Raw genomic sequence first — 51,190 nt, forward strand, 5'->3', positions numbered from 1 at the left:
CATATGCAGTTCTGACGAAAGGTCTTCGACCAGAAACGTTAACTCTGGTTTCTTTCTCCACAGATGCTGCCTGACTTGCTGAGCTTCTCCAGCATTTTCTGTTTTTATCCCATATTTTTAAATAGGTTTGAAATCTGCAGTGCTGTTTTTGATCATAATTCTTCACTCCAAACATTTCCCTTGAGGTGGAGAGCTCTGTATCTACTTTTTAATGCATTTATAGACTGTACCAACCAGCAGCGTGGAGCTGTTCCCTTTGCCTCGGGTAGGTTGTCTTGATTATTTTGATTGGTGAGTTGAGCTGATTACTTCACTGCTGTTGCTATGATGTGGAGATGTTGCTAGGCAGCCATCTTGGTTTCTGGTGAGGCCTCAGAGTCTCTCCACTACCAGAATCCGGAAGTGACGAGTGGTCTGGGTCGGAAGTTATCGTGTGAGGTTTCTACCGTTTCTAGGAGTGATGGCGGTGGATGTCAGGTCCAGGGCGAAGCGCTACGAGAAGCTCGATTTCCTGGGAGAGGGACAGGTGAGAACTCTCGCCTTTCCCAGCTCCTGCATCCTGCAAATATTTAAACACAGCCCTTAGCAATGGAGCGCCCGGGTGCAGGTCTCAGACTGGGGTGTTTGATACTGATGGGGGAGGCTGAGTGCAGGAGATTGTTAGATTTCCCATGGCTTATAATGGCATTTTGTTTTAAAACTGGGAGTTTATTCAATTCCAAGCAAAATATTGTGGGTTTCATTCATTTCTGTTTTAACAACATCCGGGGAACAATGTAACCAGTGCAATGAAAACTCTATAAAGAAACATAATTCTATTTTTGTAGCCAATATTTTAAATACACAATTAAATAGTTGAATGGGGATTTAAAAGTGGAATCCAAACAACCTGACTACAATACCTAACATCTAAATACCGGAGTTTGAATCATATGTCCAACATTCATTTTAATATTCCTTTGGAATGATAAAGATTGTGAACTCCCCAACTCTGCCAGGGCTCTGAATTGACTCAGATGTAGATCAGAGTTGTTGGTGAACTTGGAGCCCTAGTCACTGATGGGTATTCAAATTGCACTCCCAAATCCATTTTTGAGCCATCAGGAGAACTGTGTGCACGGGTTTTGCTTTGACATCTCAGCAGGTATGTGGAAACCAACTGAAGAAATTTGAAAACTCTGCCTGAAGGTTGCTTTGATGACTTGGTATGTAAACATACGGCATGGTGTGTTACTGAACTGAAAGCTTCCCAATTTAGATGCTTGGTTTATGCTGATCTCACCCACAGCGATGAAAGGAGCATTACAATTAGCCTCACAGTCGCTAAATGAGGACGGTTAAAAATCAGCTAAGGTTCCTATCCCTGATTGCTCTCCAATAACCCTTACCTCAGCGGATGTGGGGTGAGGGACAAGATGGGACTTGACTTTGATGCTCTCCATTGTCAAATAGCCAGCTGATGGTAATTATCTAGGCTAACATGAAGAATGGCCACATAAGCAAGATCCTGTGCAGCTGGCTAACTGGGAACTCTATTCCAAATGTGTCAGGGCTTGGAAGGAAATGGGAAGGGTATAAAAACACTCCATAAACAGTAATTTTCTTCTCCCCATACCAAGTTTCTTCAGCTGAATCCTGTGCAATAGTCAACATAGATGATGGAAAAACCACTGCATGGGTGTGCAAGACAGCTGTGCAGCACTTGAGACAACAATAGCCATGTCGTTACTTTGGATTGTAAGGTAGTATTGCAAGTCATATTCATGATCCAGTAGGGATTTAGTTTCATTTGTAAATTTTGACAAATCCAACACTTATTTAAAAATGATGCTGCTCTCAATGCAATCCATGCTGTGGGTACTTTGGGTGATACAGGAGTTTCCAGGCAGAGATATCAATGTGCTTTCTTCCCTGTTTAAATGCTGTTGATGGGTCCAAGTGCTGATGTCATCTGAATGGCTCCCTTGATGAGTCTAGAAGACCAGAAATGTGTCTAAGGTAGGAATTACCTAGACTGTGTGGCGATACTTTTGCTTTGAAAGTACACCCCTTCTCCTTCAATGTTTTTTTAAAATCATTTTCAGTGTTCAACTTTCTTGATGTCATCAGGGGAAAAGTGTCATAATATCAATTAATATTGACAAAATGTAATATTGATATTTCTGATTAAAACTACATTTGTGCAAAATTGAAAAACTAAAAATATGGGGACACAAATATCCTATTTTTATAGGAATGTAGAAATAGAAAATATGAAACTTTTTAGAATATAGAATTTTCCTGTTGTTAATATGCTGTTTAGATGAAGATAAAAATTAGCTCTAAACTTGTTATCCAGGTATGAAAGGAAAGACATTCAGAAAATATGTTGTCCAACCAAAAATTCCTTTAAATGCTACATCAGTTTACCTGTGAGTAACTGAGCCAAGCAGACTAGAAAGATCCAAATTCAATCCCTAGTCTGTTAAATTAGTTGATCTCACTCAGGGTAGCAGAATGGGCATTATGATTAGCCTCAGCTTTCCTGACTTATGGAGGGGAAAATCATCCAGGATTCCCACTTCGAATCACTTCACCAAACTACACTGGAAGTGTGCATTGTAGACAGCAGATGAAGACAGGACCGAACTTGCATGTGATGCCTCCTGCTGTTAAGTATCCTAGCAATATCCACTGTCAAGACTTGGGCAAAACACCATGGGGCAACTGATCCCTATGTAATCGTAACCCAGCAAGGAATTGATGCCTTTTTGAGGGGAGAGGATTAGAGAAATATATCCTGCAAAAGCATCCTGCATACTTGTGATATAAGCTGAATGATTTCTGTGAAGCAATGTATGCACATCATAACTGTAAGAAGTTACCATAGAATTTTACTGTGAGGCCCAGTATTGTCATTTTAAGTCTCGTGGCATCAAAGCAAAGCACAAGCTCAGTAACTCACTGGAGTATAGCACAATATGAATATGTTGGTCATAAATAGGACCAAGACAGTTCATAAAATATGAAAATCTTCTCTACTTGCTTTCACTACTTTAGCTGCTGAACTCTATTTCTAGACTGCATTTCCCACATCACTGCACAGCTTTTGGATTCTATTATGTGTGAATTGGAAAGTCTAGATTACCAGTAGAATTAAACTAATTAAAAAATGGTGGTATTTCCATTTCCTTCCTTTTGTATTCCAGGTCTCATTGCTGCTGTGCCTCATCTCAACTCACTTCTGTCTGGAACTTCATAGGGCTTGTCTGCGATCTGTCTTTCCAATCCCCCTTATATAGCTTTTTTCCTATTTATTTTTAACTGTATCTATGAAGTACTTGTTTTCCATGTGTGTTGGGTGTGAAAAGTAGAAGCAACTCATTGTTGTGTTGGTCAAACAAATGATTCTATTTGCCATGATGAAAACCAACAATCAGATGCACGGTAATAATGTTCCCTTATATATAATGGACAGTTTTGAAGATTACATTGTCATGAGTAACTGAAATTTATATAGATGCAGACATGCAAGAAGGGAGAGATGATAAAATCCACTTAATTTGCAGTTCAGATGCCTTAAATTTTAGGCTGTTTTTGGCAGCTGTGCCTACAGTTTGTTTTTTTCCCCCAACCTAAATGGTACAGTAAATTTTTCTGTTTTCAATTTTTAGTTTGCCACTGTATATAAGGCAAAAGACAAGAACACCGACAACATTGTTGCCATAAAGAAGGTAAGCGTGGCTTTCATCAGATTATTTTTTGAAGAAATACACATCTAATACTTTTGGTAAAGACAGAGCAGTATTTACAGTTTTCAAAGGCGAACTGCAAACCCTCAATAATGAGGCACACTATCATTTAATGTGTACTTTGGATTCACACTGCTGCCTAATCTCGTGATTGTACTTAACTATGTTGAATTCCATTTGCCACCTCTCTGTCCATTGGCCAAGTCTTCCCAGATCCCTTTGAATTTTCACCCATTGGTTACTGTGCCCAATTTGGTGTTATCTCCAAACATAAACATTTCGGACAATATTCTGTCCTCTGTCATTTTATAAAAATTGTAAATAACAGCAGCCCAGCACAGACTGCTGTGGGCCTCATGGCAACTGATACCTCCTCATGCGCCATCAGCCTCTGCCGTCTACCTTCTAGCCATGTATCAATCTGGCCTAGCTTTTTGCATCTCTCCCATAGACATATACTTTATGAATCAGTCTGTTCTGTGTGACAGTGTCAAATGCCTTCCTGAAATCTAGGTAGATAACATCCTCTGCCTCACCCTTATTCACAGATCTGCAACCTCCAGTTAAGTTGGTCAGATGTAACATGTCCCTTTTGAACCTGTGTTGGCTCTCTCTAATCAAACCCTGTCCTCCCAAGATGATTTCTTATCCTATCCTTCACCAAAATCTTGAACACTTTGCCCACAATTGTAGTAAGGCTTACAAGTCTGTAATTTGAGGGTTAGTCCCTTGTCCATTTTTTGAAGTTCCTGGTTTAAATTCTGCAGCTTTATACTGTAATTTTCCAGAAAAGTGAAGAAACAAATATTTCAAATACTCCAGGACGGTATCCCAGATAGAGAAACCAAATCCTGCATATTGCTTAGTGACAGTGCTTAGTTGGAGCACTAGATGTGACGATGTTCTGTACTAGAATCTGTTTTTAAATCTATAATAAAATTAGTCTGATACCAAAGCAGGGCCATATTTCAGACATTGTTGAATTTTTTTTCAATAGGGGGAGAAGAAGGAGAATAGGGTCCCAAAATTGGTGAACTTTGCTTAGTTCCCTGTATTTTTATGCAGCCTGACTCTGCTGATAGAGACCAGAAGTTGCTGTAAGCTTTTGAGACGTTGAATAGTTTGGTGATTCTAATGTAGCTTTTTGCATAATCGTTTTGAAACCATTACATAGACTTACAGGGTTAGACACGATGAGATTCCCTGTTCTCACTGCATTCTGACCAGCTGTGTGTACCATTTCTTATTGACCTAATTCAAGGAGCCCAGACATGGGCATCTTCAGAACCCATCTGAAACTACACTCCCAATAGCAGTAAGACAATTGAAGGGTAATGACCAATCTACTGAGCTGCTGCACTTTGGAGTGGAGGAATTGGAATATGGAGCTCCAAACAGGGAGCAGAGCCAGATCCAGGGAGCAAATTCGTTTGATGTGTTTAGCCACAAAGTATTCTGAACAATAATAACCCCAATTCTGGGGACCAAAGAGATGCAATAAACTATTTTAATCCTTAATGCTCCAACTAGAATTTCCAGGTGACATCATGAGAAACGAGCAATAAATGAACTAAGAATCTTGTGTGCAGACTTTCCACCCTGCAAGAAGCTTTTCACCTCACCCCCTCCGAGTTTATTACACTTAAGAACTGGGGGAAAAATATAGATAATTTGTAGAATGCTTTTATGGTTTCAAGTGCTACCAGTCCACGATATTGCTTTTCAGCCTGACTTCTATTCCAAAACATATTTTGTTTACAGAACTTTTCTCTTGGTATTGGCTGCATATCTGCTCCTTGAGGGGTTTGCGTGTACTCCAGCCTTGAAGATTGGTTTGTCTGGGAGTGCCACCTGGAGTCTATCCTAGAAACAGTATAAATATTCACACAACTGGGCATCCTAATAAATTTGGAAAAGCCACAGGTACAGCCTTCAGAAAATGCAATTTTCATAGAGGGCTGGTTTCATATTATAAACACCATTAATTTGTCAGTAATATTGTGATGTTACAATTGAAATATTTACTCTGCTTAAATACACTTCATTTTCTACTCCTGTATTTACTTTCTTTTCAGATTAAGGTCGGTCACAGATCAGAAGCTAAAGATGGTGAGTAGTGGAGTAGCCTAATTGATTCAGAATCTGAGGTCCTATTAGAATGTGCAGAGGAATTGTCCAAATAACTACATTTGATTTCAGTAAGGGAATGGTAGCCTTGTGGATCTCTAAGACACTTTTAGTATAGTAACAGACAACAACTTGCATTTATATAGCGCCTTTAATGTAGTAAAACGACCTAAGGTGCTTCACAGGAGCGATTATCAAACAAAATTTGACACCAAGCTACATAAAGAGATATTAGGACAGGTGACCAAAAGCCTGGTCAAAGAGGTAGGTTTTAAGCAGCATCTTAAAGGAGGAAAGAGAGACGGAGGGGGTTAGGGAGGGAATTCCTGAGCTTAGGGCCTAGGCAGCTGAAGGCACGGCTGCCAATGGTGGAGCAAATAAAATCAGGGATGCACAAGAGGCCAGAATTGGAGGAGCACAGAGACCTCGGAGGGTTGTAGGGCTGGAGGAGGTTATAGAGATAGGCAAGGGGAACCCATGGAAGGATTTGAAAACAAGGATGAGAATTTTAAAATCGAGGTGGACCTGGAGCCAATGTAGGTCAGTGAGCACAGGGGTAATGGGAGAATGGGACTTGGTGCGAATTAGGATACGGGCAGCAGAGTTTTGGATGAGCTCAAATTTACGTGGGGTTCAAGGTGGGAGGAGGGTCAGGAGAGCATTGGAATAGTCGAGTCTAGAAGTAACAAAGGCATGGATGAGGGTTTCAGCAGCAGATGAGCTGAGGCAGGGGTGGAGGCGGGCGATGTTACAGAGATTACAGAAATAGCCGGTCTTGGTGATGCTGCAGATTTGGGGTCGGAAGCTCAGCTCAGGGTCAAACAGGACGCCAAGGTTGCAAATAGTCTGGTTCAGCCTCAGACAGTGGCCGGGGAGAGGGATGGAGTTGAGTGCGAGGAAGTTGCCTGCATAATTGTATACACTATTTGCAAGAGGAAGGTGGAGCTGTGGAATATGCCATTGTGGTTAAGGATAATGGTGCCAACCTTGGGGACTGAGGCAGCAAGTTCTTGGAAATTAAAAATCCTTACAAAACTTGGCTGTCTTGAAATCTTGAAATCTAACCCCGAATTTACTACAGTTGTCTGTGCAATGGTTGGTGAGTGAGGAAGACCACCTTAGAAGTTATCTTATTTTTGGAATGTGGCGGAGGCAATTTGTTGGAAGCTGATAGTTTTAGTGTTGTCAGCTTCGTTGGAAAACTCTAATGACTGGTGCAGACTGTGTGTCTGGGTCAAAGCCCCAGTATGACTTGATTGCCAATTAGCTTTTGGAAGATCAGGTGTATTTCAGATGCTGATTCCATTTCAACCACACAGATGGGGTTGTGGTTCCCAGCAACTAATGATGTCCAAAACAAACTCGTAGGCTGCCCACAAATCTCCATTTGCACTTTGCCCACCTAAGTGTTAAATGGTTAACGTTTTAATTGTCTTGCAAAATTCTTTGTCCTTCAAAGAAAAATATACTTTACACACCACAGACTTGTTTGGGGTCTTCAATTCCCTTTTTGCCATGCTTCTATATTGCCAATAAGGGCTTTGTGAGGGATTGTTCCCATGTAATTTACCACAATAGGCCATGTTTTCAGGAACTTACTGAAAGAACTGCAAGGGACACAGATTCTGTCTTTTTTTTAAAACATCAAAACTAGAGCACAGAAACAGGCCATTCAACCCAACAGGTCCATGCCGGTTTTTATGCTCCACACGAGCCGCCTCCCTCCCTACTTCATCTAATCCTATCAGCATATCCTTCTATTCCTTTCTCCCTCATGCATTTATCTAGCTTTCCCTTAAATGCATCTATGCTAGTCACCTCAACTACTCCTTGTGGTAGCGAGTTCTACATTCTAACCACTCTCTGGGTAAAGAAATTTCTCCTGAATTCCCTATTGGATTTATTAATGACTATCTTGAATTTGTGGCCTCTAGTTCTGGTCTCCTCCGCAAGTGGAAACATCTTCTCCACGTCTACCTTATCAAACCCTTTCATAATCTTAAAGACCTCTATCAGGTCACCCTGACTCAGCCTTCTCTTTTCTAGAGAAAAGAGCCCCAGCCTGCTCAATCTTTCCTGATAGGTATAACCTCTCAGTTCTGGTATCCTAGTAAATCTTTTTTGCACCTTCTCCTGAGCCTCTTTATCCCTTTTATAATATGGAGACCAGTATGGTTCACAGTTCAAATATTGTGCAAGTTTGATTGTTTTACTGAGTTAGTATCTTGCTTTATATTTTTGCTTCTGTATAATTCACCTGTAAATAAATTTGAGCAAGTAGTTTTAATTTTAATGCATTGGTAATGTATTATTTTCCGTCATCAAAAGTGATTTGGAGAACATGGTGGCATCCCACGTAGTCTCCAGTAAGTGATTTGGGCACACTAACCCATACATAACTGCAATTAAAGATGTAGGTTTTGGTTCATAAGGGACTAGTCTGCTTATCTATACCGCCATCAAGCCGTGAAAATGAGCAAATGTTGGGAAAAACCTAGAATGTAACAATAGCTCCAAACTTCTGACACGTGGCAGTAACTGAGAATCTTTCTGTTTGAGAGAAGTTTACACAGTGCCTTTTTAGTCACATTTGTTCATGTATGACTAAAAAAAAAATCAGTATAATTGTACCCAAAACTAACCAAACATAATTGGTTCAATTCAGAAAAATATCCAAAACACATTACAAAAATAATTTCCTTTCAGTTACATTAAAAATTAGTAATCTGACGATGTCAGCTGCTAAAAATATGATCACATAACACTTTAATAACTTGTATTGGTTAACACACAAACTCTTTTGGTGTACAAAAAATGTTAGCCATATATGGACACTTAAGCTAGCCTCCTCCTTCTCCCAGAATTGTTCATTTTATGAATTTATAACCTGCCATATCCCTTATTTTTAACAGATTAAAATTCAGAACCACACTATATTTTTGCAGTTCAGATTCAACTGAGCAATTTTGTTTTTACTTTAAACCCAACATAAATATTGAAATAGATTTATAAAATTGTGTACAAATTTACTGAATCTTATCGTGTTAGTGAGATTATGCTCCTATCCTTAAATGTTGTTTCAACCTCCCCCTGCTAGTACAATCCTATTTTCCACTTAATATGAAGTTTACACATTGAATTTATTGCAAATTGGTTAATTTTTCAAGCTGTGGCGATGACGCTGAAAACTGGAATGCAGAGTATGGTATTGGATTTGGTTCAATATTGAACTTCTCCAGTGATTCTGTTCTAGTTTTACAAGATGTGGAGATGCCGGTGATGGACTGGGGTGGACAAATGTAAGGAATCTTACAACACCAGGTTATAGTCCAACAAATTTATTTTAAAATCACAAGCTTTCGGAGATTATCTCCTTCGTCAGATGAATGAATGAAAAAAACTAGTTTTACAAGTTCAATGTTACTATCTACCAAAGACTTCTTTTGTAGACAGAAAAGGAAATGTCAAATTACAGTGTTATCAGCGTTTTTACATTGGAGGTAGTAATATGTATATAATACAAATGTTATTCTTACAAGGATCATACTAGATGTGGAAGTGACTGTAACAGGTTAGAGATCAGATGTTTCCAGTCACAAAATGTTTTAATATTTTTTAATTGTTTTTTCCCTGTACTGTTTAAACTTTTTTACTTTAAAAATAGGTTCTTATAAGAAAAATAACATGATCTGTAACTGCATCCAGGGAAAATGATTCGGTTCTTTTGGTTCTGCACAAAATAATTAGGAAAAAGCCAGTCAATATGCTTGATTACTAAGAAAAGTACACTTCTGGATAAACATAAACAGTCACCAAACACACCCAAGTGATAGAAATAATTATCATGTATCGCTGGGCAATTAATCATCATAAGCTATACAAAACCCTGGTTAGACCGCACCTGGAGTACTGTGAGCAGTTCTGGGCACCGCATCTTTGGAAGGACATATTGGCCTCGGAGGGAGTGCAGCGTAGGTTTACTAGAATGATACCCGGACTTCAAGGGTTAAGTTACGAGGAGAGATTACACAAATTGGGGTTGTATTCTCTAGAGTTTAGAAGGTTAAGGGGTGATCTGATTGAAGTTTATAAGATATTAAGGGGAACAGATAGGGTGGATAGAGAAAAACTATTTTCGCTGGTTGGGGATTCTAGGAGTAGGGGGCACAGTCTAAAAATTAGAGCCAGACCTTTTAGGAGTGAGATTAGAAAACATTTCTACACACAAAGGGTGGTAGAAGTTTGGAACTCTCTTCTGCAAACGGCAATTGATACTAGCTCAATTGCTAAATTTAAATGTGAGATAGATAGCTTTTTGGCAACCAAAGGTATTAAGGGATATGGGCCAAAGGCAGTTATATGGAGTTAGATCACAGATCAGCCATGATCTTATCAAATGGCGGAGCATGCACGAGGGGCTGAATGGCCTACTCCTGTTACTATGTTCCTATAATCTAATCAGGATAACCTAGGGGCAGACACCACACGTTGCCATCACATGTTTTTGTGTATGTTTTACAGAATCTGCTGTCCATTTTCAGAGTTGAGTATCTTTGTCTAGCTGACTGAATTCTGAAAGACAAAACTATATTTCACAGGAACTTTTAATGTACCAGTCAGTTAACACAGCTGCCACAGATGTGGTGGCAAGATTTAGCTCTATTGGAAGAAGCTCTAATGTAATTCTAAAAAGACTGTAACTGTTAAAGATTGGGTGGCTGTCCCTCTCTTCAAGAAGCACTTGTCGGTTCTTTTAAGAAGAATGTGTAAATTAAGCCAATCAAGGGAACTCAGCTGACAGGTTGTCCATTTAACACTTTCATAAATTGGTTTAAAGTTTCTGTCATTTGGACTGATTCCTTCAACTCGCTGTTGGTGTTTGCTTCTGGAAATGACTATCTGTGAATAAAACTGTTTGGTAGCTTAGTCTGTTGCAAAAGTGTTTGACGTAACGGATATTAATCGTCCTCTGAAGTGATGTGAGCACATAGTGAAAATCCTGCATGTAATCCAGAGACTTCAAAAAGGTCTGTTGTTCTCCAAAGGCATGCAGGGTATTGCTTTAGTTCATAGGTTGTGCGGGCTTGCTTATTACATGAGCTGGCTTTTGTGTTATGCATGAGAACAATGACATGAAGAGGCCTGCATCGTGACAGTGCAAACATCCAAGAAATCTCTTGCATTGAAAGTAAGGGAGTGAAAATCCAAATCTAGATCTCCCCATGCCATGGCCACATCAATAATACCAAGCAGTCTCAAAAAGTACAGTTCTTGGAAGAACCTCTCAGATGATCCTGTCAAGACCAAGCATTTGTGTGCTTTAATTAAGTATGACTTTGACTCTTTCCTTCCCCCCGCCCCCATCCTTTTGCAAGTAATGTTTTGTTTACATTTAGATCCTTATTTAGGTCCAGGTTACTTAAAAAGTGTGACTTTTATTAGAAAAATATAAATTGCTGTGAAATTGATCATGTTACTAATATTTTTAATAATCTCTTAATTCTTGAAACCAAAATATGAGCTTTGTCCAAATACTACTTACTCTTGTCCACCAGATGTGTTTTTGTACATCATCAATCAAAACATCAGCATATCAAAATACTTTGTCCCCCTCAAAGAGGTACTGTGACAGTAAACTAGATATTATCTCCAGGCAAACATACTGATGTTTATTAAAGGTGTTTATAACTGCTACTTAAAAACTAAGTGAAAAATGCAATTTTTATCCCACAAGCTAATGTATGAAACTGCAGCTATAATACAGATTGAACATTTAACTTTCTCTCTTCCCCACATTCCCCACAAAATGCAAAATAATTATTATCTGAGATATCTGATGAATGTGTTTTTTGTTTTGTAATGGAGGGTAAGTTACAACTGCACAATATCTTGCTATAATCACCAACAATAAATGGCTCTGTGTTCAAATAGTTGAGCTAATTTTAACTTTTTATGGTTCAGATTTTTTGAAATGAAAATTGGAGATATCTTTAGATTAAAAATGCTGTAAGTGCACTTGAAAATTATTTTGATAATATATAGGCTGCTGGGGCAAAGTAAATTTGTTTGTTACTATGATTTGAGAAAACAAAGATTTAGGAAACCACTGGAATTGATCTAGGAATACTTTATACCTCAGGTCACAGATTCAAAAGTCAATTTCATCTTCATTTTCAGTACTACTGAAGTCTCCTACACCCTGCCTTCATGACCGAAAACTGTCCATTATTTATTAATTAGTCAGAAGAACAAATTTTGAAAGCTGGAAGAAAGTTGAAAAAATCTAATCTGTAACCATGATTATATGTTGGCATGTCACATCTCTTTTTTTAACTAATAATGTTCTGTTGTTGCAGGTATTAATAGAACAGCCCTCCGAGAAATCAAGTTACTACAGGAACTCAGCCACCCAAATATTATAGGAGTAAGTATGACAGAAAATTTTAAAAATTACTTTGTACAAATAGTCAAAGATCTGAAATATAAAAAATTCTGTCTATGAAACTCTGCTTTAGGTAAATTTAGGAATTTGAGCCAGTCAGGCTTCTGGAATTTTAAGATTTTCTGAAAGTCACAGACTTGCTTTTACTGTACAAATTTTACTCCCAGTATTTTAAAACTACATTACACACAAAGATTTTCCAGAACTTCTGAAAGGTGACCATAAGTGTAGGTACTTTCATCCAATCCGCACCACCATCAATTTATCATAAGAAAATAATAACTAGCATTTATGTAGTGCCTTTCATGTAGAAGAATGTCCCAACTTTTTCACAAACGTAACCAAAAAAAAATCTTATGAGGAAGGGTTGAGACATGTTTTAATATGTTGTTAATAGCTGTTTTCAGATTTTGCTGTCAATATTTTTGCACATTGTTTATATGAAGCATATAAAACATTTAAGATTTTCAACTGGATTTCACAACGCTGATATTCACTGAGTTTTAAACTTTCCACTCATTGTTGGATATGTTTGCTGCTTTTCTGCTCTGTTAACAATCTGACAGTAAGGGAATATCTTGCAAATAGTGACCATAATATGATGGAACTGGATATTATCTTTGAGAGGGAAACAAACCAATGGTATAAATTTAAGTATGGCAAACGTTGAAGGAATGAGAAATCAATTGACTGCAGTAAACTGGACTGAACTGTTAATGATAAACCTACAGAGAAACAGTGGGAAGTATTCACAGAAGTATTTGGTATAATACAAAACTAATACGCACTTTTAAGAGGCAAAGACTCCACTTGTGTATTTCAGCAACCATGGTCAACAAATGAGGTAAAAGACAGTATCAAGCTAAAAGAAAAGGCTTACACAAATTCAAGGAAAAGTTGAAATTCAGCAGACTGAGACTATAAAAAGCAACAAAGGAATACAAAGAAAGTAATGAGTTGCTAAGAGGAAATATGAAAAAAAGCTTGCAAGAAATGTCAAAGCTAACAGCAAAAGTTTTTGTAAATATATTCAGAGAAAGAGAATGGTAAAGGAGAATGTGGGCCAATTAAAGATGGATGAAGGCGAAACTGTAATGGATAATAAGGAAATGGCAGGCTTGTTAAATGAGTACTTTGTATCTGTTTTCACAGTAAAGGATGAGGACAAAATACCAGTGGTACAAGGGAATCTAAAAATATAATTGGAGGTAATCTTGTGACATGGGTTAGTAATTGGTTGGGAGGTAGGAAAGAATTTGTTCTCTGATTGGTGGGATTTGATGTGATGTTCCCCAAGGATCTGTACTGGGGCCTTAGCTTTTCACTATATATATAAATGACTTGGATAAAGGAGTAGAGAGTTGTATATCCAAGTTTGAAGATGACACTAAGTTAGGAGGTACAGTAAATTGTGTAGACAGGAGCAGGAAGTTACAAAGAGACATAGACAGCCTAAGTGAGTGGGCAAAATTATGGCAGATGGAGTTCGATATGGGGGAAGTGTGAGGTCGTCAACTTTGAATCTGAGAAAGTCAAATCGGGATATGGAGTTGAGGTACAGATCAGCCATGATCTAATTGAATGGTGGAACAGGCTCGAGTGGCTGAATGGCCTACTCCTGTTCCTGTGTTCTATCCTGGGTTGCAAAGTATTGAAAACTAAAATAGACATGGCACATAATTCCATAGTCACAGACTTTTCATGTTAAAGCAAACATATGTGATACATATATATTAGGGAGATACATTAGGGAGATTATTATATTTTAATATTGCCTAAAAGTGGGCTGTGGGATCACTTTTAACATTTAGCATTAATAATGTGATCACTCACACTTAGGATATATATTACATAATTACAAAGTGATGCTGTATCAGTTCCTGTTAACACAGTAGGACTGCTTTGTAAAACTGAAAATATTCAAAAGCATTGTTTCCCTGTAGTAAAGTATCACCAGTCATAATAGATGAACTTGACATAGGAGTAGTAGGATTCTTAGAGTTCATTTTAAGAAAATCTCTATTTTACCAAAACCAAATAGGTTAGTTTTTGCTCAAGCTATTTATATTAGCAAGTAATACTGAATTTAGTAAATCACAGAGCTACGTAGCTTTAATCTCAGTTATCATTGTGCAGGATAATAGGGATGTTTTGGTTTGCTTTTCAAAATTTAACATTCACAAGCAAATGGAAGGTGAAATGCTAACTTTTTGTAATTTTTTTCCCCTTAGCTTCTTGATGCTTTTGGCCACAAGTCCAACATCAGTCTTGTGTTCGACTTTATGGAGACCGATTTAGAGGTAAAATTTAGCATGAATGTCACTATCTGGGCTGCGTTCCATAGGTGACGCAGGTGTTAGGAAATCAGACACTATTGTGCCTGGCATTATAAAAGTTTATTTTTAACTGTTCTTTCACCAAATACAGGTAATAATAAAAGATACCAGCCTTGTGCTGACTCCTGCTAACATAAAAGCATATACGTTAATGACACTCCAGGGTCTAGAATATCTTCACGTACACTGGATTCTACATAGGGTAAGTGTTTATTATGTGTGTGTACATACATACATACATACATATATATATATGTGTATGTATGTATGTATGTATGTATGTACAATACCTGTATGTCATGACAATGAACGTTTCTTGTCCCTGAAGTTCCCTCCATGCACCTAATAAAACCATATCCCTTCTAAATTCAGCATTTTTTTTAAAGAGAGATATCAGTGAAACATTAAATACAATGTGTACTTGCCCCTAACATCAGCCCTGTTATGTGCAGTGTTATGTTGCACCATGCTTTTTGTCTTGGCAGTTCTATGGGGAGCCCTGCATCCATCCATTTTACTAAAACAGGTGAATGGCAAGGTGATTCCCATTCAACATGCCGGCTCCACTGCAGTGTAAAATACCTCAACAATCAACAAGAAGAAGAGGAGGGACATAAGAAATAGGAGTAGGTCATATGGCCTCTCGAGTCTGCTCCACCATTCAATAAGATAATGGCTGATTTTCTACCTCAACTCCACTTGCCCGCCCTATCTCCATAGCAGGGTTGGGGAAAAGGGAAACAGTTCAGAGAACACTCTGTAAACATTACAAATTCAGCACTGTTGGTGCAGAATGCTGCGGAGCAGACTTGCAAGCTTATCATGTATCTTGTACATCTGCTGTATTAAAATTGTTTGAATATTATATTTTGAACAATCTGTTGTACTTCAAGTATACATATCTGTTTATACCTCTCTCCCTCCAGGTATACAGTTCAAGAGCTTTATTGCAGTGTGTACAAATTTTCCCTTCTGCACTAACGTTACTGTTCTAGAATAACAATATCTGTCCAGCTTTTAAGTAGTTAAATAGTCTCTCTTCTCCACTGGGTTTGTTCTTTAATTTGAATGCCTATAGATGGTCATAATATATCCATTTCAATGCATTTTTCAGGATATGAAGCCCAACAACTTATTAGTCGATGAGAATGGAATCCTCAAGCTTGCAGATTTTGGCTTGGCCAAGTCATTTGGAAGCCCCAATAGAGTGTATACACATCAAGTAGTAACAAGGTAACATGTCCACAGGAGAACTTGTGAAAATCTCTTTATTATTCGTTCATGGGACGTGGGCATCGCTGGCGAGGCCAGTATTTATTGCCCATCCCTAATTGCCCTTGATAAGGTGGTAATCAGCTGCCTTCTTGAACTGCTGCAGTCTGTGAGGTGAAGGTTCTCCCACAGTGCTGTTAGGTAGGGAGTTCCAGGATTTTGACCCAGCGACGATGATGGAACGGCGATATATTTCCAAGTCGGGATGGTGTGTGACTTGGAGGGGAACGTGCAGATGGTGTTGTTCCCATGTGCCTGCTGCCCTTGTCCTTCTAGGTGGTAGAGGTTGCGGGTTTGGGCGGTGCGGTCAAAGAAGCCTTGGCGAGTTGCTGCAGTGCATCCTGTAGATGGTACGCACTGCAGCCACGGTGCGCCGGTGGTGAAGGGAGTGAATGTTTAGGGTGGTGGATGGGGTGCCAATCAAGCGGACTGACTTGTCCTGGATGGTGTTAAGCTTCTTGAGTGTTGTTGGAGTTGCACTCATCCAGGCAAGTGGAGAGTATTCCATCACACTCCTGACTTGTGCCTTGTAGATGGTGGAAAGGCCTAGAGGAGTCAGGAATGAGTCGCTCGCTGCAGAATACCCAGCCTCTGACTTATGTGGAATAAAATGAAACATGTTGCACATTTTCTGAAGATTGACCTGGTGCTATCAATGTGCGTTGAGTCCACTGATCTGGACTGATATTTTCTATCATCATTTTCTGCAGCTTAGAAAATATAAATCATGATTGAAAGTAATCTTCTGCTTTCCTTCCTCTCTGTAGAGTGAGGCAAGGCAACCAAGATGACAAAATAAAAGCTTCTTTGCTTTTCTTTATTAGATGTAGAGCATTGGAAATAATATTATAGTATTACAAATAGCATCAAGTTAAGGAAAATTGGAAACATTACTTTGGTATTACCAAATAATGTTACAGTTTTATAATGTCCTGTTTTGGATAATTATGTAAGAGTTCAATCAATAACATTTTCTTATGGCACTCATTTAATAATACCAATTTTTTTTTATTGTTTTGAACTTCTGATAAACATCCCCCTAAACAACAGCAGTAAAGCTGCAGCTGTCAGACCTGCTTATTTGGAACCAATTTCTGAGATTTTCATTTTGTATTCTCAATTATAGTGATAAAACTAGACTAGATGTGACAAGTACTTGCTACTGAGTATTATATCTGAATCTAAGTTCTTAAAGTATTTTGATTTTAAAGTAAACCTTTTTGTTATTTTGGAGGGGGAATAGAGAGGGAATTCTGGGTGTTATTTCTGTCCTCCATGAAATTCTGCATTCTGTTGGTGATTACATTTCCCAATTTTTGGAAGTGCTTTCTTGATGAAAATTCAGTGATTTATTTCAGATGGTACAGATCACCAGAATTATTGTTTGGCGCCAGGATGTATGGTGTTGGAGTAGACATGTGGGCAGTCGGTTGTATATTAGCTGAGCTACTTCTTAGGGTAAGTGCTGATGAATGAGATAAACTGGGTTTAAAAAAAATCTCTTTAAATGTTATTAAAAATTTGGTAAAATAAATTACTTCTCCTCTCATATGCCCTCAAATAATGATTTCTACCTTTGTTTGAAATGTTCGTACCATTCTTTACTGATATGTTTTAATGAAAAGAATGTATTACATGAAGCTTTAGCTTTTTTCTGGTTTATTCTGTTAGTTGTAGAATCATCCTCAGTTGTTCTAAGACCATCATCTCTGGAAAGTGTCCTGCTCCCATTCACCACTTCTCTGCCCATTCCATCCCTCCCATGCCCCTCTCATGGCCTTTCTGAGTAAGTTTTGCTGAATCAGTGTAAGTTAGCTGTGACTTTGTCCTCTGGGACGTGAATTGAGATTGGACAAACTGTCTCTGCCTTGAGGCACTTGGCAACTGTAAGAAAAGAATAAGTCTCCATCTGGCTGGTCTAGAGTAATGCCTTTGTCCCAGAGGTGGAAGAGTATTGTACCAACATGCAATTCTTGGCCGCCACAGTTATATTTTTAAATGTAGTAAGTGATGTATGTTTGCAGTCTAGTTAATTAGATTAGATATGAGTGATTTGTAGGTATTGATTGCTTGTCATTTTCCTAACTGAGAGAGCCCTGGGCAAATGACCTGCTGATACTGCCCTTCAACGAGCCAATAAGAGGTTCTGAGAGACTGGCCTATGGTGGCTGACCCTCTAATATACACTGTAGCCTCACCGTAATGAATTTGTTAGGGGAACACAAATATGTTTGTTGTAATGAGGTGTTCATTTTACTGAATTGTTGTACTTCCTGACTGTACTTACAATGCTGTGGTTGGCACTTGTTAGTATTTCGCACATTCATTTTAATGGACGGAAAATTGTACCCTTGCAAGCACAGAAGAAGGAGGGGGTGTAGTCCTGATAATAAAGGATGACAGAAGGACAGTAGTGAGGAAGGATCTTGACTCGGAAGATCGGGAAATCTCGGTGGAAATAAGAAACAACATGGGGCAGAAACAGTGGTGGGAGTAGTCTATAGGCCTCCTAATAGTAGCTATACTGCTGAACAGAGTATTAATCAAGAAATGATAGGAGCTTGTAACGAATGTAATGCAATGATCGTGGGGACTTTAATCTTCATATAGACCGGACAAATCAAATTGGCAACGGTAGTTTGGAGGACAAGTTCATGGAATGCATTCGAGACAGTTTTCTAGAACAATATGTCGTGGAACCAACCAGGCGACAGGCTATTTTAGATCTAGTATTGTGCAATGAGACAATGAGAAAATCCATACCTTCGTCTTTACCTCAAGAGGAGCACAGTGACCACTGGAGGATTAAAGCCTTCAATTTATTGCAGTGGGACCATACCCATGGTAATGTTATGCTGTAGAGTGCAAATCACGTAGGAACTGTCATGGAGGTTGTGATGGCACTAGAGAGCAAGCCTAGGCAGCAGCTGCAGTGAAAGGCTGGTTATGCCATTAATCCATGCCGCAGTCCAGTTGAGACTTTTGCAGTCTGGATGTGCATTGCGGTCAGGGTCGGAATTCTCCGGTGAATGATTCGATAGTGTTGTATTATTGGTGCCCCCCCCCCCCCTTTTTCCACGATAATCTTGAAGAGTCCTGCACCCATCAGGAAGCCAGTTTGCACCTGACTATTTGAGTAGCTAGCACAGTGTAGTTGTCATTTACTTTTGAAAACTTTTGGAATTCTTTTGAATTCCAAAGCCCTTTTCTAGCCTGCTATTTCAAGGGGTACTGACTGCATTTCAATTTTATTCATGTATACTACAGTAATGGATGGTTTGAGAAGACAAAAACCTTTTGTAGGCTTAACCGTCTGTTATTTTGTTTTGACACAGACTCCATTTTTACCTGGAGATTCAGATCTAGATCAGCTGACAAAAATATTTGAAGCTTTGGGTACTCCGACAGAAGAACTGTGGCCTGTGAGTTACGTTTTTTTTAATATGAAAATTAGTATTTCATTTAAAGAGTATGAATGAAAACTCATTGGGGGAAAATTGGATAGGAGCTGTTTTTGGGCGCAGGTAGCAATCAGTGTTCCGTTCCAGGCCTTGCATGTGGAATCAATGCAATTTGCACTTTCCACCTTCAGAGGGAGCTCAAACTCTTAAAGGGAGGATGTTTCTTAGAAATCTCTTAAAGGTAGCTGGTACCTATCAGTTGCTGAAAATAACAGTCTACTGTCTGCACGGAGTCTGAACAGAGATCAGACATTGCACACGTAAAACACAGATGCAGGTCCCATACCTATGTTTATACACTGATGAGTTAAGTTAAAACATTGAATAAAGGTTGCACACTACTAAATCCCACATCCTCCAATCTGCACGCCGGACCTCACCAATCTGCCAATCTGAGTTGGTACCAGGCCTGCGAGAGTGCACGCACCAAGGTTCTCTGCTGATGCACTAGAGACCTTGGTGCAAGAAGTGGACAGAAGGAGGGATATCCTACATTCACAGGGGGGTGGGGGTGGGGGCGGGGGTGGGGGTGCAAGAGGCCCTCCAGACATATATCCAAAAGGCAGTGGGGGATGAAGTCAATGCCAGGCGCACAGCATCATGAACATGGATGCAGTGCAGGAAGAAGTTCAATGCTTTGACATTAGTGGTCAAGGTGAGTGAAGTCAAGTGGTGTCTCCTACCAACTGCACCACGCACTACACCCCCATCCCCCACATACCAACAAACTCTTTCCATCAGTACTCAATTCTTCCAACCAGATGCTTCTTCTCACCCTTACACATTACCACTGTTTCAAGCTGCCCACCCACAACTCACAGGCCACACACACTGGCAGCTATTCAACCATGACAAGCACATCACCCAGACACACGTCCCGCTTTCTTGCAGGAGAAGGTGGCGCATATAAAGAGGCAGCAAGTGGCAGTGGCATTTAGCCCCTCGAGCCTGTTCCATCATTCAGTGAGGTCATGGTGGACCTGTGACCTGACTCCATATACCCACCTTAGCCCCATATCCCTTAATACCCTTGGTTCACAGAAATCTATCAATCTCAGATTTAACTTTCACAAGTGAGGTAGCATCAACTGTTGTCTGCAGAAGAGCTTTCTAAACGTCTTCCACCCTTTGCGTGTAGAAGCATTTTCTAACTTCACTCCTGCACGTCCTGGCTCTAACTGTTAGGCTATGTCACCACGTCCAAGTATTGAAGTGTAGGATACCTCCAAAAACAGTTACAAATGTATTGGCAGCCAGAAGCAATAATCCAGCCACTAAACTGTAAATCCTGCATGGTCCCTTTAAATAGCACCGGTGGGGGGGGTCCTCTAGGCACTCTAAGACACATTCAGATGGTCGGGGTTAAGACTGTGCGTTGAGTTGAGCGTTAGACTCCATTTTGGGACTTATCACTTTAAATCAGCATTGCACACTGATTGAAGCCATTTTCTCCCTACTTTACATGATTCCAATGTTCGTTATCTGCGCCTGCGCTAACTCCTTTACCAAGATGGCGTCTGGCGCACGTCACGCTGGAAACGTGCGTGCGCATCCAAGACGCCATCTTGGATGTCAGAGAGGCTGTATAGCGCCAAAACCACGGACGCTACACGGCCCAATTTAGCGCTCACTGTATTAAATGGGGTCATAAGTATGAGGTGAGTACTGAGGTAAAGGGTACTTGTCCTACAGCAGCTGGTTTAAAATCAGAACTACTGATTTTGTGGTTATCTCCTGCCCAGAGACCACCAGTCCCTTACTTCAATTTAGTAGTTTCACTTTAGACTAGCCCTCCTTTAGGCTTAGCCCTTAATATTGGAGTTGATTTGGTCTTCAGCACTGGGGCATAAGAGCTTGGTGGGCAGAAGACCTTATTATAAAATAATATGGTCTTCTGCTCAGGATTTTCCATCCATTAAAATGAATTATGAGTAGCTTATGCCTAATTTTGTAATATGGGGTACTGCCTGCCAAGAGGAAAATCTACCCTAAAGTTTCTTGTTTGACCAGTATGCAACATGTTTGAAGAACAAACTGAACTGTTTTCTGGGCCTTTGTGCACAACAAAAACATCAGAAGTGGAATAAATCTTTAAGCACCATTGATTTAGTTACACAATATACTTCATTTGTCTGTAAGAGTTTCTTCGTTTTGCCAGAATGGCTATCAACAAAATGAACATTGTTTATCTGATTAGATACTACCCCTGACCATGTTGTAAAAGCACAAAGATGCCTGATCATTTTATTGTAACCATGTGTTATTGGGCACTTTTGCATTATGACCAGGCACTTTGCATTTCTTTCACACCCACAACCAAAACAGATGCCTCAGATTTTGCATGAACATTTTGTACTTGCAGAGCATGACAAGCCTTCCAGACTATGTATCATTTAAAAGCTTTCCTGGAACTCCACTTGAGCATATATTCAGTGCTGCTGGGGATGACTTACTGGAATTGCTACAAGACCTGTTTACTTTTAATCCCTGCACAAGAATAACAGCTACACAGGTAAATGGACACTTATTCATTATTCTGATTTACATAAGGGGCTGAGAGCTACAGTTCACTCTCAATTCGGTCAACTAGGTTTGCGCTTCAGCAGGATTAAATGTATAAGTATAAAGCCATATAAATACTGTGGCTGCAAGAGCAGGTCAGAGGCTGGGTTTTCTGTGATGAGTGATTCACCACCTGACTCCCCAAAGCCTTTCCACCATCTACAAGGCACAAGTCAGGAGTGTGATGGAATACTCTCCACTTGCCTGGATGAGTGCAGCTCCAACAACATTCAAGAAGCTCGACACCATCCAGGACAAAGCAGCCCGCTTGATTGACACCCCGTCTGCCACCCTAAACATTCACTTCCTCCACCACCAGTGCATCGTGGCTGCAGTGTGTACCATCTACAAGATGCATTGCAACAACTCACCTAGGTTTCTTCGATAGCACCTCCCAAACCCGCAACCTCTACCACCTAGAAGGACAAGGGCAGCAGGCACATGGGAACAACACCACCTGCACATTCCCCTCCAAGTCGCACACCATCCCAACTTGGAAATATATCGCCGTTCCATCATCGTCGCTGGGTCAAAATCCTGGAACTCCCTTCCTAACAGCACTGTGGGAGAACCGTCACCACACGGACTGCAGCGGTTCAAGAAGGCGGCTCACCACCACCTTCTCAAGGGCAATTAGGGATGGGCAATAAATGCCGGCCTCGCCAGCGAAGCCCACATCCCATGAATGAATTTTTTTTTTAAAGTATGGGAATGGACAATTAAATACTTTGGAGGGCATTTTCTTCACCCTCTTCCTCCTCCCCCGCCCCCCACCCCCCCATTAGTCAAACATCCAACAAGCTTATCCAGTGCATCGCTGAGCCATAGAGACCAAGAAGGCCCTAGGTTCAGTCCCTGGTCTCTGCTGAATTTGCTAATATCAGCTGGGGCATTGATAATTGTGTTGCAATTGGCCTCAAAGTCCCTGGGCTAGAGACGGAATCCTGGCTAATGTTGTCATCCTAAATGCTAGCCAGTGACTCCTTCTTTAAGTTTGTGTGTGTGTGTGGTTATCAGATGAGGACAGGATTAGGTGAAATACAGAAAGGTGACCAGCACTAGTAGAACTTTAGTCCAGAAAGGAGTCAATGCCTTTGAGAGGTGGGGAAATAAAATTGACACAGGAATTTGGCAAGAAAAGAAAAAGACTTCATGGGAGACTGGTTCTATTCTTGTGCCCATGGAGAACCCACGATAGTGCGAAATCATTCATAGCCTGTTGGAAGGGGATGCTTGATGAGTTAATTAGCTTGTTCTTTCATACTTTCTGAAGTTTGAACTGACTGGTGGTACTTTGACTATGTTGCAAAATTATGTTCTTTCAAGGCGCTGAAGAAGAAGTATTTTAGTAACCGTCCAGGACCAACGCCAGGTCCTCAGTTGCCCCGACCCAACTGCTCAACGGAAGTCTTGAAAGAGCAAGAGGTTAAGACAGGTTTCAAGCGTAAACGAACTGAAAACATGGAGCAAGGTAATGGGTAGCCTTCTCTCATTGGATTTTTCCACTTCTCAATTTTTTTCCTGATATTGCTTTCTAAGCTGCTTAACCTCCACTCTTAACTAGAATTTTTTCTATGCAGAGGTGTTGTGAGGCTATGGAATGCCCTACCAGCAACAGTGGTGGAAGTAGAATCCATAATACTTTTTAAAAGAAAAGTGAATAAATACTTGGGGGAAAAAAAAATTCAAAGGATATGAGGAAAGGGTAGGCGAATAGGACTAAGTATATAGCTCTTTCAGAGAACTGGTATAGGCACAATAGGCTGAATGGCCACATCCTTTGCTGTAAAATTCTATGATTCTAGTGCCTTCATTTTCTTTTCATTTTGCACCATTTTGCAGCATGTTTAATTTACTGGGTGTCTCCCAATAAAAGACCTGGCACCAGCAGCTGTGCATCTCTAAAGGGTCTGTGACCTACCAAAAGAGTTAGTTTTCACAGGCACTTCCAGAGGCAGCCATACTTCAATGACAAGGTGAGTATTGCTGTCAGAGATGGAAGCAGCCATGTTTTCTGACTGGCGACAGCATGAGTGTTTAGCCTATTCATCCAGGCTAGCAAAAGTGTCTGTGTGCTTGCTGGTCTGTATGCCAGGAGTAAGAAGGAATGATTGAGTTATGTACATCCCAATTTTGAGTGAGATGAATTTTATGTTTAACTTCCCATCAGGTATTTTCTTTAGATCACAAATGCAATGTTAAATATAACATTTTATTTGTCATTTTATTTTACTTATTGTAAATATAGATACGGCAGTGCTTTGATATCTCCCACACCTATAGATGAAGCAACTTTTATCTCTATCTAGAAAAATATGTCCACATCTTGGAAATCCTATTGATTAGGAATTAAAGTTTAAATTATAGCTGTTACAGCCTCAAAAATCTTATGTTTGACTAATCTTCCATGGAACTAGTTTAAATTTCTAGCCAGCTGATCTTACGACATTACTGTAAATAATCATCAATGCCAGAACATGGCTGATAGCTGGGATAATCTCCTCTTCTGTTACTTTCCAAACTGATATTTATATATTTTGTAGTTTTTTTTGTTAAAGAAATGCTAGGGCTGGGGTATGGCACATGCCTATCATTGTCAGCGTCCAGAATGCACAAGTTGGGTACAACAGCCTGAGATGCATAGTAAAGCGTCCTCTACTGTACTGACATGGTGTCTTAAACCTAATCTGTGAAGAGTACCCTCCACGACACCAGTGTGACATTTCTATTTCCCATGCCATCTATCCTTGTCGCCTCTGACAGAAATGATCTATTTGTTCCAAACTATAGATCACTTTATGCACTCTTAGTTGAGACTATTCAAATTAATTTCACTTAGCACCCTTTCAACAGGCAAAGAAGAGACTTTGATCTCATCTATCTGAGCTGGAATTAAACCCTGATTCTTTAGCTGAAATGAATCTGAGCCAACTCCACTGCCTCATCTACTCCTTAAACTGCTGATTTTGAATCAGAAAGTGCCAAGGTTAGAAATTTGAACTAGTTGTGCGACAATTTTTGGAGTAATTTATAAACTTTTTCTAGGGATTGAGTGCAATAATCAGTTCCCCGAACCTGAATAATTTATGCTAATAGGCTGTCGAAGAGCAATAATGTATTAAATGGTCAAAAAAAACAGAAAATGCTGAAAATTCTCAAGATTAGGCAGCATCTGTGGAGAGAGCAAACAAGTTAATGTTTCAAGCGTGCGAATGCTTCGTCGGAACTGGAAGATACTACATATGAACCGCATGTAAAAATGAACAGGACAAGGAAAAGGGGAGGGGGCAAAAACACATGCAGGAAAAGAAATAGAATGATGTGTAAAGTGCTTGTGTGGAAAACAGACGATGATTAAATGGCAGAAGTGATATAAACATGAGATATTAGGAGTTATAATAAGAGAAATCAATGAAATAATAGACATATATAAGACATAGAGAGTGCGTGAATAGTTAAAGGGGTGGAGGACTAGGAAGGTTAAAGGGAAGCTTGAGAAAGTGGAACAGGCTCCAGTGGCTCAGGAGCCTGGTAGATGGAAAAATCAGATCAACACCAAGCATGCAGACCACCCTCATGGCACAGTGTTCCAACAGGGGGTCCCCACCTCAAGCACTAGTCAGCTCCCTCCCCCAATCCCCAGAAACGCTGGCATACCCTTTCCACATTGCCAGCACTTCCTGCTGGTGTGAAAATGAAAGCTATTGTTAAGGTCTGAAGTTGTTAAAGCCAATATTACGGCTGGAGGGCTGCAAAGTACCTAGTAGAACGATACAATGATGATCCTCGAGCTTGCATTGAGCTTCATTGGAACAGTGCAGAAGGCCAAAGACAAAGAGAATCAGAGAATTGCAATGACAAGCTCGGGGTCACACATGGAAAGAATGGAGGTGTTCTGCAAAGCGGTCACCTAATCTGCATTTGGTCTCCCCGATGTAGAGGTGACCACACCACGAGAAGCAAATGTAGGAATGGGTCGGAGGAAGTACACATAAATTGCTGTCTCACCCAGAAGGAGTGTTTGGGGCGCTGGACTGTGGTGTGGGAGGAGGTGAATGACTAGGTGTTGCAGCTCCTCAGCTTGCATAGAAGATGGCAGGGGCAGGAGAGCAGGTGATGGGAAATGGCAGAGTAGACAAAGGTGTCCCTTCAGAAAGCTGAGAGGGGAGGGGAGGACAAGATGTGTTTGGTGGGTGAATTATGTTGGAGGTGGCAGAAATGACAGAAGATGATCTGTGGCATGTGGAGGCTGGTGAGGTGGAAGATAAGGACAAGGGGGAACCCTATAATGGTTCTTACTGAGAGGGCGGGGGTAGGGTGAGGGCAGAAACATAGGAACTCAGACTGTCTACTACATTAAAAGAAAATTCTCAGCTGAGGAAGAAGGAGGACATTTCAGAAGCTCTGGTGTGGAAGGCAGTATCATCAGAGCAGATTTGACAGCAAAACTGGGAGAAGGGAATGGCGTCCTTACAGGAAGCAGGGTATGACTAATCTAGGTAATTGTGGCAGTCAGTCAATGGAAGGTCCATCCCCAGAGGTAGAGAGAAATCAAAGAGGGGAAGCAGAGAGTCAGAAATGGTCTACATAAAGATAAGGAGGGATGAAAATTTGAAGCATTGAAAATTAATGAACTTCTCTAGATCAGAGCAAGAGTAGGAAGCAGAGGAAGAGTAGGAACCAACACAGTCATCAGTGTAATGGAAAAAGAGGTCAGGATGGCCTGAGTAGGACTGGAACAAAGAATGTTCAACAAATCCTACAAAAGGACAGGCATACAACACCTTTTTATCTGGGGGAAGTGAGTGGAGTTAAAGGAAAAGTTGCTCAATGTGAGAACAAGTTCAGTTGGGCAGAGGAGGAGGGTGGTGGTGGATGGGAACTGGTTGGGGGAAGAAGCTGAGGGCTCATCGGTGGTCCTGGTGAGGGATAGAAGTGTAGAGGGACTGTACATCTAGAGTGAAAAGTCAGCAGTTGGGGCTAGGAAACTGGAACCTGATAAGGTGGCAGAGCATGTCAGAAGAGTTGCAGATGTAAATGGGTAGGGACTGGACAAGGGGGAAAAAATGAAGTCAAGATAAGAAATAAGTTCAGTCTACCAGGGCAGTTCTGTTTGTAGATCTTGGGAAAGAGGTAGAAGCAGACTGTGCAGGGCTGGGGAGCTGTGACATTGTTGGGTGGGGAATCTCTAGAGGAGATGAGCTCAGTAATGCTCTGGGAATTGATGGCTTGGTGTTCGGTCGCGGGGTCATCGTTCAGGAGGCGTGTCCAGAGAGTTGGTTTTCAGCCTTGTCAGGGTAGAGGTCCTTCTGGCATACAGCAACAGCACTCCCTTTGTCAAGAAATTGATAAAGAAAGGGAAAATAGAATATGAGAGTAAACTAGTGAGAAACATAAAATCGGACTGTAAAAGCTTCTGTAGGTATGTAAAAAGGAAAAGACTGGTGAAGGCAAATGTGGGTCCCTTACAGACAGAGATGGGAGAATTTATAATGGGGAATAAGCAAATGGCAGAGAAGTTAAACAAGTACTTTGTGTCTGTCTTCACAGAAGAAGACACAAAAAACCTCCCAGAAATACTAGAGAACCAAGGGTCTGGCGAGAATGAGGAACTGAAAGAAATTAGTTTTAGTAAAAAAAATATTACTAGAGAAATTAATGGGACTGAAAGTCGATAAATCCCAAGGACCTGATGATCTACATCCCAGGGTTTTGAAACAGGTGGTTATAGAGGTAGTGGATGCATTGGTTGTTATCTTCCAAAATTCTATAGATTCTGGAACAGTTCCTGCAGATTGGAGGGTAGCAAATGTAACCCCACTATTTAAGAAAGGAGAGAGAGAGAAAACAGGGAACTACAGACCTGTTAGCTTGACATCAGTAGTAGGGAAAATGCTGGAATCTATTATAAAGGATGTGATAACAGGACACTGAGAAAATAATAATAGGATTTGGCAGAGTCAATATGGATTTATGAAAGGGAAATCATGTTTGACAAACCTATTGGAGTTCTTTGAGGATGTAACTAGATAAGGGGGAGCCAGTGGATGCATTTGGATTTTCAGAAGGCTTCCGATAATGCCCCAGACAGGAGGTTGGTGAACAAAGTTACAGCACGTGGAATTGGGGGTAATATACTGGCATGGATTGAGAATTAGTTAACAGACAGAAAACAGAGAGTAGGAATAAATGGGGCTTTTTCAGGTTGGCAGACTGTGACTAGTGGGGTACCGCAGGGATCGGTGCTTGGGCCCCAGCTATTCACAATCTATATCAATGATTTGGATGAGGGGACCAAATGTATTATTTCCAAGATTACTGATAACACAAAACTAGATGGGAATATGACTTGTGAAGAGGATGCAAAGAGGCTTCAAGGGGATATAGACAGGCTAAGCAAGTGGGCAAGAACATGGCAGATGGAATATAATGTGGAAAAATGTGAACTTTGGTAGGAAAAACAGAAATGCAGAGTATTCTTTAAATGGTGAGAGATTGGGAAATGTTGATGCTTAAAGGGACCTGGGTGTCCTTGTACATGAATCACTGAAAGCTAACATGCAGGTGCAGCAAACAGTTAGGAAGGCAAATGGTATGTTGGCCTTTATTGCAAGAGGATTTGAGCACAGGAGTAAAGATGTCTTCCTGCAATTATATAGGGCCTTGGTGAGGCCCCATCTGAAGTACTGTGTACAATTTTTGTCTCCTTACCTAAGAAAGGATATACTTAACATAGAATTAGTGCAACGAAGGTTCAACAGACTGATTCCTGGGATGGCGGGATTGTCGTATGAGGAGAGATTGAGTAGAGTAGGCCTGTATTCTCTGAAGTTTAGAAGAATGAGAGGTGATCTCATTGAAACATACAAAATTCTTACAGGGCTCGACTGGGTAGATGCAGGGAGGATGTTTCCCCTGGCTGGGGAGTCTAGAACCAGGGATCACAGTCTCAGAATAAGGGGTAAGCCATTTAGGACTGAGATGAGGAGAAATTTCTTCTCTGAGGAGGTGAATCTTTGGAATTCTCTACCCCAGAGGGCTGTGGAGGCTCAGTCATTGAGTACATTCAAAAAAGAGATCGCTAGATTTCCAGATATTAAAGGCATAAAGGTATATGGGGATAGTGCAGGAAAATGGTGTTGAGGTAGAGGATCAGCCATGATCTTGCTGGATGGCAGAGCAGGCTCAAGGGGCCGGATGGCCTTCTCCTGCTCCTATTTCTTATGTTCTTATCTGGTTTGATAATGATATCAGGATTGGATAATTTTATCCTTGCCGTAGTACATATTATTAAATGGTCAATACTATACTACCATGTTGAGTAATATTTATATATAAACTTTTCTTAGAATAACCTGTCACTTGTTTTCTGTAGTCTGTGCTTTCAAAGTTTTCATTCAGACCACTCGGCTCCAAACCTCATTACAGCCTTGGTCCAAACATGGACAAAAGAGCTGAATTCCAGAGATGAGGTGAGAGTGACTGCCCTTGACATCAAGGCAGCATTTGACCGAGTGTGGCACCAAGGACCCCTAGTAAAATTGAAGTCAATGGGAATCGGGGAAAACTCTCCAGTGGCTGGAGTCATACCTAGCACAAAGGAAGATGATAGTGGTTGATGGAGGCCAATCATCTCAGCCCCAGGACATTGCTGCAGAAGTTCCTCAGGACAGTGTCCTTGGCCCAACCATCTTCAGCTGCTTCATCAATTAAAGTCAGAAATGGGAACGTTCGCTGATGATTGCACAGTGTTCAGTTCCATTCGCAACCCCCCCAGATAATGAAGCAGTCTGTGCCCACATGCAGCATGACCTGGACAACACCCAGGCTTGGGCTGATAAGTGGCAAGTAACATTTGTGCCGGGCAATGACCATCTCCAACAAGAGAGAGTCTAACCACCTCCCCTTGACATTCAACGGCATTACATCGCTGAATCCCCCACCATCAACATCCTGGGGGTCGCCATTGACCAGAAACTTAACTGGACCAGCCACATAAATAAAGTAGCTACAAGAGCAGGCCAGAGGCTGGGTATTCTGTGGCGAGTGACTCACCTCCTAACTCCCCAAAGCCTTTCTACCATCTACAAGGCACAAGTTAGGAGTGTGATGGAATACTCTCCACTTGCCTGGATGAGTGCAGCTCCAACAACACTCAAGAAGCTCGACACCATCCAGGATAAAGCAGCCCGCTTGATTGACACCCCATCCACCACCCTAAACATTCGCGCACCGTGGCTGCAGTGTGTACCATCTACAGGATGCACTGCAGCAACTCGCCAAGGCTTCTTCGACAGCACCTCCCAAACCTGCGACCTCTACCACCTTGAAGGACAAGGGCAGCAGGCACATGGGAACAACACCACCTGCACATGCCCCTCCAAGTCTCACACCATCCCAACTTGGAAATATATCGCCGTTCTTTCATCGTCGCTGGGTCAAAATCCTGGAACTCCCTACCTAACAGCACTGTGGGAGAACTTTCACCACACAGACTGCAGTGGTTCAAGAAGGCGGATCACCACCACCTTCTCAAGGGCAATTAGGGATGGGCAATAAATGCTGGCCTTGCCAGCGACAGCCACATCCCATGAACGAATTTAAAAAAAATTCAGTGAAGACATGGTGTACCCTGTTAACAGTTTTTAAATGAATTAATCTTTTTATTCACAAATGGACTGTGTCCATTGTAAAACATGGTGGTTTAAACTTATTCATCTCAAAAAAATATAATTCCAGAGACTTGACCTTTCTCTGAGGACTATCTTTCCTTAGTGTTGTAAGTATTGAAGAATTAAGATGAAAAAAAACAAATTGACTGTCCTCTAGATGAAACACATTTGCCTTTTCCAAAGATCCTGAAGTGAAAACAGATGATGCTTCATGGATTCCTAATTTAGTGCCTTGTTTTGATTAACAAACAATTTTTTCAGTTTGGCGTCTTTAGATGAGGCCTAAAAGCATGCATGTTTTTTTTGAAATCTTCGATACTAGATTTATTTTTCTGGACTATTTTTGAATAAAACAGGATGGTAAATTTTGTCAATCAAATGGCAGTCTAAACATACTCACAAAGAGGAATGTGTGTTAAAGAAGGCACAGATGCTATGTATGGTATCTAATGAGATAGGATTGATCAAATCCCCTACCACCCATCTCCAATATTTGCATTTAAGTCTTATTCAGGCCTAATTCAATCAAGCCTTCATACCTGTCTAAGTACATTGTTAAATATTTTGATTTTAAATGAAGGTACTTGTTAGGAGATCCTAGAAGTTATGCAACTTATTCTTCAGATAAAATTCACACAGATAATATGCAATCCCCTTTGCCAACCCCCAAAGAAAGAGAATTAAGTATTTGCAAAGCTATTTGGCAGAGTTACAAGAATCTTTCTCATCCCATTTCTGGGTCAGATGAAACAGTCCTCCCAAAATATTTCATCATCTCGGGACCATCCAAAGGAAAGAGAATGAAAACTAGCAAGGAAATAGTCTTGTGACACAAGTAAATAGTCTTATTTATCCCAGCTTTCTAGCCTAAAGCGTGATAAATCTGTCATTTCGCTAAGAGTTCCTTTAAGTGTGATATTAAGAATAATATGTCTCCCATATGCAGGGAACTGCCTTCTCTCCCCTGGATTGTGACAATGTCCCTATTCTAGTACCCAGTAAGTTCTAAAGTAATGGTGGCAAATTTTTTTTTTTAAGATTGAGTGCCATATGGTAACAAAATCCAGAATGAGAAAAGGTCAATCAAACTCTTTCCATGAATATTTATCACGAACTTCCCTACTTGAAGGGAATTATCTTACATGATCCTCTTACTTTAAGGGACACTTGAGTTCCTTCCCTTGCCTCCCTAGAGGGAGGGGGAATACAAGCAGTGCTATTATTATCTCTCTAACCTTGAATCCTTTTCTCAACACATCGATCTAGATCCCATTAAAGTGTCAACTGACGCTGAATCAACTATTTTCTTTGCATCAGTTCCATGTATCCAGTAACCTGTGGGGAATTAGTTTTGTCTACTCTTGAACCTTACTTGAGGCTTGTGTCCTCCGCTTCTAACATCACTGCCCATGCTAAATAGCTTGCTTACTTCAATCTTATGCAAACCTTTTTCACATTATCTCGTTATTTCAACCTCTTTATTGTCCCACTTAAGTCTTTAATTTTAATCAATTTTGAGAGTGTTAAGGTTTTAAACACATCAGTTTGATGTGGCAGCTCTAACACATTTGTCTGGTGCCACTAGTGACATGTGCAGTCTGTTGTGTTCACTTTTAATTTCCCTCTGCAATTTCTTGATCTTCCTTTCAGTTTTCAACATAAGCTTTTTTTAAAACTGGCTGAGTCTCTGGCTCATACCTATTGGGGGTAATTTTAACTCCCAAGAACGTGTGGCCTGAGGGCGGGTGGGTAGTAACGATTGTTGAATTCTTCAGTGGACCGCATCCCGGCTCCAACGCACCCATTTCTGGGTTTAATCCAGGAGCGTTAGGATGCACGCGCAACAAAACGTGGAAGTCCCATCCCCACTTAAAAGCCGGTGGGCTGATACTTAAAGGGGTAATGTACCTCATTGCGATAGTTGAGGCACTTAATTTTTTTGTGTATTAGAAATGTAAAATAAATTTAACCTTAGCTGTTTGGGTTTCCCATCACTTCAGATCCACGTCAGGTGAAAGCAGGCGAGAAGGTGGACCCCCCACCCAGTCTACTGCAAGGCCCATGGGATGTCTTCCACGTCCCCCCACCACCACCACCACCCCCACCCCCACCCCGACTTCTTCCATGGCCCACAGTCTCTCTCTCTCTCTCTCTCTCTCTCTCCGATTTGCAGCTCCTTTCCCTCTGGACAGGCACCAGCATGTCAATCTGGTTGCCTGGCACGTGGGAAACCCGGATGCATAAATACTTACCTTCAATTGAGTTGCGATCGCAGAATGCAATGCACTCACTTGACTTCCTGGTTCCCCATGCGAATATCTGCACACGTGCGGGGTTCCCGGCTCTGAGCTAAAATTATGCCCATTGTCTGTGATTCTCAGTTCTCTCTTTATTCCCCTCTGTGTTCAACAAAATCTTTTCTTTAATTATTTTCTGTCCTCCAGCTGACTCTGTGCTGCTATCCCTCTATTTATGTTCTCTATTTTAACTCAACTGTTCCCTTTTACTTTGCCTTGGCTCATTTTGAATCTTCGCTATTCTGTTATATCCTGGTATCTACTCGGCCCTTTCAAACTTGTAATGATGCTCCTGCATTTAAATTATGACTGTTTTTGTGACTGCCTGCTTCTGTCCCATCACCAAATGGTGCTTCCTGAATGTGGATGTTCTTTGCTTCTCACTTGCTCTAGCTGGTGCTGACAGCACACCTCCAGAAGGCCCAAGCCTTGGCCAATTGTGACCAGGAGACAGACGGCAATACTAAGTCCTAGTGAGAATGAAGTCTCAATGTGGTTGGTTTGATTCTCCCTGCTCAAGGCATGTGCTGGGTTTTTCTTTTTGCTCTAGGGGGAGCATTTAGTGCCACTGTACACCTGAAAGAGAAGAATGATGGAGTGGCCCATAATAATGAAAGCTCCTCAGTTATATTAGATGGTATACACATTCATTAATGAAATACTCCTACTTCATTCTTAAAATTAAAACATTGTGAGGAAAGTTTCAGGTATAGTCACCCCCAAGAAAAAGCCCGTGGCTTTATTCATTGATGCTAACTATATGCTAGAAGATGCAGAAGAACCCCAAAATGTCTAATTTTTCTTCTGTTTTAAAAAATAATCCCAGCCAATTCTCCTTCCTGGGGTGGTGGCGAGCATCTGCTTAGTTTGAAAACCTACATTGTGCCTTGTGATAAACAGTGAGCTCAATTCAATTTGCAGCATTGATGGTTCTATTGGAGTTGTAGAAGTTGTTCCATTTGTTTCATGCAGTCTGTGTCCACCTAGATTTATTATTTAACAAAGATTTATTTTCATTAATATCCAGATGTAAATGTGTTGCACTTATTTTTAGGTGGCCTGGCTAAGAGATTAATTTTCTGACCCTTGTTGTCGACTGCTGCTGATACTGGACAGAAATGGAACCAACATATGTGATAAAAGTTAATATTCCTGTTACATATTGTAACACAAAGACTTAGCTGCTGTGTACAAAGTGAAGTAGATTCATTGCATTTAAAAGAGTCCTGATTGTGTACTTGTGAATAATGATGCATCAGTAATTTTTCAATAAACATTTAAAAAAATTGGACATTTACTCATCCTGTTGCATATGTTGCAATCAAATACTTTTTATTCAGGTTTTGAATAGAGAACTACAGCTCTGTTTTTAGCTAGATCATGGCACCTGTCTGGCCAGGGAATATTGGTGACAGAGGGGCCCTTAAAAAAAACAGAGGAGAAAATGCTGAACATTAAAAGATTCAAAAAAATTCCTTAACTGGCATGAGTATAATAGTCAGTTGGTGTGAGTATAACGTTTGGGTGCTGGATCTGCAGGATACAAGTTTTACTGTCTGATATGTTTCTCCTTTAAATCAAACACGTTGCAGTGTGGGATGTTCAGAGGAAAGGGTTATAAGCAGGTTAGTATAGCAAGGAAGGTAAAAGTATAGCATTGCCATTTATTATTATAATCAAACTACCACATTAAATTATCTATTATTGTACAGAAATCTGTTTAGAAACTACTGAGAAATACCAATGACATTGCCAACTATTCACACAGCAAAGTAAAGGGAAGGTAGTAGTTATAACCTTTACATAGTGTGCAGCACAGAATCAGGCCATTCGGCCCAACAAATCCATGCCGGTGTTTATACTCCACACGAGCCTCCTCCCTCCCTACTTAATCCTACCCTATCAGTATATCCTTCTATTCCTTTCTCCCTCATGTGTTTATTCAGCTTCCCCTTAAATACATCCACACTAGTCGCCTCAACTACTCCTTGTGGTAGCGAGTTCCATAATCTAACCACTCTCTGGGAAGTTAACCTGATCATATTTGAGGTGAAGTCTAACCCATCAATGTAAAGTCCCCAATCCAAACCTTACAATAATCTCAATCACAATTTTGAAAATTACAGATGTGGGCCATGCATACTGCATGAACAAATTGTCTTGCAGAAGGACCCATTGATGTATTTTACATTTATTTGGGGATAAGGGTATATCAAACAGTGATACATTAATCTTATCATAGGAGGTCATCAGTAAATCAGCAAATGTTGGGCCAATGAAGTGTATATAAATCCTCAGCTTCAATCTTTCCATCAGTGGGTGAATACTACGTTGTCATCTCAATAAATTGAATGTTTTATATCCAACTTTATGTTTCACCTAAAATAAGTTTCCTTCCAAAACATGGGAGTAAATAGAAGCTGTGTGTGTGTTGTGTCGGCTGAATACTCCTCTCAATACTTATTTGTATTTACTTAAGATTTTTTGAAATGCGATACCCTGAGAATTCTATATGCTCTTCTAATTTTACCTACATAAGTCACTGCACTTTGAAATATCTACTTGTACGTGGAATGCTGAGATATTTCTAAGAGATTGACGGGGTGCTAAATAAATATAAATCCTTCTTGAAATACACATAGCTCCACCTGAAGGTTTGACATTTTAATTCAGTGAACAGGTGGGCCATCATGACCTGGAAGATCTCAGAACAGATCTCTGATCTGCGCTGAGTTAGCTGATCTCAGTAGAGGCATAATAAAGGAGTATTCCCATTTCTGATAACTATGCTCTGCGTAAGTGTGGACGTAAGGTAAGGACTGTAGGTAAGGGCTCAGCTGTGATGCTGCTGTGGTTGCATGGCTTTCTGATACTCACTAACCAGACTGATATGAATAATGGCCAATGTTGTGATGTATTGCAGGATGTCTGGGGCCTGTAAAACCATATCTCAGCAAAGGTCAACACCCTAAAGAGAGGAGAAATAAAACATTTTACCTTAGAAGGATTGATGTGTGAGATCTGTTATACACGTAGTTTGTAATATTTTTTTATTTGGATATCATTCTAGTGCAAATCAACCACTGCTTTAGTGCAGGTGTCCTAATTGTTGTCTCTATTTCCCAACTTACATCTTCGTGTTGCTTTTCATCCCAACTTTGACTCCCATTCAACATTCTTAATAATCTACTTCCCTGTTAGTTGACATTATATTGATGGCCTCCTTTTTAGTCCATTCAGTTCTTGTTTCTTGCCTGTCTCCATCATTCCTTGGCTCAGTGTTAGCACTCGCCTCTGAGGCAGAAGGTCGTGGGTTAAAGCCCCACTTGAGCACAGAATCTAGGCTGACACTTGAGTGCAGTACTGCGGGAATCGTGCACTGTTGGAAGTACTGTCTTTTGTATGAGATGTTAAACCAAGGCCCCATCAGCCCTCTCAGGTGGACGTAAAGATTCTATGGCACTATTTGAAGAAGAGGAGGGGAGGTTGCCAGTCTCCTGGCCAATATTTATCCCTCAACCAATGGTCCTTTATCTCAGTGCTGTTTGCTGGACCATGCTGTGCGCAAATTGGCTGATGCATTTGCCTGCATTACAACAGTGACTCCACTTCAAAAGTACTTCAGTGGCTGTGAAGTGCTGTGGGATGTCCTGAGGACCTGAAAGGTGCCAAATTAATGCAAGTTCGTTTGTTCTTTTTTACGAATCATTCTTCGGGATGTGGGCGTCTCTGGTAAGGCTGGCATTTATTGCCTATTTCTAATTGACCTTGAGAAGGTGGCAGTGGGCCTCCTGCTCAAGCGGCTGTAGTGCATGTGGTGAAGGTACTCCCACAATGATGTTTGGTAGTTAGTTCCAGGATTTTGAACCAGCGACAAATGAAGGAATGGTGATGTATGTCCAAGTCAGGATAGTGTGTGGCCTGGAGGGAAACTTAGAGATGATGGTGTTCCATGCACCTGCTGCCCTTATCCTTCTAGGTGGTGGAGGTCAAGGGTTTGAGAATTGCTGCCAAAGAAGCCTCGGCACATTGCTGCATTGCATCCTGTAGATAGCACACACTGCAGCCACGGTACTCTGATGGTGGAGAGAGTGGATGTTTAATGTAGTGAATGAGTTGCCAATCAAGCCACCTGCTTTGTCCTGGCTGGTGTTGAGCTTCTTGTGTTATTGAAGCTGCACCCATTCAGGCAAGTGGTGAGTATTCCATCACGTTCCTGACTTGAACCTTGTAGGTGGTGGAGAGGCTTTCTGGAGTGAGGAGGTGAACCAGTGGGACAGGACATAACTAGCGATGGTGATGGAGGCTTCTGGGATGTTGGCTGATAGATAAGATTCTTTAAGTATGTCAGTCTGTTACTTGACTAATCTGTGGGACAGCTCAAACCAGTCTCCAGATGTTAGCGAGAAGGGCTTTGCAGGATCGACTGGGCTGATTCAATGCCTAGGTTGCAGCTGAGTTGTCTATCTGGTTTCATTCTTGTTTTCCTTTCTAGCAGTTTGATACAACTGCTAGGCCAACAGAGGGCAATTAAGAATCAACCACGTTGGTGTGGGACTGGAGTCACGTATAGGTCAGAGCGGGCAAGGACATCAGGTTTCCTTCCCTAAAGGACATTAGTGAACCAGTTGTGATTTTATGACAATCCAACAACTTCATGTTTACTTTTACTGGTCCTAGTTTTTTATTTCCAGATTTTTTAAAACTGAATTCAATTCTCAAACTGCCATGATGGGATTTGAACTCACGCTCCCTGAATCATTAGTCCAGGCCTCGCCTTTATTTTTTTCCTCACTGTATACTATGGTAGTAATATCTGTTTGTTCTACCTTCTCTTTATTACCAGCACTCTCATGCCTGTGTCAGAAAACCTTTATTTTCCACTTTTCTCTCAATGGTTGACTTCCTCTCACCCCATTTCCTTCTCTCCCTTATCCTCTCTGTAGCTGACAAATGGAAACAGGTCTGATGCTGATTAGAGGATTTGATGACTATTTCACCTGACCTCAGGCCAGTATTAAACTACATCTCTGTCTGTCTCCATAGTATCAAATTTCAAACAATCAGTGCAAGTGTTTAAAAAGTGTGTTTTTAAAAAAAAAACACAACCTGTATAAGAAATTATGCAACTCTGGGCCAAACTATAGATAGAGTGCAATGGACCTGATGTTTATTTTTTACAATATTACTGAACATTTAAAAGCTGTATGAATATAGAAACCATTTTTCTTAAAATGCTGTATAAAATTCTAGTCTTATTTCTGATGGCTTTTAAAATCTTATTTTATGATCTTTCGTTGGATTTTTCCAACATCCTTATTTCTTATCTGTTCTCTCATGCTGGGAAATGGAAGTGGTCCTGGCTGAAAAGAGCAAGGCAGCACCTCTAATTCTGGATAACAGTTGTCATTTTGAGCTGCCTCGTTTATACTACAGCACCTTGGTATTGTAGGAATTACAAGATGTGATGCACCCCTTGGTACAGAAAACCATTCTTACCGCTGCAGCAGATGGATTTGCTTGACAGAGGTCATTGTCCGAGTTCAAAGCTCGAGAACTGTAATTTGAACTAATTCAAGGAAAAAGTTAAAAATGAAGAATTTTCTGAAGGAAAAGCTACAAATGGATTGCAGAAGGAAAATAGGAACAAATAATATTCATTCACCTCTGACAGACGGTATTTATTACAAATGTATTCTTACCTACCAGCAATATTGCTATATAATATTCATAATTCCATGTGGTGCAGTGTTTTGATTTGAATAAATGTTATCTCGAAAACTTACCTCTTTTTAAAAATCAAAACACCAATTGTAGTTGTTATATGAACAGACCCTGTTGGTTACTAGGAGCGCAAAAGGGCGGAGGGGGGTGCGGGGGAGATTTCCTCATGGCTTCTCCTGCTGCACTGCCATTAACTTCGGCACAAGCTCAGAAACCCCGTTCTTGCGTATAAACCGGTTTCCACTGAACTTCCGAATCTATGGTGGCGCAGCGGAAGAATCCCTGAGGAAATTCATCCCATTGGGGAAATGGACTACCTTCTGGGCAACACACTTTATGGAGAATGTCAAGGCCTTAGAGAAGGTGCAAAGGAGATTTACTAGAATGGTACCAGGGATGCAGGACTTCAGTTACGTGGAGAGACTAGAGAAGCTGGGGTTGTTCTCCTTAGAGCAGAGAAGGTTAAGGGGAGATTAAATATAGGTGTTCAAAATCATAAAGGGTTTTGACAGAATAAATAAGGAGAAACTTTCCAGTGGCAGAAGGTAACCAGAGGACACAGATTGGCATAATTGGCAAAAAAAAACAGGGGCGAGGTGAGGAGAAATTTTTATATGCAGCGAGTTGTAATGATCTGGAATGTACTGCTTGAAAGGGTGGTGGAAGCAGATTCAATAATAACTTTTCGAAAGGGAATTCAATAAATACTTGAAGGGAAAATTTTGCAGGGTTATGGGGAAAGAGCAGGGAAGTGGGACTAATTGGATAGCTCTTTCAAAGAGGAGGCATGATGGGCTGAATGGTCTCCTCCTGTGCTGTATTATTCTATGAGTCTACCTACGGCTAAGTCAAATCTTTCCCCGGGCTTGATCCAACCTCCAGCAAACCTGCTTCAGTAAGAAGAAATTAACTGCATTTAGGCTATTCTGTACAGGGGCAGGGTTCCAGTTGATTATATGGTCTGGGAGGGAATTTCATAGGCAAGAAAAGTTGTATGTGAAGTTTTGCTGCTGGTATCCCATGAAGGCTTTTTGCACTCATGCAGAATGTTGTGGTGTTCCGAGTATAAACGTAACAATAACAACAGCTTGAATTTATATAGCGCCTTTAACGTAGAAGAACATCCCAAGGCGCTTCACAGTAATGTATTCAGACAAAAATTGATGCAGGGCCAAAGAAGGAGATATTAAGAGGGGTGACTAAAGAGATGGGTTTTAAGGAGGGTCTTAAAGGAAGAGAAGGAGGCAGAGAGGTTTAGGGAGGAAATTGCTGAGTGTAGGGCCTAGATGGCTGAAGACACGGCAAGGTGAGGTAAATTTTTGGAGGGTTGTAGGAAGGGGCAAGGCCGTGAACAAATTTAAACACGAGGATGAGAGCTTTAAATTTGGGACAATTGAAGGACCGAGAGCCAACGTACAGGGGTGATGGGTGAGCAGGACTTGGTGTGGGATAGGATACAGGCAGCAGAGTTTTGGATGTCCTGAAGTTTATGGAGGATGGGAGGCCAGCCAGGAGAGCATTGGAATAATGGAATCCGGAGATAATAAAGGCATAGATGAGAGTTTCAGCCGCAGATAGGCTGAGGCAGGGACGCAGATGGGTGAAGTTCCGGAAGTGGAATTAAGTGGTCTTGGTGATGGAAAAGATATGGGGTTGGAAGCATAGCTCGAGGTCAAATAGGATGCTGAGATTGTGAACAGCCTCATTCAACCGGAGACACTGGCTGCTGAAGAGGATGGAATCGGCGAGGGTATGGAGTTTTGTGGCGGGGTTGAAGATCATAGCTTTAGTCCTTTTAATATTTAATTGGAGAAAATTCTGGCTAATCCAGGACTGGAGATCAAATAAACAGTGTGACAGCACAGAGGCAGGGGAAGGGTCGAGACAGGTGATGGAAAGGTAGAGCTGGGTATCGTCACGTACATGTGGAACCTGAGCCCATATCTTTGAATGATGTTGCCAAGGGGCTGCAAGTAGATGAGGAAGAGGAGGGGGCCAAGGATAGATTCTTGGGGACTCCAGAGTTAAGGATGCAGGGGCAGGTAATTTATTAAGACCGTTTCAATGCTATGGCAGGTGTAGAAACCTGATTAAAAGTGAAATGTTATTATCTGATCCCAGACATTGTCATCAATTGAAATTGTGTACTTACATTTTTATTTTACTAGCAAATCTCCCATGCTGTTGCTCATTGTGGGAGGATACAGACTGGGATTTCTACTTGAGCTACGCTAGCTTTCAGGCATAACTAGGGCAGATTTTGTGGTAATTGCAAAGGGGGAAGAAGATCTGCCAGTTTCATGCTCGTCCTTGCCACTTTCAGGATAAAATGCTAATGGGGCCTGAAATTCTACCCGAAGAGTTTCATGACCAACTTTCTCAAGTTCAGTCACTTTACTGTAGACACCCAGCAAACTATGTGCTTCCCACCAGGGAGGGAGAGAAAGAGCAACAGGCAAATCTCCAGAATTGTCTAGCATTTAACAAGAGAACCACATCAGCAGAGTCCGGAGAATACAGCTGCAGAAAATGTATAACCCAGTGAGACCACAAAGAGTTAGGATCATCACCCGCCCAGTCGCGAGTAGAGCTGTGTGGGAATTTCTGGTGTAAACCGGGCCCCTAACTAAGGTTTAGAAGCTTCGATGGAACTGCAGCATTAGTGACTTCATAACCGGCACTGTCACCATCCAAGACATGAGGAGACTTCTCCCGACCCATATCAGCACCGTATCCAGTCACTTTAAATATTGCTGACTAGTGCAAATGTACGAGATGGTAAACACTTCATGAATTGTTCCTTGGGGAAACAGTACAATAATCACAAACAGCACCAACGGGTAGTCCATAAAGTTTGTATGTAACCAGCAGTGGGACTTAAAGTGGCCCAGAGCTGAACATGAAAGGAAATGCATGGATTTCTGAGAAGAAGTCTCAATGGGCTTTGTGTTTTGATCATTCCCATTTATAGAATATTATTAAAGTTAAAATGAGCCTTAACGGATTAGGGAAACTGGAAAAACCACATGAAAATAGTGTGAAGAAACAAAATGGCAGGCAGCCCTGTGTGACTCGTGCCACCTGGCAGTGGAAAGCCTACTTCTGCAGTGTGACTCAGAAATAGGATTTTCCCATTGTAAGATGTTGACGTGCAATTTTTTCTATTATAAATGCTGACATAAAAAGGATTAAACAAGAACTAAGAGTAAACCTGGACAGATGGAGATTTTGTCTTCCCCCAGAACTGACTGTGATTTGTACGGATACTTTGTTTCACATATAAGCTGTCACTCTGGCGTGCAGTCAACCTGATGAATACATCAGTCCTCAACAAAGAAAAATCAATCTCAAATGGATACTGTAAGGGATAAAATCACTTTTTAAAAATCACAGGGTGTCTAAAAGCTGATTTTATGGAGACCTTAATCTTAGATTTTCATGCCATACAAAAGACTTTTAATATATTACTAGATTTGCTATTTTCTGAGCAAAATTGCTACAAAAACTGAACTAATAATACAAACAAGTCATACATCACAGATTAAGCAAGCAGTTTAAGAGAGCTCCAACTAGCTGTTCCATAGAATGGCAGCATAGGGCTTGTGCTGACTCTCCACACAGTGTGCCTTTATGGAGGCCACAGGGAGTGTAAGAAAATCAAGAGAGTAACTGCCAGATGCTGATCCTTGTACCATGGTGTTCAGCAGAGGTTTCCTGCCCAACATTTCTCACTGGACTCATGGAACACGGTGCCCAAAAAAAAGGGGAGGGGGACAATAACCAGAAAATATCGCGATGCCCTTCCTGATAGTATCTGAAGAGGCTCAGATGGAGATTTTGTCTCCCCTCCCCCCCCCGCCCCCCAGAACTGACTGTGATTTGTACAGATACTTTGTTTCACAAATCAGCTGTCACTCTAGCGTGCAGTTAACCTGATGAATGCATCAGTCCTCAACAAAGAAAAATCAGTCTCAAGTGAATACTGTAAGGGATAAAATTACTTTAAAAAAATCACAGGATGTCTAAAAGCTGATTTTATGGAGACCTTAATCTTACAGTTTTTCACCCGAGTCATTAAATCAGCTCAAGTGCTTATTTCCTAGTCAGGGCATGGTTTATATCATTGTGTATACAAAGCAAGTGGAAAAGTAACTTTCCAAATGTAGTTCATATTTTATATAAAATATTATTTGTTTTAATACAAGTCAAAAACCATTTCTTCCCCACTTTCTCTCTTCCTGTCCTGATGTTGGTGACATACTGCAGTATGGTTCTGTGGGTACCTGCTGCCCTCGGATACCTCACCTAAATGGCTATTCCTTATCTGTGAGCCTAGATAGTGAATGCCCAAATCTGTCATGACGCAATGTCTACACACACATTTCCAGCAGGGTGATTGGATAGTGATCAAGAGCAGAAATCTGGCTGAGCCTCCTCCCACTCCCCCAGCGACACTGGCATCAGAAATCGAAGCAATTTGAAGATTGCAAACATCTGGCATTTCTTCCAAACATGACCAGGGAGTAATTTTGTTAGAATGATTTGGCTTTTGGGAACTTGTGAATAGCAGATATATAAATTGCCACACTTCATTTCAAATTTAAAAATGGATTACACTTACTAAGGGCCCATTATTAACTTCAAATTAACCTCACAAGTTGAACTCCATATAACCATTTTGTGACCTAAATATTATGTTACCTTGGATAAAAATGGTTTCTAAATACCTCATTCTAACCTCATACAACCAATACACAACAACATACTATTTTTTTAATATATGTATATACTAGAAGATCTCCTGCAATGTTGCTCGTGGCACTGTTTAACTATGTAGCATACAATTTATCAGGGCCACTGACTTACAGTAATCGAATAAATGTTATTACATTTTTACTAGAAAATAATAAGTGTTAGTGGTATTTTGTGTTAAAATTATGTGATTATGGCCACATTTTTCTGTAAAATGTAATCAGTGGCTTTTAATTGTTATATATTTGTTTATCTATATACTCAATTTTATTTCTTACTTTTGTAAAAAAATATCCAGGATCCACAAGAAGATGGTAGGGAAGATGTTGCAGGTGGGTAAGAGGTGCGATGAAGCACTGGAGGTGCGGGAAGTGGTGCGGTTTGGTAGTATTGGGAAGGTGGGTTAGGGTTAAGAATAGAGGCCTGGGAGAAGTGGGAGGGGATGATAGGACATGGGAGGAGCACAGGGCTGTTGTGGTGTGGGAGTATTGGGGAGGGTGCTTCTTGGGGGTCACAGCCCGACTAGATACCTATGCCACATTCTCTGAGATGAGTGCAGAACTCATTGATGATATTCCAGCATTAATCAGCAGAACTTAAGTCGGTCCGTCCCTTGTAATGGCAAATTTTCAGCGCACCAGTCTCACTGGGGTAATTAATATAAAATTTGAATGCTAGTGGGAAAAATTCAATCAGAATTGTCTATTAATTAAGAATTTGTGAGGGCTTTTCCTGCTAGGCTGCAATTTCATTCATCAGTATGAGTCATCATTGACCTGCATGACCTGCTACAATTCAATAATACATGCTGGATGTCTCATAGTGAGAGGAAAGCTCCTCTGACAAGTGAGACATAAATCTGTACATAGATCCCCAAACCGTGGACAGTAACACTAAAGAACCCTTGGCTATTTTGCTCTACAACAGACAGGGGTAGGCACTACATAAGGTAGCCAGGCAGTTATTTGGGGATGTGACTTTACCCAAGAATGTTGAAGAACAGTTTGACTTAATTGCTAAAACAGGCCTCTGACAATGTGTCAAATAAAAATGATTTACTGAAACACCTACATGAATTCTCTACTCTGTTTTCTGATGATTGGGATAGACCAATACAATTACATACTATATTGTCACAGGGAGACTGCTCGCATTGCCTTAACCCCTTATCACAGGTCACTGACAAAAAGAGCTTTGGTAAACAACATCTCAAGAAGATGCTACCAGATGATATTAATGAGCCAACCTCTGGTCTATGGCTACTTTCTGTGGACTAAAGCCATCTGGGGAGGCTAGATTCTGCAACGACTACAGAACACTGAATGAGGCGATCATTAAAGACAAATGCCGAATGCCTTGAGTGGATAACTCTTTAGACTTTCTGACAAAAGCCAATAATATTAGTACAATTGGACCTGGCTTCTGAATATTGGCAAGTCACTGTACATCCTGATAGCAGATCCAAGATACCATTTCACTCCAGCCAAGGATTGTTCCAGTTCAAGGTACTGTCGTTTGGGCTGTGCAGTGCTCCCACTATGTTCCAGTGCCTTATGAATATTGTGCTAACTGGTCTTAATTACAATTGTGCAGTATACCTGGATGACATTGTTACGGTGTCCATAATACTGCACCACCTACAGTGAGCATCCTCCCAGTTGCAGAAAGCAGGACTGAGTGTAATACTAAAAAAAGAAGCCAACTTTTGAGAGAAGAAATATTGTTTCTCCTTGAAGAGACTAAGCCAGATCCTGGCAAGGTAACAGCTGTAAGCATTTCCAATGTCAATTTCTCAAAATGGTAAAATACCATAGAAAATTTATTAGAGTTTATTTCATTACTGCAGAACCACTAATTGCATTGATGTGAAGGGAGACTTGTCTACACGGTGCCAAAACACACGCTTTCTATTGAAAGAAAATTGAAGAGAAACCTGTGTTCAACACCTATGCTAAACCTTGCTGATTACAGACTACAGGTTGAGATACACACTGATACATCAGATTTGGGTCTGGGAGCAGCTCTAGTTCAATGATATGGGGAAAGGGTCGGTGGTAGCATTTACAAGCTGGATTCTGGCAAACATGGAGAGTGAGTACACTGCAGCTAAAAAAAAAAGTACCTGGTGGTTATTTGGACAAGCGAATATTTAGCTCCTCCCTTGATGGAACTCGATTTCAGGATGTTATGAATCATAGGCAGGAGCAGACCGTGAGCGTGAACCTGAAAGTGGCTCGGGTCTCCCGGCTGCTGCGTTTAGACAGACGCAGTGCCGAGAACGCGCCCATTCGGTGCCCAAATCGTAAGTCTCCCCCTTAGATTACCAAATGGTCACATGCGGAGCTCAACTATCAAATGGGACCTTATTCCACTAGAGGGCATTGCAATGTTATACATTCTGCTCGGAAAGACGCAATTTCTCATGGTCAGCAGGATTGCTGCAATTCACAGATGTGCATTTAAAATGACCTTTCCTGCAGCTTGCTTTCGGTTATAGATGAACGCTATTGATTAATGCAATCTTTGCAGCCAGGGCATATTAACAGGCAGGCTAATTTACTTATTTTTTTTTCGACAGGGGCCACCAATACAAGTGGTAGATTGACGATTCTGAAACTAAATGAAAAGGCCTATGTAAAAAGATGCACGAGAGCAACTGTGTCATGTGATGTTCCTCTGCATCAGTCAGAGGACCTCAACCCCTAGAGTCCCACAGGGACATCATGATACACAATCACTCTTGTGCAAACGCTTATCTTTGGGCTGGCTTTTTCCGTTCAGTTTCAGTATCCGCAATTCGTTGATTGCGCCAATAGAAAAAGAATGACATTGTTACGGTGTCCATAATACTGCACCACCTACAGTGAGCATCCTCCCAGTTGCAGAAAGCAGGACTGAGTGTTCACAACCTCAGGACGTCCCAAAGTGCTTTACAGCCATTGAAATGCAATGAAGAAACATGATTCAGTGTTGGTTTAGGGTTAGATTAAAGGTTACAATAAATTTATTTGGTCCAGAAACCTTGAAGGTAATCTTAATGTAACTTGCCCGGCAGGAAACTGACGAGATCGGATCAGCTGCCTGTTTTACACCCTGGCAGATTTTAATTTCCATTGACGCCAATAGAAAATAAAATGATTCGGGGTGTAAAATGAGCAGTCGGCCCAATCCCAGCAGTTTCTTGCTGGGCTGCGGAGAGTTTGGGCGTGAAATTTGTCTCGGGCGGTAGCGAATCGTCAGCCCCCTTTATGCTCCACCCAATTTTCTTTTCCGTAGAAGTCAACCTTTTAAAAAAATAGTTTTCAGGATGCATGTGATGCTGGCAAGGCCACATTTGTTACCCATCCCTAGTTGCCCTGAGAAGATGGTGGTGGGCCTTCTCCTTGAGCCTCTGTAGTCCTTGTGGCGAAGGTGCTTTTGTAATGATGCTAGGTAACGAATTTCAGGATATTGACCCAGCAACAATAAAGGAATGGCGATTATATGTTTAAGTCAGGATGGTGTGTGGCTTGGAGGGGAACTTGGAGGTGGTTGTGTTCACACGGCATTGCTGCTGTTTTCCTTCTTGGTGGTAGAGGTTGCACGGTGGTGGTGGGGGGGGGAGGGGGAGCGGAGGTGCTGTTGAAGTAACCTTGGTGAGTTGCTGCGTTGCATCCTGTAGATTGTACATACTGCAGCCATAATGTGCCAGTGGTGGAAGCGGAGGATACTGAGTCCAGTGCTGGGGGCACTGCTCAGGCAAAGTGCGATGTCCTAGATATTGTCGGGTTTCTTGAGTGTTGTTGCAACTGCACCCATCCAGGTGAGTGATAAGTATTTCATCACACTTCTGACTTGAGTTTGCAGATGGTGGAGAGGTTTTGACGGGTCAGGAAGTGAGTACCTTGTTGCAGAGTACACAGCCTCTGCCCTTGTTGCTATAGTCTTGATGTCGCTGATCCAGTCAAGCTACTGGTGACCCCGAGAATGTTGATGGTTGGAGACTCATTACCTGGTATTTATGTGTTGTGAATGTTAGCTGCCACTTTTCAGCCCAAGCCTGGATGTTATCCAGGTCCAGCTGTAGGCTGACAATGGGCTCCTTCATTATGAAGGTTATTGATGAAGCAGCTAAAAATAGCTAGGCCAATGACACTTCTTTGAAAAACTCCTGCAGTGATGTCCTGAGGCTGGCCTCTGAAAATGACAACCTTCTTCCTTTGTGGCATAGAATCATAGAAAGGTTACAGCATGGAAGGAGGCCATTTGGCTCATCGAGTCCACGCTGGCTGTATGCAAGAGCAATCCAGCTAGTCCCACTCCCCCGCCCTATCCCCGTAGCCCTGCAAATGTTTTACTTTCAAATACTTATCCAGTTCCCTTTTAAAGGCCACGATTGAATCTGCCTCCACCACCCCCTCAGGCAGTGCATTCCAGATGCTAACAACTCACTGTGTAAAAAAGTTTTTCCTCATGTCACCTTTGGTTCTTTTATCAATCACCTTAAATCTATGCCCTCTGGTTCTGGACCATATCCTCCAATGGGAACAGTTTCTCTCTATCTACTCTGTCTAGACTCTTCATGATTTTGAATACCTCTATCAAATCTCCTCGCAACCTTCTCTGTTCCAGTGAGAACAACCCCAGCTTCTCCAGCCTATCCATGTAACTAAAATCCTTCATCCCTGGAATCATTCTAGGGTGGCAGGTATGACAGTGGCCAAAGGAGAAATTTTGCTTTGACTTCCAAAGACTCCAGTTTTGCTAGGACTCTTTGGTGCCATACACAGTCGAATGGTATATTGATGTTAAGTGCAGCTACTCTCAACATTGCCCTGGCATCCAGCTCTTGTATCCATGTTAGATTTATCCTGTGTTTTGGTGGATAGGACATACCTGGGCAATCTTCCACACTGTTGGGTAAATGCCAGTGTCATTACTGTATTGGAACAGCATGGCTAGGGGAGCAGCCAGTTCTGGTGCACAGGTCTCCAGCACTAGAATCATAGAATCATCAAAATTTAGCACAAAAGGAGGCCATTTGGCCCATCGTGTCTGTGCCAGCCGAAAATGGACTATCCAGCCTAATCCCACTTTCCAGCTCTTGGCCTGTAGCTTTGTAGGTTACGTCACTTTAAGTGTACATCCAGGTACTTTTTAAATGTGATGAGGGTTTCTGCCTCTACCACCCTTTCAAGCAGTGAGTTCCAGACCCCCACCACCCTCTGGGTGAAAGAGTTTCTCCTCAGCTCCCCTCTAATTTTTCTACCAATTACTTTAAATCTATGACCCCTGGTTATTGACCTCTCTGCTAAGGGAAATAGGTCCTTCCTATCCAGTCTATCTAGGCCCCTCATAATTTTATACACCTCAATTAAATCTCCCCCCAGGCTCCTCTGTTCCAAAGAAAACAACCCCAGTCTATCCAATCTTTCCCCATAGCTAAAATTCTCCAGTCCTGGCAACATCCTCGTAAATCTCCTCTGTACCCTCTCTAGTGCAATCACATCTTTCCTGTAATGTGGTGACCAGAACTGTATGCAATACTCTAGCTGTGGCCTAACTAATGTTTTATACAGTTCTAGCGTAACGTCCCTGCTCTTATATTCTGTGCCTCGGCTAATAAATGAAAGTATCCCATATGCCTTCTTAACCACCTTATCTACCTCTCCTGCTACCTTCAAGGATCTGTGGACATGCACCCCAAGGTCCCTCTGTTCCTCTGCACTTCTCAGTATCCTACCATTTATTGTGTATTCCCTTGCTTTGTTTGCCCTCCCCAAATACATTACCTCACACTACAGCCAGATGTTGTCAAGACTCAAATATTTTACTGTCTCCAGTGCATTCAGCCACTTCTTAATATCACTTGGAGTGAATCAAATGGACTGGACACTGGTGTCTATGATGGTAGGGAACCTGGGAATGGGCCGAGTAGAATCATCTTTTTGGCATTTTTGGCTGAAGACACTTGCAAACATTTCAGCCCTGTTTATTGCACTTAGATGCTGGGCTCTACCAAGGTTGAGGATAGGGATGTTCATGAAGCCTCCTCCTCCAGTTAGTTGCATGGTTGCCCACTGTTAGTTTTATATAGGATATTGTCATATATCCCTATTGCAAGTTCTAGGGAACATTGAAACTCTGGTATTAAATCTTTATTAAGTCAATGAGATAATAAAACACAACCCTTTACAAGCAGTGTATATGAGATATAGGTATAAATTATATCATTATGGGGCTCGATTTTACAATGGTGGTGGGTTGGCAGTGGGGGCTGAAGGTGCGCATGGCAAACCCGCATGAACAAAACTTACCATTTCTGACATGATCGCATGTTAATTGATGATGATTAATGTCCTCTCCAGGTTAAATGAAGTAGGGAGGGAGGAGGCTCATGTGGAGCATAAACACCAGCATGGACCTGTTGGGCCAAATGGCCTGTTTCTGTGCAGTACATTCTTTGTAATTCTTTATGTCACATGTTCTCACTTCAATGAGTCTGTGCAATAAGATCTGTTTATTCACCAATGAGAAACCATGGGTATCAGTTATGGCCTTGCACTTTATCTCCTTCCAGTACATCCATAACACAAGCCTCCTCATCCCTCATCACCTCCCTATAGTCATTTGACTGATTTACTATATCTTCTCATGGATGGTTAATGAGGTAATGCTTCTAGTGGTTCCAGGCCTGGCCTTGCATAGCCATATGTGGATATATATATTTTATATGGCTATTCAACCTAGTACACCTATTCTTGCACCCACGACCACTCTCGACTGGATTGTGCTGATCTTCCTTCCATTAATTTAAATGGAACTAATATTGGGCGGGCTGTGTTATGGGTACACGATCTATCCCACCCAGATTTCCTCTTTGTGCTTTGCACAGGTGATAATTTATGCCCAGGTGGTACAGACGAACATCTACCCCATCAAATCCTCTCCCATGTATCCTGAACCAAGTGCTGCAGTGGTCTCGGGAAGTCTAGCTCAGAGCCTCACCCTCACGAGCTAAATTATATTTTCTTTAAGTAATGCTTTCTGGAAGGGTTAATACCACTGTGTACTGTAGTTCCACTTGAAGAATCATGGCATTTAGCTGACTATCCAACTGTTAACTGCATACCTAAATTTAGCCTAGGAAAAATATACATTTTTATGTTTATGAACAGTAAAAACATACACACGCACACAGTGTACATTATGGAATTGATGAAAAATAAGAAGGCTGAGTGCTAAGCACAACCTAGCTCCATAGGTTCACTCTGTCGAGATATTGCAGTGCAGATAGATTCTCTTAATGTCAGTGCTATTCAGAGCTCACAGCAACATTGTGCAGCAAAATTGTCCCACGTCGCCCCAGTAATCTGTTTATGTAGCTATAGGATCATAGAATGATAGGGCACAGAAGAATGCCATTCCACCCATTGTGCCTGTGCCGGCTCTTTGAAAGAGCTATCCAATTAGTCCCATTCTCTCCTCCAAACAGGATGTAACAGATTTGTTAAAACTTAGCACTTCAGTATACTCATTATCGTATCCTCTATATCAGCATCTGCACAAGGTGCACTTTAACACAATGTAATATTGTGGAGGGAGGAATACATTTTGTACTTCAGTCACTTCGAAAACCATTGCAAGATGTACCCTTAGTAGAAAATGACACAGTAATACATCATGGTCCAATAACTTCAATCTAATACTTAATCTCCCATTCCCACAAAAAAATACCCAAGCAATGTAGCAAAGTCCCACCAGAAATCTTTATTATATTCTGATTATGGTATCACATTTTTAGAATTGCTTACTCTCTAATTTCATCTAAGTGT

The 51,190-nt window shown here is 41.1% G+C and overlaps 1 protein-coding gene across 3 annotated transcripts; it reads left to right on the top strand.

The window, feature by feature from the left end:
* Positions 1–412: 412 nt before the first annotated feature.
* cdk7 (cyclin-dependent kinase 7) lies at positions 413–38,685 on the top strand. 3 transcript variants are annotated; one of them, XM_067982645.1, is made up of 12 exons: positions 413–526; positions 3,654–3,713; positions 5,807–5,840; positions 12,215–12,282; positions 14,532–14,600; positions 14,728–14,838; positions 15,751–15,869; positions 17,267–17,366; positions 19,244–19,330; positions 21,732–21,881; positions 23,258–23,402; positions 37,847–38,685. In XM_067982645.1, exons 1-12 carry the CDS (start codon positions 461–463, stop codon positions 37,867–37,869), a joined length of 1,032 nt encoding a protein of 343 aa, XP_067838746.1. In that variant the 5' UTR covers positions 413–460; the 3' UTR covers positions 37,870–38,685. The 3 variants fall into 3 exon arrangements, with proteins under 3 accessions (XP_067838746.1, XP_067838745.1, XP_067838748.1); XM_067982644.1 differs by lacking the exon at positions 37,847–38,685 and adding an exon at positions 33,955–34,187 and having other exon boundaries at positions 415–526; XM_067982647.1 differs by lacking the exons at positions 413–526; positions 3,654–3,713; positions 37,847–38,685 and adding exons at positions 5,546–5,654; positions 33,955–34,185.
* The last annotated feature ends 12,505 nt before the right edge of the window (positions 38,686–51,190 follow it).

The sequence above is a fragment of the Heptranchias perlo genome, chromosome 4, assembly GCF_035084215.1.
Source record: "Heptranchias perlo isolate sHepPer1 chromosome 4, sHepPer1.hap1, whole genome shotgun sequence".
NCBI lineage: Eukaryota > Metazoa > Chordata > Chondrichthyes > Hexanchiformes > Hexanchidae > Heptranchias > Heptranchias perlo.

What these genes read in the sequence shown, in the direction of transcription:
- cdk7 (XM_067982644.1), top strand. Translation starts at nt 461, where the DNA reads ATGGCGGTGGATGTCAGGTCCAGGGCGAAGCGCTACGAGAAGCTCGAT. An exon ending in TAGCTGAGCTACTTCTTAGG is followed by an intron (nt 17,367 to 19,243) that starts GTAAGTGCTGAT and finishes GTTTTGACACAG; the next exon opens with ACTCCATTTTTACCTGGAGA. An exon ending in CGACAGAAGAACTGTGGCCT is followed by an intron (nt 19,331 to 21,731) that starts GTGAGTTACGTT and finishes TTGTACTTGCAG; the next exon opens with AGCATGACAAGCCTTCCAGA.